Source organism: Bidens hawaiensis, unplaced genomic scaffold (assembly GCF_021521415.1).
Source record: "Bidens hawaiensis isolate Kalapana, Puna unplaced genomic scaffold, B.hawaiensis_p1.1 tig00009985_1, whole genome shotgun sequence".
In the NCBI taxonomy this organism is placed as follows: Eukaryota; Viridiplantae; Streptophyta; class Magnoliopsida; order Asterales; family Asteraceae; genus Bidens; species Bidens hawaiensis.
In genome coordinates this window covers 259,735-331,823 of record NW_027491758.1, presented here as the reverse complement: position 1 = coordinate 331,823, position 72,089 = coordinate 259,735, and the positions used below count along the sequence as shown (strand labels likewise).

Sequence of the window (72,089 nt, the reverse complement as noted above, 5' to 3'; positions counted from 1 at the left end):
GGACCAAAAATGAGGATTTATAAAATGAAGGATAAATTGAGGAACCATAAGAATAGTAAAATGTTTAATTATGTGAAAAGATAATGTTGTCTTAATAAGTGAGGAATTGCGTCATGAGGATTAAAAGTAAAAGTTTATAAGATGAGGGGGGGTACATAGCGTAAATAGTTATTAAGTGATGTAGTCAGTATGATTAATGTGTGATGACTACATGAGGAGTTAAGTCAGTTTAAAATTTTGATTATTAAGTTTACAATAAACTAACGAAATATAAATTGTGGATGTTGGCCTCCCATGAGCTTTCCATGGCAATTTGAATGGCCCAACGAACTAACGAAAAACAACTGAGTTGGACAGCCCATGAGCGTTACATGGCAATTCGATTGTCCCAACTAATTAACAAATTAACAATGCAATGAAGTTTGTCGGCCCAATGAGCGTTACACGCCATTTTAACCGACCAAACTAAATAACGAACTATCGAAATAAATATGGGTAGTCGGAGAATCTTGTGAAATCACCACGTTGATTACTCCAACAAAAATACAAAATCAAGTTAAGAAATAAATAGTAGGAGTGCCCATGGATTCCATGGATTTTTCACCCAACTAACCATTTAAATAACGGAACACAATAATCGGAAAAACCGAGTTTAGCCACGAAATCACCGTGAATTCGGTTAACATCAACCTAAGGTGTCGATCTTATGGCATTTATGGGTCTCGCTCGGGTCATAGGGTTGTGTATAGTGGTCAGGTTATCACGGAGGTAAGGAATAGCGTCTTAAGTTTGCTTCTTGGAACTGTTTTGCCAGTGCCCAACTCACAGTTTCTCTTCCCCTTTCATTATCGTAGGGACATGCCACATAACCTAGCCTTAAGATGTACGAGTGAAAACAAAAGGTGGGAATTCTTAAGGAATTTCCCGTAAATAAAAGCAATCTATTTTCGAAAAGTTTTCTTTGAATGTTGAGGCATAGCCTCGGAGTTTGTGTGTGTGTGTGCATAATAATATAATAGATAATAAGTAAACAATTATCTAAGAAAGCTGTAAACAATTTAATTTGAACACATAAAGGTAACCTGATAGGCACGTATAGGGTTCCTAAACATGTGTCTAAGGCAATTTCTAACGACCTATCTTAAACCTTCGGCTCTGATACCAATCTGTCACACCTCAACCTACGACGGAAATGTCGGGGCGCGAACTGATTGTCACAGCTCTCAAGGTTACTATCATGCACAATATTTAAATGACAATATCTATTAACTAAATTCAATTATCAAATAAATCAAATACAAACAAGTACATAATTCATACAACAATACAAATTTTATATTTCTTGATTAAAATATTCTTTTGGCTAAATTCTTCACTAAGTCTTCACCAACCTGCATATGCGTATAAAATAAAGGTTTGTCAACAACACATGTTGAGTGAGCAACACACCAGTTTAGTTGTACATATAGTATATAACAAAAATATGTAGCTGCAACAAATCATATGAGAATAACAAAATAACCAAATGAGCAAGTATAACTGAGATGTCGAGAAGCACAAAGGCTAACGACTGGCGTATGATCATACTAGACTGAGATTATGTTGGACCTCTCCGAATGCGGAAGCATACAAAGCAAATAAGCACATAAACAAGTAAAGTATAAGTTGTTAACACATAAGACAAAGTTGCAGTTTTGTGTATAAGTATATATGAAAAAGTATATTTACGCATATGTCCCCAAAACGTGGAAAGCAAGTAAAATAGGGGAATGTGGTACTCACCTCAATAGACGAACAAGGGAAAGCAATATAATAAGAATGTGGATGATAGATCAAACTCTTCAAAGTATACTGACGAAATATCCTATTAACGAATAATTACGGAAACGAAGATAAATAAGTGACTAGGTAGAGATTCGGAAATTTTAATGATCGAGTAATCAACAAAAGCTATTTGTTAATACAACTTTTATTTATTAAGCTTATAACATACTTTTAATTATAAAAATATATAAATGTACTTAATTACATATTCATAAAGATTTCAGAGATTTAAATATTTATTTTAAACTAAAAATATGTTTAAGCTATTTATATACATTTTTAATAATAATAAAGCTTTCGTTTAAATACATAATACAAATACTAAATAATAAATAGTAAATAATTTATATAACTATAATCTTTTATAAAATTTTTAGTATACACATTAAGTTTAATATATATATATATATATATACATACATAAGGCGTTTAACAAAAGCTCGGAAAAATGATCAGTTTATATATCGGTTTTAATAGAACAACGTTAATTTAATATTAAATGTTATCTATATTATATTAATAAATACCCCTTTTTTTAATTATAAAGTAAACAAAAATAACAAAAACAGCCTGCCATGGCCGGGACTCGAACCCGCGCCAGTAGCCAATTCAGATGGTTAACATACACGCACCCAGCCAACTGAGCTGGGTGCATCGGTTGGTTATTGCTCATAACAGAATCTTTAAACTAGCAGACCATACAATCCAATATGATCATAAACCCTAGAAATCGAGATTCGTTAGATTCGTTAACCGTTTAATCAATACATGTTAGGGCTATTGCAGAGTGGATCAAAACGAGCAAAACCATATAAACTATTACCTCTAACGACGAATGATAGATGCGTAATCGTTCGTACAGTGGAGGGCCGTTAATAGATCAAGAACAGATACTTGCAGGCAATTAAAACTAAATTAACCATAGGGTAATGGTTGGCGACGGGTGCGAGATCAATTCTCCCAATTTAATTGGATTATTACGATGTTTATACTACTAATTACTAAACGAGTATAAGATGGTTAATAAAAAAGGAAACACGAATCTGTTTTGATTTCTATAATAAAGTTAGGGACGTCGGCAGACCGTTTAAGGAATGTGTATCAAAACTATTGATTCAATTTCTATAATGATTCCGAGAATTAAGGTCCAAGTTAAGGTATTTGGTATACGGGTTCGTTATGCGGGTCATGGGTTTGGGTCTGGTAATTGAGTAGATGGGTTAAGAGATCATAGAATATCCAGAAGTCGCTAATTAGTCCTTGAAGATTGCTAGTGGAAACACAATTGGGTCAAGTTAAGTTTTTGGGTTAAAACTGTCAAAATGTGAAAGTTATAATGATATAATAAATAATTAAATAAAATAATAGTTACTCGATAAACGTGATAATCTTACCGATAAAAGTTCCCGAACATGAAGCGGGTCGGGTTTTGGTTAACAAAATAATAGATGAAAAGTCTGAGTTGTTACATATATCCTTATGAAATAAAATGTTGTGTTGAGAAAAGAAATTTGTAAAATTTCAGATATAAAGAAATATTGAAAAGAAAAAGAATAATGTCTCAACAAAGTAACAACATAGAAAATGCACGTAAAGAAGAGGAAATAAGAAAAGAAAAAGGAAAAGGTCCTGAAAACAAACAAGAGGAACCAATTCCTGATAAGTATATGAGTCAAATACAAAGAATGATCAAAGAAGCGGTTAGGGAAGAATCTATGGCTAGATCTCAATCGAAACATTCCAAACATTCTCAATATGTTAATCTTTCCCATAAATTCGTTAAATCTCGACCTAAACCATCTCACGAGGAAGAAATTGTTCATGAGTCAAATGCTGATAATGGGCTTAGGCAATAATTCAAGAAATTGAAAATAAGTGGTTGTTCGTTTAAGGACTTCAAGTATTTTGGACCCAAGGAAATTCATGGTGACAAAGGAGCCATTTCGACCGTAATGTGGCTAGAAGAGATGGAATCGATAGTGATTATAAGCAAATGTTCTTATCAAGAGAAAATTCAATACTCAGCTCAAATATTTAAAGGTGAAGTGTTAGAATGGTGGAACACGATGATCATGAGCAAGGGACGCCAAACGTAGTATAATCTCACGTGGGAAGAATTCAAAGAGATGCTGATGGCGAAGTTTTGTCCAATGCACGAGAACGATAAAATTCAAACCAAATTCCTTAATCATAAGGTTATAGAACAAATCTTCGCGAATATAACACCAAATTTCACGAGTACTGTTGACTCGTTCCCTAGCTGGTTAACCCTGAGTCCAGCAAAGTCACACATTATATATGGGGATTGCCGCGGGAAATCCGCGACATGGTGAGGTCACACTTGCTACAAACTGCCGACTCCGCAATGGAATTGACTGGTTATCTGATGGGCGGAATGATCCGCAACAAGGAGGAAGATAAAAAGGTCGTGTCACCTAACGACCAAAAAAGGATTGGAGGAAGCGCCCGATTCAAGGGCAAGGGCATAAACCAACATCAAACTCGATTAAATTCCAATGCCACGCCGTGCAAAACATGCAGAAGATACCACAAGGGTCGATGTAACTTCGCTCCGCCTACAAAGGTCTGTGAATCATGCAATCAACCTGGCCATGCAACGTACGACTGTTGGAAGAAAAGGATGACCTGCTAGAACTGCAAGGAGATGAGGCATTTAAGCTTCGAGTGTCCGAAGAAAAAACCCGCGACTGGTGGTGCAGATGGAAGTGGTCAAGACAAGAAAGGAAACGCAAGAGCCTTCGTACTCGACACAAAACAAGCCTCTGACATGCCGGAAACCGTCAGCGGTACGTTTCTAGTCAACGACACCTATGCTAGAGTTTTGTTTGATTCGGGTGCCAATATAAGTTTTATAGATTATAGTTTTTGTAGTCTATTAAACTAACCTTTATCAAAGTTAAATAAAACTCTAAGCGTCGAGACTACTAGTGACGAAATCGTTAAAATCTCCGAGCCCTTGAAAACGGAAAAATTCTCTTAGCTGGTTATATTTTGCCTATTCGTTTGTTGCCCATGACTCTTGCTGGTTTTGACATTGTACTTGGTGTGGATTGGTTATCCGATAACCATGCTCGTATCATTTGCAATAGCAAAACCGTAGAACTTCAAGCCCCTGATAAACGAACCATTCGAATTGAATGGGACAAAGACGCTAGCAAAGTTAGCATAATTTCCATGATTAGGGCTAACAAATGTTTGAATCAAGGATGCCTAGCATTCATGGCCTACGTCACTGAAGAATCCAAGCCAAAGGAGATAAAGGACGTACCTGTCGTCTCCGACTTTTCTGATGTCTTTCCTGATGAACTTCCTAGAATCCCTCCCGATCGCGAAGTAGAGTTTAGGATCGATCTTATTCCCGGTACTGCTCCGATCGCCAAGGCACCATATCGTCTTGCTCCAACTGAGATGAAGTAACTAAAGAAACAACTCGACGAACTTCTCGAGAAAGGCTTTATTCGACCGAGTTCATCACCATGGGGAGCGCTGATACTTTTTTTCAAGAAGAATGATGGATCTATGCGTATGTGTATCGACTATCGAGCGTTGAACAAAGTCACAATCAAGAACCACTATCCACTCCCTCAAATCGATGATCTTTTTGACCAACTTCAAGGTGCTAGTTTCTTTTCCAAAATCGATCTTCGTTCTGGTTACCATAAACTCAAAGTTTAATACGAGATATTCCGAAAACCGCCTTCCGTACAAGGTATGGCCATTAAGAGTTCACCGTTATGCCATTCGGACTTACTAATGCGCCAGCCGCGTTCATGGACATGATGAATCGAATCTGCAAGCCTTACTTGGATAAATTTGTTATCGTATTCATCGACAACACACTTATTTATTCTAAGTCTAAGGTTGATCATGAAAACCACCTTCGAGCTTTACTTGAATTATTAAGAACTGAGAAATTGTACGCCAAGTTCTCAAAATGCGAGTTCTGGTTGCACGAAGTGCAATTTCTTGGACATGTCATCAATGTGAATGGTATTCAAGTCGATCCCACTAAAATCGAAGCCATCTCGAAGTGGGAAATTCCAAAGTCGCCAACAGAGATTCAAAGTTTCTTGGGTTTGGCCGGCTATTATCAAAGGTTCATTGAAAATTTCTCTCGTATAGTCGTTCCCTTAACTTCTTTAACTCGCAAAAACATCAAGTATGAGTGGGGAACAAAAAAACAAGAGGCGTTCGATATACTCAAACAAAAACTCACCCAAACACCTATACTGGCCTTGTCAGAAGGTACTGAGGATTTTGCTGTCTTTAGTGACGCGTCTCATTCCGGCTTGGGATGTGTATAAATGCAACGCAAGAAAGTAATCACTTATGCCTCTCGTCAACTCAAGGTACACGAAAAGAACTATACAACTCACGATCTAGAGTTAGGCGCCATAATCTTTGCACTTAAGATATGGAGGCATTATCTCTATGGAGTAAGATTTACTGTGTGCACTAATCATAAAAGCTTAAAGCACATCTTCGATCAAAAAGAGCTTAACATGCGCCAACGAAGATGGATGGAAACTCTCAACGACTACGACTGCGAGATCGTTTATCATGAAGGCAAAGCCAACGTTGTGTCCGATGCCTTAAGTCGAAAGGGACATGAAAAAACAAAGAGAGTCCGGGCGCTAAGGCTAGAACTTCAAGCGATCAATGGAAACCAAATCTCCGATGAAAAACGTAACGGCACCATTGACTTTCTAGTTAAGGGTGATGATGGTATCCTTAGACTCGATAAAAGGATTTGGGTACCAATTGTTGGAGACTTTCGTGAGAAAATCATGAACGAAGCTCATAAGTCCAAGTACATGATGCACCCCGGTAGTGACAAAATGTACCAAAATCTTAGACCAAACTACTGGTGGATGGGATGAAAAAGGACATCGCTTCGCATGTTGCGAAATGTTTAACATGTTTGAAGGTCAAGGTTGAACACCAAAAGCCTTCGGGATTGCTTCAGCAACCCGAACCTCCCGTATAGAAGTGGGAGTTAATTACAATGAATTTCATTACCAAACTCCTAAAACGACTCGAAAACATAATGCTATCTGGGTTATCATGGATCGCGTAACAAAATCCGCGCATTTCATACCCATCAATGAATCATACTCAATGGATAGACTAGCGCGTATTGATGTAACCAACATCGTTGCTTTGCATGGAGTACCGCTATCTATAATTTCTGATCGAGATAGTCGTTTCACGTCTCACTTCTGGAAAAGCTTCCAACGAGCGTTAGGCACAAAGCTAAACCTTAGCACCTCCTATCATCCACAAACTGATGGGCAAAGCGAAAGGACAATTCAAGCGTTGGAAGACATGCTCCGTGCTTGTGTGCTCGACTTAGGTGGAAGTTAGGATGACCACTTATCCCTAATGGAATTCTCATACAACAATAACTATCACACAAGTATTCAAGCCGCACCATTCGAGGCGTTATATGGTCGTAAATGTAGAACGCCTGTATGTTGGTCTGAAACCGGAGACAATCAATTATCTAGACCCGAGATAGTCCAACAAACCACCGACAAGATTCTTCAAATCCGAGAACTACTTAAGACGGCACGTGATCGCCAAAAGATTTACGCCGATGTCCGTCGTAAGCCGTTGGAATTTAATGTTGGTGACAAAGTTCATTTAAAAGTCTCGCCATGGAAAGGCGTCGTTCGCTTCGGTAAGAAAGGAAAACTAAGTCCTCGATTCATTGGACCTTTCGAGGTACTTGAACGAATTGGTACTGTTGCATACCGTTTGCGACTGCCCGAGGAAATGCAAGGAATACACGACGTATTCCATGTCTCAAATTTGCGAAAGTGTTTACCCGACGAGTCTCTATCGATGCCATTAAAAGATATTGATATAAACGAAAATTAAAATTTGTTGAAAAACCAATTCAAATAGAAGATTCGAAAACAAAGAATTTGGAAAGACGAACATTGAAAATTGTTAAATTCAAATGGGACTCACGAAGAGGGCCCGAGTATACATGGGAACTCGAACCGGAGATGAAAAAGAAATACCCCCATTTATTCTTGTAAAGCAATCTCGATGACGATATTTATTTCAAGGTGGGGAGGATGTAACATTACGAAAATTTCGAGTCAATAATGTCAAGTTTTTCAAAGACAAGGGACAAATCCTGCCAATTTCCTAACATTAGGATTTAAAAATAAAAATTCTAATTTTCTGTCCCATGGCGATACGCGATGAGACAAAGGACAAGCCCATCACGTATCGCGAAGGGCTTAGTCAAACCTTCTAGAAGAGGGTCAACGGTGATACGCGATCGCCGTGGAAACTACGTCATCGCGTATCGTGATGACGTGGCCTGACACCTCTGGCACAAGTTCTGCCACGTGTCCACACGTGGCATACCATCTGTCACGTGTCCCGACACGTGCACGTGGCACACCGTCTGCCACATGGCGACACGTGGCAGACCTATATGGTGACTGACCTGGCCTACGTCGCGATACGCGACGGGTGACCAGGAGGCCATCACGTATTGCGATGGGTCTACAGATTTTGTCTATAAATAGCAGGTCCGAGATCTTCATTTTTCACACACAAATTCAGCTATCCTCTCTCTCTCTCTCTAACATCTCACTAGAAGTTCATAACCATTTCCTTGATCCACCTAGAAAAGTGTGTCCCGATTCCTCGATTTCCATGTTCGTTTCCTCGAAGTTCATGCCACCTTCCACCGACGTACCCACCAAGAAGAAGTTTGTTATCTTCTGACACCATGGTGATTAGTCTCGAAAGGCGTGCCGACGAGTGGTGAATTTTGGTGTTCATTGTTTGGCGTGCTAAAAGAAAGGTGACGAAAAGAAAGATTGATTGAGGAGAAAAAGAAGGTGAAGCGGCGTTGGAGTGATGCTCAAGTACTTATGGTTTCCATAAGTCAACAAAGGTAGGCGTAACGCCAATGAAAATAATAATAAAATATTATAAAAGGCTTAAACCTTAAAGTCGAGGTTATACTCGATACCTCGATAAAAGAAAAGAAAACATAACAAAGAAAGAATAAAAGATAGAATTATGAATATCGATAAATATATATATGTGTGTAAGTATATATATTCTTTGTTATGAAAATATTATTTAAGTAATAATAACTATTCTTAAATAATAAAGAAAAGAAAAAAATACGTTTCTTAGAGAAGAAAAAACGTAGGGTTTTATAAATAAACTAAAGGTTTATAAATTACTTTTAAAACTAAAGGTTTTAAAGTAAAAGAGATTTTAAACTAAAGGTTCATCGAGGTAAAGATTATAAAATATGACTAAAGGTCTTAAGCCGGATTGTATATCCGACTAACAAATGATTATACTCGTACTATAGGTGCGAGATAGCAAGGGAAAGACTCTCGGATGGTTTTTGAAGCCGATCCCAAATTGAAAAGGTGAATACTCCCCCAAACTTTACAAACTGTTTTTCAAACGAGTCAAACGTGTTATAAGAAAATGATTTATAGGGGACTATGTGTTACTAAAACCGTTATAAATAAGAGTATAAGCCTAGCCCTCAGGATGTAGTATACGTTTGTGTAGATCCTTATATATGTGGTACTACGCGGTGGGCACACCGCACCACACCTAGTCGTAGACGCTTTCCCGCGGGAAGCACGACCATGTGCATACATACGGGTACTTAACTAAGTCGAACGCTGCGATGTTTGCTAAGGTATTTAGTGTAGAGACTTGAATTTATAAACGTGTTGTTTTAGCTTTGTTATTCCTAAGCCACGATAGGCCGAGGCAAGCGTAGTCTCGAGGGGTAACAAAGTAAAAGAAAATATTTTAGCGTCAGCATATGCACCAGCATTCGTTGCTGACGTATTTTATTTACATATTGCAAGTAATCAAAGTTAGCACTTGATGAACGAAGAAGCTCAAGATATCCGATGGCTCAAATCTTTTTGTTTAAACTTATAAATATTAATGGTGGTTTGTAAATAACAAGTAATGCTTTTGATATAACTTAAACGGGTATTTTAAAATCCCGTGTTTTGTAAAAGTAAATATTAAATCCACAAGTTTAACAAGACTTCCGCTTAAACACGTAACTCTGATTTATTTACAATTGTGGTACCAACTGTTGGTCATACTCTTAGGCCTTAGAAATGGGTGTGACATCTTCATCCCCTTCCTCTACTTAATTCCCAGTTCTGATTATTAAACGGATCAGAATAATGAAACAGTAGTTTACTTTGATCTACTGATTGGATTTCTTCGTCGTTCTTCGTAGGCCTTGAGCCGACCCACTACGTCTTCAAACTCAACCGCCTTAAGATCTAGGATTTGTTCAAGCGAAGCAAGAATATGACCAAATCGACGAGGTAAGATTGTGAGAAATTTGTTAACAGTTCTATGTTGCTCGAAAGTCTACCCGAGCGTGGCAGAATTCAAAGAGATCTCCGATATCCTGTTTGCGTAATTGTCAATTTTTTCTGAATTTTTCATCATCAAAGCATCAAACTCAGCTATCAATGTTTGAAGACTTACTTCTCTTATCGTCCGGCTTTTAGATGTCGGGTTCGGATTGCTTCCCACATCTCTTTTGCCGAGTTCAGACTGGCGACTTGCAAAATATGTTGTTCGGGTATGGATTGGAAAAGTAGAGCGGTCGCCACGTTATTTATCTTTGCATCAGTCATACCAGGATCTATCGCACCCAGTAACATTACAATTAATCTAAACAATTCAATAATATATATATATATAGAAAAGAGTTCAAATAAAAAAAAAATGTTTTGTGAGAAGTGTGAGAAGAGCTTTAAAATAAAACAAACCACCTAAATATGACACTATACAATGTAAATATGAAACAATACAATTATTTAGAAACTACCAATCTCAACCACTAGATCATAAATCCAAGGGCCTAGATCTATTCTTATTCTTCTCACAAAAATATTATTTTTTTACATTAACCCTACCCTATATATATACATATATATATATATATATAAAAGGGTTCAAATAAGAATAAGGAGTTTCATAGGAATTGTAAGAACCAACAAATTTTTGACATTTGGTAGGAAACTATTTCTTTTTAGAATAACCATCCCATATATATTTATATATATATATATATATACACATACAGGGGATGGTTCAAGAAAGAAATGATATTACTACAAGAAATGCGAAAATGAATATGAACCACTAGTTTTGTTTTAAATTTAAATTCTTAAAGCTAAATAAAGAAAGTATTAATCATTCTCTTTCTTCAATTAATATAACTAATCATAATACTTATCTACTTAATTAATATAACTAATTAAATCATTATAATTGGAAAATATTAAGAACTTATTTATTTTTATAACTTATGTTTTGTGTCTTCAATTTTTATCCTACACAAGTATAATTTATTCATACAGTAAAATTTCTTTCTATCCAAAACTAATTTCTTTCAACTCAATATATTAATATCCATCAACACATATTTACATTATAATGAATAATACCAAAAAAACTATTTTACATGTGTTTGCATTAGATATCAACAAAAAACATACAACCTACACAAAAACGAATAATCTACACTTTAACTAAGAAATAAGACAACATATAACCTACACACGAAAAATATATAACCTACACACAAAATTCATCATCAATAAAATACATATGCACACGAAAACATATAACCTACACACGAAAAAGATATAACCTACACACGAAAATTTTATATTACGCAAATACAATTTATTCATACATTAATTTCTTTTTATTCAAAACCAATTTCTTCAAACTCAACATATCAATATCAATCAACATGTAGTTACATTGTGATGAATAATACAAAAAACTCTTACACATGTTTGCATTAAATGTCAATAAAAAATATACAACCTACACAAAAATATATAACTTACACTTGTTCTAAAAAAAGAAAACATATAACATACATATAAAAAACATATAACCTACGCATGAGTAGGATATGTGTATCTTTGTGTAGTTTATATAATTGTTGATGTCGAATTACATATGTAAGTTATATGTTTTTTGTATATTATACATTTTTATTGCTCAAAACAACTTTGTGTAGGTTGTATATTTATGTTACATTTAATGGACACATTTGTATGATATTTTTATTATTGTTTATGACAATAATATTTATAGCCATACCAATTGAAAAAGAAAATATATTATGTTTTGGTATTTAGTGTTAAAAAACACGTTGATATATGCTAATAAATTGAGTGGAAATTATTTTTTTAATATTAAGAAATAGTATTATATGAATAAATTGTATTTATGTTGAATAAAATGAAGAATGCATAAATAAAAAATAAAACTAAAGTAGTGCTTTTATCTTTTTAATTATTATAGTTAAATTAGTTAGATATATTAATAAGAGAGAGATTCATTATGGTTATATTAGTTGTGTTAATTAGAGAGAGATGGTGCATTTATTGTTGCATTAAATCTTTTTTATTTATTTTTAAATATTTAAAACCTAAAATAAAACTAGTGGCTCATATTCATTTTTCGCATTTCTCGCACTAATATCATTTCTCTCTTGAACTTAAACATATATATATATATATATATATATATATATATATGGGGGGATATTTTGAGAACCATGTTGAGTTTTAAGAACTTAAGAACTCAATTATAGGCCACACATTTAATTAAATTGATTGGAATATGTGGTTGAGATTAAATCTGGCAAAAAAGTCAAAGTAGGAGAGAGAATAAATATGTAAGTGGTTACACTAACTTTTACGTCCGTTACACATGTGTAAAAAGTCGAATCGGTGCGTAAAAATTTCTGTAATTTTTTTACGTATATGTAACTTACATATATTACGCATGTGTAAAAAAATTCGAAAAAAAAATCGTTACACTGAGTTCTTTCGAGTTCTTAAAACTCAAAGAGGTTCTTAATTGAAATCTCCCCTATATATATATAGTGTGGATCATATCGGATCCACACATGTTATAGGTATTGAATTAAATCAAACAATCCTTACCATTTAGGGTTTTGTTCATGATGCATGGTCGGGGTATGAAGGTTCTAGAGATGGGATCAACACCATGTTCTTGGATCAATCTCACACCAATCTAGTGGAAATCACTTGGGTGTCCGAGATATCGGATCTTATTGTGTGTTTGGTTATTTTCGGAAATGGCAAAGGAAGAGAGGAAGTAGAGAGAGTTGGTGGAAAAATAAGATGAGTTTTGCAAAAAGGTTATGTGTAGCATGTGCATCCTTACCTTCTATATGTGAAGCCATGATATCCCACTTTCATTATTCACGGCCCAATGGGCTTTTGTTTACAAGGCCTCGGGCCCAAACATTATTACAACTAAACAGAAAGCTAACATAATACATCATTAATACAGTGAAATAATACGAAAGACTACAATACAAAATAGGGCCCAACAAGATGATTTACATTGATGTTTATAGACCTTAGTATTGATAGAACTAACGACGATGAGATCTTAAAAGAATCAACACTGACAAATGAATGAAAAGACTAGCTGGAGAATCTTATTCGTACCGCCAATCTGAGGAAAATAGTTCCCATCAAATGACGGCAAAATTCAACATTAACTAGGTAACAAACTCGTCGCGTTACAGCTAGGGACACAAGTTCAGTTGGTATAGGTTCAATTCGTTACGTCATCAACACTAAATCAAATACTATAACTTTGTAAACGTCCAAAGCAGTATCAACACACGTACAACTTAAAATCAAAGTGACACGAATGTGGTCGCTATCGGTTAGGCTCGTACTGGCATATGCATTAAACCCAAAAAATAAAATAATGAACACCCATAATAATAGTGACACTCGTACATACAAAATACCAACATGTTAAAAAAAAGATTCCGACTACGTTTGTTATTGTACCAGGACTAAGCCAATAAAAATTCCGTCAAGTTAACATGTTTAAAACATGGGTGTAGCAGTAGCAAGTTAACACGAATTCGATCGAAATCAGTTAGGTTTATTACGGGTACCGAAACTAAACATAAAAAATAATTTCGTTAAGTTATCATATTTAAAACAAATAAAACATGCTTAAAAAAGAAAAAAACTATAAAAGCAATCAAACAACACATACATATAGAAACATAGAAGAATAAAAAAAAACAAATGATGCCTAGGGGAAAAGAACTCGCGCACGCTACACATAAGGAGAGTTATATGTAATGTCTTCAGCCATTAGACCAAGTTAACAACTCCAAAGTTTATTGTATAGAAGGTTAAATATAATATCTTAAAAAGTGCATTTGTGGCACCGACATTTAGATTTTTATCTATATAGATAATTATCTGCATTGGGTGCCCGTTGGTGACTGTCAGTTGTTCCTAGATTATAGATTTTGTTGGTTATTAACGACGAATTACCAACTGATTTTTAAAATGACATTTTGAAGGATTTGGTAGGTAATTACAAACATATTTATTGGTTAATGAGATTTCGTCGATACTTATTTGAATAATGGCGATCGCTAATCTAGATTCTGTTGGTTATAAGCGACTCGCTTTTAAAATTACATTTTAAAAGATTTTGTAGATAATTACAAACATATTTATTGGTCAATGAGATTTCGTCAATAATACTGATTTGAATCTTAGCGATCCCTATTCTAATAATCGGTTTACAAACATCATCTCCTTAATATGACCGATCACCCATGGAATTTGATGTATGAACATTCATGGGCTTGGATGTTGTGCTCGCGTTTAGTGGACCCTTATCCAAGGTTTATGCTACGGGTGGTTTGGGCTAGAAGACGCAAAATGGAGACCCAGGATGAGGGTTTGAGGAGACGCAGGAGAGGTATAAAGGAGCTGATGTATCATTGCACCGGGACAAAGGGCAACACGAAACCGTGGGTTGAACAAAGACATTATTCCCTATAATGTTTTGTTATCGTTTTAAATTTTATGTTTATCTTGTTTTCAGTTTAAATATTTGAATTGTTTAGCTTAAACAGGCCGGGTTAGGATATATTGTTCAATTTTGTAATTATTGTTGATTATTGATAAACATTGGTCGAGTTAATCATGCTGACTAAATCATTTAATTCAAACATTTAAATAAAACGGTGTCTTGAGTGAAGTCATTTAAATACGCTTCCGCATGTACATTAGATTTTACAATATGATAGTGTTTCTTTTCTTTTTCCTGGGTTTTTGTTTTTTGTTTTTTGGGTTGTGTGCTTTGGTGATTTATTATTGATGGTAGTGTATCTATTTTCTAATAGTGCATGATTTTTAGCTTGTACAGTACACGTATTTTTACTAACCGTCACGTGAAACGGAACTGGTCGGAAGGTGTGCCTCACGTGTAGAGTTAAGAATTTGAAAGTATCTTATAAAAACTTAAATTACATGTCTTTATTTAAAACGAGCGTATATTATACTAACTTATAATCAACCACTATGACTAATTTTCTTATAAATTAGGAACCAAGTGGTAGGGGCACCTGCACAACATATTTCTCTACCATTTTTTCTATTGTAAACATTAAGCAGCCATTGACTATGGCTACTGAAGACACTTGTACAAAAACATGCGCCAAATTATTTTACGAAGATCATATGCTACTAAGCCCAAAAGATGTCGGATTATGGGATCTGATCAAGCTTTTGTTCTCCAAAAATCTCGGAAGCCGGAAGTTCATCGACTGTCCTGTTGGCACAACCGAACAAAGCTTTTCACTGCGGTTTCTCATCTTCATATCCGTTGTAGCTCAAAAGTTTCTTCGTTTAATTTACAAACCATTGGGTTTGGTTGGCTCAGCGATCGAATTTATGCCCAACTTCATGCACACAAATGGAGGCTTCTTTAAGCTACTTTTGAATATAGTAACAGGTTCATCCGATCTTCTTTCTAGTTCAAAACTTATTTTAGTTATTTGTATATTTATGTTAATTTTATTTGTACCATATATATATCGATCACACCTTATATTTGTTTTTAACTTGACTTAAATTGTGAATTAAAAACTTAAAAAATATGCTATATATGATTTAAGAGATCCAGGATCATTGGTAGTGATATCTTTTGGGATGAATCATGATGGATTATAAAATATATTATAACTAGTTTGAGGCCCGTGTACTACACAGACAGTTCTTGAAAATACAATATTTAATAAATAATCAGTATACAAGAAACAATAAACCCGATAAACACTATTAACACAGTCGTTGTACAATAGTTTTTAAAACAGTTTTAAAGTAAAAAATAATTATAAATATCAAATTTTAAAAAAAATATGAAGTAAATATTAAATTAACAAATTTTGAAGCAAAAATTTTAAGAATGGTAACTATTATTTTATTAATATAAATTTGTTAAAAAATGTGAGTTTAATGTAGGAGTGACAAGTGACAAAACTTATAGACTTTTATTAGAGAGTATAGATTATGACAACTTGCCCGTTTGGGGGGTTACGTCGAAGCTCATTCTATTGTACTTATGCAGCAATAGTACCTGTCAATTAATGTTATACCTAGTATTTTAATTATGTTTGTTTACTTTTTTCACTAAATTAATCATATACGTGTATAACTAATGTGCCAAATCTAGTATTTTAGATCTACTTTGATCCATGCATTTTTGCATAATTTTGTGAAGTTAAAACAGTGTAAACGTAGTGGTTGTTAACTTGAAGTCTCTCCTAAATAGTGAGGGTTCAAGTCCCATATTTAGTAGACAAGGAAACGGTGTAACAATTTGCTGTTAATAAAGAAAAAAATTAAAAAAAAACAGTATAGAACGTTATCGATGTTCTTTAATTTTGATGATATTTATCATTAACGTCACATTGCCACATTGGTAAATAAACTAAAGCTTTCAATTGCTTGATATTAATCGGCGAATACAATGTACGTAGGAAAAATGGAGCTTCCTAATAAAGAGTCGCCGGAGTACTTGCCGTCGATTGAGCTATTAGACATACGAAGGGATCTAGACAATAGAATTAAGCATGATGATCCCAGGTACACGAGTGCGCTTGCTATTATGGCAGCTAAATCTGCGTATGAAAACGAGGCATATATCAAAGAAACCGTCGAGAAACATTGGAAGGTTAAAAACAAAAAACTTAATTAGGCGAATATCTTGTACCATATTATTGTTAGTATTATTACTATATTGATAAGTACTTCATACTAGTAAATTTCGGTCCACATAGTTAACAGAATCGATTACCTGATCACAGATGGAGTTCTTGGGGATCTTCGATTGTTGGAATGGTAATTTCATGATTGTAAACTCTTTTCCTTATATTCATTTATCATATTTAGATACATATGCAACATACTTTTTTATAACCATTTAATGAAAAGAGGTTGTTATTCATTACCAAAATAAAGCATTTTGTACAACATACTTTCTTAAGCCATTTAGTGCCAGAAGTTGCATTAGTGTTAAGAAAAAGTATGTTACATATCTCATAAAAAGCGAAAAATTTCTTGCATCTTAAATAAAACTAAGAGTTATTTTTATTTCAGATTATGAAGAAGATTACACCACACAAGGGTTCATGTGGAGCGGTAAGAAAGGGGATTTTGAGCTCATAGGTGTTTCCTTCTGAGGCACATCACCTTTCAATGCTAAAGACTGGTCTTCGGATGTTGATCTATCATGGTACAAGCTTTGTGGTATAGGCAAGGTTCATGCAGGTTTCTTGAAAGCCTTAGGATTGCAAAAGAGCCAAGAGTTGCCAAAAGACATCAAATCAGACAACCAAAACCCATATGCTTACTACCTGATAAGACAAAAGCTTAAAGAGCGTCTTGAGAACAACCCAAATGCTAAATTCTTCTTAACCGGGCATAGTTTAGGAGCCGCATTATCTGTAGTTTTTCCAGCCATTTTAGCGTACCATAACGAGACTGATTTGCTATCAAAACTCGAAGGGGTGTACACATTTGGACAACCTAGGGTTGGAGATCATCAATTTGGTGAACACATGAAAGGGGTGTTGGCAAGTCATGGTTCAAGGTATCTTAGGTTTGTTTATTGCAACGATTTGGTGCCAAGAGTACCCTTTGATAGTTCTGATGTATACTTCAAGCATTTTGGTGACTGTCATTATTACAATAGCTTCTGCAAGGGTCAGGTAAATAATCCACGCCCTCTCGCAAAATAAACAACTTTTGTGACTAGTGTGTCATTTAAACTTACCCTTAATGCTTTTTACTTGTTGTAGGTGCTCCCTGAAGAACCAAACAAGAACTACTTCTCAATATTGTCTATAATACCCATGTTTGCAAATGCGTTTTGGGAGTTGTTAAGGATCTTTATCATGCATTATTAAAATGGGCCAGAATACTTTGAAACCTACACTTGCAGAGGTTGGAGAGTAACTGGACTTTTGATTGCAGGATTGTCGGCTCATGGTCCACCAGATTATGTTAATATTACTAGGTTGGGTTCACCTGATCTCTTCATGAATTCATCCGCTGATCGATCTACCAACGATGTCAATTAAATGATACCAATATGGCGTAATGTAACAAATTTGCGCAAAAAAGTTCCCAAAATGCCTTATTATTATGTATTTGTTTACTTAATAAAGTATGTAACTTGTAATAAAAATAAAAACTAATAGAATCTAGTTCTTGATGTCTTTTGATAATTAAAAACATCATTTTTTTTTCTCAAAATTGTTAATCTAACTTCTAGAATTATTTTTTATTTTTGTGGTTTGTCACAGTATATATGTTTTAATTTGACAACTAACAATATGAAATAATAGAATATAATTACGCTTTTGGTCTCCGAGATTTGACATATTTAACTCTTTCGGTCTAAAAAAATCTTTAACAAATTATGAACTAAGGTTTTTATTTTATAAACATTTCAGAACCTTTTGATAACTCTTATCCATTTTTATATGTTAAATAAATGGAAAATTCAATCATTTTATATCTAAGTACTACTTATGTAAATTATGAAGGCTGTGTAATATATAACAAATGGTGAATCGGCTATTAGTGGCTGCAGTATGTGCACAGAAGCCCAAGGTACATGTTGTCATTGAATAAAACCGAAGAAGGCATAACGCTTTGAGATAGGTTCGCACGCAGGATTCCTAACAGCAACTGGTTTTTCTAATTCCTGTGCAAAAATACATTTATTTCATTCATGTGAAATATATGATATTATGATGTGTACAAATTGCATACCATATGAAGAAGACCGAATCATCCGCAAGAAGTCTTTTTGCACTTACAAAAACACTCCGGCCTTTTTGCAATTCAAAACATTAATGTCCATTTATTATTTGAGTCAAGTTGCAAACATACCATGAATTATGGGTCCAATAGCATTAGTCAAAAATTGAGTAGCAAAATGGTAATTTTGGTGTGAGAAGTATTCTAGGCTCTAGCTTACCAATGTAGGAAACTCTTTCTCATTGCACGACGAGGACCCGAGAATCCACCGTGAGGGCTAGTGTCGCTTGCGGATACCGTTTTATAAAGATAATTTGTGGGTTGTTTGCTCGGGGCACCCAAATCCATGGGAAAAATTAAGTCTCTATTTGCTCTTCCTATATTTTATATAATAAACGATTGCATCATAAAAAAATCATATGGAAACTTGGAAGTTGGAACACCACCAAAAATCTATCATCGGAGACTTAGATCAATTTCACCACCATCGGAGGGAGGAAGGACCACCGCTTTCATCCATCGGTCATCAGAGGCGGAGATGAGAGGAGAGCCGGAGTGGAGACCAGAGATATGATGGATGGAGATAATATTATGGAGATAATATCCTTTTTATTTATTAATTAATAATGTTACACATAATAACTTCTTCTGATGTAATTTTTATGTATTATGTGACGTGGAAATAATGTAATAATTTTGTTACTGTTTTAGCCATGTTAAGTTGTGTGTGTTTTTTCTAATTCTTTGCTAATTCAGAATAGAAGATAGTTAGATTATAAGCGATGAGAGATATATTTTGATCATTACTTCTTATTTTAAAGTGATCAATTTATTACCAACGTTTTTTTTCTGAGTTGGGTGATTTAAAGGAAAAAAAGTGGTTTTAGGTAACTATAATTTAAGTGAGTTTAGGTAATTTGCGATCTCAGATAGCGGGCTACCATTACACGTTAGCTTCCTTTCCACGTGGTTGCCCACGGAGTTTCCAGATGGTAAATGTCGGTAAAAAGACTTATGGTAATCCGCTATTTGAGATAGCAAATTACACATGTGCAACACTTGTTGAACAATGGATGATGTCGATAGCAAAGTGGAAAGTAAGTTAACCTATACTGATAATCCACTATATGAGATAGCAAATTACCTAAAACCATTTAAATTTTAGTCAACCACCTAAAACCACTTTTTTTCCCTTTAGATCACATATTCCTGCAAAAAAATCCGTTCAAACTATGAAACCAAATTGTTAGCAAGGATCCGGGTTGCTTTGGCTTTAAGATGCAAAACGCTTACTTTAAGATTTCTAATCATTGCTCAGTTACATAACTCGGGGATCAATAACTGCTCACCAGTGATATCCAGCAAATAACTGAGGTCATTTATCTCTTCCCGGGCCAAAATTCATAAAATCAAAACTGACAATTAATTTAAAAAATAGGTTTACTGTTAAGTGTTTGAATTGGCGGAAGTCGAAGGGTTAACCAACGTGTTTAGCAAAACAACATTAGAATGGAATGGAAGGTAATACAAGAGTGCTTCCTCATGCGGGTTATAACAAATAGACCGGAAATTATCCATATTGTCATAAACGGGTTTTAAGATGGTGAGTTTTAAGTTTAATTAATTTTATTAAATATATATATACTTGATAGTCGTGAGGTTCAGTTGGGGACTTCGAAATCCACATATGGACATGGATATGATTATATTAAGTGCACAATTTATAGAGAAGGTTAAGAAGGAAAAAAGAGAGTAAGAACCTATCCACATGCATATGATTATATTAACTCTTAACCAAACACATTTCTCAGCCTAAAAAATTGTACATTTTCTAATATTCTATTTTCAGATTAAGCCGGAAGTCAATAAGTCAAATACTGATGTTCAGATTAATTGAAAAAAATTAATAATAATAAAGAGAGAAGTTCGTATTATTCCGAAATTTCCCTGGCAAACTTTTATTAGAAACATAGACTAAAGCCTAAAAGTAGCCCAAGATGAAAGGCGCAACAAAAACTAGGCCTAACTACGCATGTAAAAAAAACAGTTTCCAACATGGCCAAGTCACAGTTAAAATTGTTTTTATCCAAAGGTTCAAGTGAAAATGGCATTCCACCTCGTGATGGTTATCCCAGGAAAGTTGGTTTACTTAGAAATTTACTATAAATGGAAACCGCCACTTTGTAAAAAATTGTGGTCTATAAATTCTTTTTCTTTTCATGAGTCGGTTGTTATTCCTTCCAAAGAACCGTTAGGTCCAATCAATCTAATATGTCTAATGTTGATAAACATGGATTTGTGTGTGTTAAGAAGAAAAGGCAAAAAAACAACGAACAGATGGTGGGATTTCGGTCCTTCGAGCCCACCTCAGGCTTCTAAACCTAGAGGTGCAACAAAAAACCCGAGCCTGGAACCAGACCCGAAAAAAATCCTGGTACCGGTTTTTTTAAACCCGGGTTTTTAATACCCGGACCCGACTCTACCCGTAGGGTACGGATAGGGTGTGCCTTTCAATGCTGAAACCCGAACTCATACTCGATCTAAACCTGATAATACCTGAAACCCGGTTCTAGTTATACCAGAAACTCGATTCTAGTTATACCAGAAATCCGAGTTTTTGGCATACCCAAACTGGGTTTCTTGCATACCCGAACTGGATATTTTTGTATACCCGAATATTAGTGTTTGCGCACATGTGGCACTTGGCAGTGGTTGTATGGCTACCCACGCATCTATAGCCGTTTTCCAACGGGATCATTTTTGAAACATATTTGATATAAAAACTTATTTAGAGCAGCTCCTTTTGATATACAAGCAACAATCTAAAACACATAAAATATATGTTTTTTATATCAATTGTTTAGTTGTTTATATATGTTTGAATGTACTTTGAGGTTTGTATGCAAAAAAAATGGAATTAGGATATAAAAAAACGAAGCATGCCCGTTCACATAAGAAGGCTACAGAAAAAAGGTTTTTTTAATATCCGGAAATAGGGTATTTAAATACCTAGAAAGAGTTTTTTCAATACCCGGATTATGGTATTAAAATACCCGGGTATTGAAGACTCGGCTCAATAGCCAATCCGGTACATAGGGTATGGTTTTTAAAGCCAATACCCGGACCCGAACCCGACCCAGGTATTACTAATACCCGATTATATCCGAACCAAGTTTCATACCCGAACCCGGGTTTTTCTAATACCCGATTTTTGCACTTCTATCCAAACCTACGGCACAACCTACTGGAAGAGCGTTCCGGGCCCAAATATCACTTTAGTCCTAAGCCCAACTCTACATGTGTTGACGTCCCCTTTCCCACCCCCTTCCCAAATGTCAGTTCATCTGGTGTGTAACTTCAATTTATGGCGTTATCTAGTACTTAAGAGTATAAATAAATAGTGAAGTTTAGTTATCTTTGTTAAGTTCATAGAGTTCGTTTAAAAAAAATTGAAAATCGTTTTTTCAAGCAGCCCTATCCTAACCGGTCTCAACCAGATCGGTCCCAACCTGACCCAAACCGGTTTTAACTAAGAGTTTACCAATCCATACCACTTTCTAACCCGAAACGGTTTGGATTTAAAACCGTTTTGTACTTGTCTTGGCACACTAACAAACCTACATAAAGGCCCGTATCTATCCCACGTGAGGCCCATATAACATACCACCAACGAAACCACCTATATCTACCGGCCCAAATACAGACACAAACCTTTCTAACAAGCCCATGCACATGCAAACAAAGAAAAATATAAATACTTAAAACTAACAAGACTATATGGGACTAAAGACATTTCACGAAACTCCCTTCCTATTGGTCCAACCAGTTTCACATGGATTGCCATGCTCCCACTATAAACATCAAACCAAGCAACTCTCGAGTTGGCCCTCTACATAACCACCTCCAAATGATCAAACAAATATAACCAATAAAGAATAAACACGTGTGCCTCTGTCTCGCGTATTATGCCGAAAAATGATATTAGGACTTCGAGCAATCAAAAATCATTAGGTTATTTGTTATGATTTAACAAGTTTTTCTAGTTAAAACAACACATCAGCGCCACATCATTGTCACGTATGCAGTAAATTTTAACTAGTCAATCTCTTAACTGGCGTGCTATGATTTAACTAGCAGACAATTATTTCCTAATTATTGTTTATTTTTATTCTTGTTTTTCTTTTTTATTAAAATGCAAACAAAAATATTAAACTAAATAAACTGAATTTACTTGGAAAAACAGTGTTAAGTAACAATAATATAGCATTAAAAAACTAAATATAATAATGCAAAAAATATAATAATAATAATAAATAGAAAATAGAACATTAAAAAACATTTGTCTATATATACATAGTTTTACATAAACTTTATATTTTTGTCATCTAGTATAATCATTTATTTGGTTCGTATATTAAAAAGTAATATTAGTAGAAATTGGGCTCACACCTTACACTGATCACCACCTCAACCCCTTGAAAAACCATTAATAGTGCCGTGAACATATTAGCGCTTACCCTCATAGCGCTTGGATGGCGCCGGAATTAAAATTGGTTGCATGGTTTGGCGGCCAAAAAAAATGTGACATCGTATATTAACGCCTTGGCGTGAAGGCATAACAACTAGCCTTACCGACGAACACCACAATCCAACAAAATCCAAAACAAACTATTCTTTTATATTAGATAAGCTTAAATATGTGTCTTATAAAATTTTAACTTTATTAGTGTTCAAATATCAAATAAGGTTTTTGGTTTTCAAACTATAGCTTAACTAGTAACATAGGTTGAAGAATAGTTGTATTCTCCTAATGAAAGACGTATTGAACGCGTAAAAGTTAGTATGGAAAATTAGATGTAAAAATTTGCATTGACCCGCCAAGACAACGTCTAAGTTTTAACCACCGAATTCGCCGCGCAACGCGCGGGTAAATTTTACTAGTTACTAATAAAAGACAACTTTGGTGTCGCAAAGCCCCATTAGGTCGCATTGTGGCACCCTATTAGTTCGCGTCATTTTGTGTTTTTTTTTCTTTTAATTCTGGTAACCTAACGAACGTAAGGAAAACCGATTGAATGTCAGTTTTGTTTTTGTTCCAATACCATAACAAACGTGACTGAATCCAACCATATTCCTGTCGACTTACCGTGTTTTGTTTTAACCCCGGTATTGTAACAAACATAACGAAACCGTCCGAATGCCAATTTTGTTTTTGTTTTTGTTTCTGTATCGTAATAAACGTGATGAAAGCCAACATAATCCGCGTTGACTTACCACCTGGGACCAACAACGCTTAGGTTTTGTTACCGCATGCCTATGTTTTACCATCTGCACGGCGCAACGCGCTGGATAATACCACTAGTTAAAAATGTAAACGAGAAATCTGTTGCATTTTATAAATGCAATTCTCTATCTTTTATATTTTTTAATTTTAGTTTACTTTTATTTTACACTACTAGAAAAATAGATGTTATTCTACAACTGAATTCGTTGGAAATTTGTAAGAAAATTCAGTTTTTAACAATTTTCTAACAAAAAGTTACGTTGAAAAAACACATCTTGAAAATCGTTTTTCAACCGTTTTCCAACAACTTTTTTTACAAAATTGCTATAAAAACATGTGACTGTAAACTTCCTACAAAAACCATTTTGACTTAATATAATATTTATTAAATAATACTGTAGCAAAGTTGAAGGTTGTTTTTTTATTGGAAATATACGTCGTAAAAAATTTATAGGAAATTTTTAATAGAAAATAACTTGTTTTCTGTGATAAAACAAAAACCTTATCTAATTTACACTCAATCGTCTCCACAATAAATTTCCAAAACACACCTTTAATAAATAGAGATTCCATAATTGCCCCTAGGTTTGCAAAATTCCTAAAATGTCCTTCCATAAATGGACGCCAACGATATGTTAATAAGAAAACGATGCTTTATAAAGTGAACCAATGAAAAGTTGACACCTTATTCAATAACTAATAAAATGAAACTAAGACCACCCGTAGTGGGTGAGTTTTGTGTAGCGTTTAGGACTAAAACGCGGGGGTACACCGCACCCCCCTGCGTTATAAGAGTTTTTTTTTTTGCTACGTTGTGTATAAAACGCGGGTGATGGCACAAAAATCAAAAAATAGACCGTTGAATGTTACCGTTGGTGATTAAATAAAAAAAATTAATTTCTTTATATATTAAACCAACTAATTCCCAATCAAAACTTATCAAATTTATAAAAATTCTCTTTCAACTCTACAACTCTATAATTCTTTTACACCAAATTCACTATATGTGGATCCTCCATTTATATATAAACAGTTTTTCGGGCCCGACCAAGAAGCCCAGGTCGTGGAGGAGAAACAGGCGGTTACGAGTGCGATTATGCTCGCGACACAGTATATGAGTTCCGTTACGGGTGCGATTAGCTCTCCACCCCCCGTTTTAACAAGAGCATATATCGAACGAGATCGTGCCGAAGCCAACACCGGTTGATGGCGGATTACTTCTGCGACACGTCGAGATACAAGAAACCGAAGACCTTTAGGTGTCGTTTTCGGATGTCTAAAAATTTATTTATGCGCATCACCAATGATTTGGAGCGTGAGTTTGATTACTTTAAGCAAAAGCCTGACGCTCGAGGGACGCTAGGATTCACAGCTAGTCAGAAGGTTACGTCAGCCGTGCGCGTGCTCGCCTACGGAAACACGACCGACATCAACGACGAGTATTTAAAGAGGGCCGAAAAAACAACTCGGGACACCTTGGAGTATTTTTGTTACGGTACGTTTTGTTTTTTTAAATAGTTTATCACTTGTTTACTGTGATCATTTATTTTATAAAAAGTTTGTAAAATATAGGAATATTTAAACTATATGGACCACATTATCTGAGAGAGCCCAACGTTAACGATCTACAATGCCTTTACAAGGCACATACAAGGGTGTATGGTTTCCCCGGCATGATAGGAAGTGTAGATTGCATGCATTGGGAATGGGCTAATTGTCCAACTGCCTGGCAAGGTCAATTCACACGAGGTGACCAAAAGGGACCAACGGTCAGTCTTCAAGCGATCGCTTCATACGACATTTGGATTTGGTCGGCATTCTTTGGTGTTCCCGGTTCCAACAATGACATAACCGTCTTAGAGCAGTCTCTTGTGATGGAAAGTTACATATCTGGGACCGTTCCCGTCGCTTTGTTTTGGGCTAACGATAACTTCTACGATCATGGGTACTATCTGGGTGATGGAATATATCCAGAGTTCGTGATAATTGTTAAAACATTCAAAGAACCGATGGATGAAAAAAGACAGTATTTTAAAAAAGTGCAAGAGTCTGCGAGAAAGGATATCGAGAGGTGTTTTGGTGTTCTTCAACAACGATGGCATTATGTTAAAAATCCTTGTCGTCTGTGGTCTTTAGAAAGAATGAGATGTGCTATGTATGCGTGTATCATAATGCATAACATGATCATCGAGGACGAGGGAAGAGCAATATGTCCAACTTTCATACCGGACCCGGATCCACCACGGACTCCGGCAAGTATGGAGCAACGACTCGAAAATTCGGATTCTGTGCGGTCAAGAGAGATACATAACGCACTAAAGGAGGATTTGGTCCAACATATTTGGATATATCGGCCTCTGCCTGGTGAAAACGATGATCAAAACGAAGGCAACAATGAAGACGATGATGAAGACAACGACGACGATGGTGAAGATGAAAACGACGATGAGGACGACGAGGACGACGACGAAGACGACGACGACGACAACAACGACAAATATTTTTTTTTTATTTTCTTGTAATATTGATTTAATAAAATATTATTGTTATTTGATTATTCTTATTAAAAATTAAAAAAAAAAACAAAAAGTGTAAAAGTGACTGGGCGCCATGTGGCGTATAACCCCTGGATGTGAAGAGTTATGACTACAGCCTGCTTTTGTACAAACCCATAACTCTGACTGGATATCACGTGACGCATAACCCCTAGTAGTAGAGCTTTATGACTACACATGGTCTAAACTCATGATTAAAGTTGTTAGATTTATTTACTATACCTCCTCCCCCATGAACTCTCTCTCTCTATTTAAATTAATTATTTCATCTTCCCCACAAACACACTTTCTCTTTCTCTCCTAACTTCAACTTTTGTCCCTATTCTCTCTGTAATTTTTGTTTTATCTTCTTCTGCTGCTGCACCTACAATACAATTATCAATAATCGATCTAAGAATCAGCCTTTAATCGTATAAAAAGGTCAACGACGGCGTCGCTGAGGTCGCTTGCGAAGAACAGATCTGAGAATCGGCCTCTACGACTACGAGTCCGTGTTGCTTAACGCTTCTCGATCGATGAGAGCAACTCTCTATTTTCTGGATTAATACCGTTTGCAAATTGTCACCTCTAGAATCTAGATAATACCGTCTAACCTTTAATCCCGTCTACATCTTTAACTAACACAGGCGTCGTTGACTAGACAATTAGATTTTTTATTTTTCATGAGTTGAACAAACCCATAACAACAATAGTCTAGCGTATGATGTTGGAATCGGAAGTCTCGGAAAAATATAACACAGGTAAAGTTCCAAGCTTGTTTTATGATTTATGAGCTGAATTTTGTTTATGGTTTAGGTTTGAAAAAGTTGAAATTTATAAGGTGTGCTAGCTTGTGGGTTTTTTTCCTTCAAAATTTCATCTCATGTTAAGGTTTTTGAAAGAATTGATTTGAGTTTTGTTGTTATTAATAGAGTTTGAGGGCTTTTTCTCTCTAGATCTTGACTCTCTCTCTCTCTCTAAAACACATTGGTGAAGATGATGAAGGTATAATAAAACCCACAATTTAAAGGTCATCTCATCTCATCATTAAAATAAAAATGTGGATTTTCTTCTTCATGAATGGAGTTTGAACCTTGATTTGATGATATATAAAGGTGGAATTAATGAGAGTGTTAGTACGGGTTTCTCTCTCTAGATCTAATAACTTGGGTTTTTGATTTTTCATCTTATCTTCAAAATATCATCTAGAACAATGAGGTTTCCGTTTCTTTCATGGGCTTCCTGTTTTTTACTTCTCTTTGAATTAAGTTAATAATGTAATGTAATTTTTCTTTACTTGGGTTTTATTTTCTTTGAATTTCATGTGTTTTCTTTATGTTTCTCTCTCTAAAACCACTCTCAAAATTTCATCAACGAAATGGAAATGGTGATGAAAATGTGGGGAGATTTGAAAAACATAATTAATTTAGTGGGTTTTCGATTTTTGATTGTTAATGGACTTGAATTTCTAGTTTGGTTTTTGATTCTTCTTCTAATTTATTTATAGGTTTCTAATTTATTTATAGGTAAAAAAGATTTTCGGAAATGTTTTCCGCCGCTTCAAAAATTCTCTCTCTAAAACCACTCTCAAAATTTCATCAACGAAATGGAAATGGTGATGAAAATGTGGGGAGATTTGAAAAACATAATTAATTTAGTGGGTTTTCGATTTTTGATTGTTAATGGACTTGAATTTCTAGTTTGGTTTTTGATTCTTCTTCTAATTTATTTATAGGTTTCTAATTTATTTATAGGTAAAAAAGATTTTCGGAAATGTTTTCCGCCGCTTCAAAAATTCTCTCTCTAAAACCACTCTCAAAATTTCATCAACGAAATGGAAATGGTGATGAAAATGTGGGGAGATTTGAAAAACATAATTAATTTAGTGGGTTTTCGATTTTTGATTGTTAATGGACTTGAATTTCTAGTTTGGTTTTTGATTCTTCTTCTAATTTATTTATAGGTTTCTAATTTATTTATAGGTAAAAAAGATTTTCGGAAATGTTTTCCGCCGCTTCAAAAATTCTCTCTCTAAAACCACTCTCAAAATTTCATCAACGAAATGGAAATGGTGATGAAAATGTGGGGAGATTTGAAAAACATAATTAATTTAGTGGGTTTTCGATTTTTGATTGTTAATGGACTTGAATTTCTAGTTTGGTTTTTGATTCTTCTTCTAATTTATTTATAGGTTTCTAATTTATTTATAGGTAAAAAAGATTTTCGGAAATGTTTTCCGCCGCTTCAAAAATTCTCTCTCTAAAACCACTCTCAAAATTTCATCAACGAAATGGAAATGGTGATGAAAATGTGGGGAGATTTGAAAAACATAATTAATTTAGTGGGTTTTCGATTTTTGATTGTTAATGGACTTGAATTTCTAGTTTGGTTTTTGATTCTTCTTCTAATTTATTTATAGGTTTCTAATTTATTTATAGGTAAAAAAGATTTTCGGAAATGTTTTCCGCCGCTTCAAAAATTCTCTCTCTAAAACCACTCTCAAAATTTCATCAACGAAATGGAAATGGCGATGAAAATGTGGGGAGATTTGAAAAACATAATTAATTTAGTGGGTTTTCGATTTTTGATTGTTAATGGACTTGAATTTCTAGTTTGGTTTTTGATTCTTCTTCTAATTTATTTATAGGTTTCTAATTTATTTATAGGTAAAAAAGATTTTCGGAAATGTTTTCCGCCGCTTCAAAAATTCTCTCTCTAAAACCACTCTCAAAATTTCATCAACGAAATGGAAATGGAAATGGTGATGAAAATGTGGGGAGATTTGAAAAACATAATTAATTTAGTGGGTTTTCGATTTTTGATTGTTAATGGACTTGAATTTCTAGTTTGGTTTTTGATTCTTCTTCTAATTTATTTATAGGTAAAAAAAATTTTCGGAAATGTTTTCCGCCGCTTCAAAAATCCTGTCGGCTAAGGTATTTTCCATTGTTTGTTATTGTCAGCTAGTGTTAACTTTAACGGAGTTGTATAACATTATTATGAGACGGTGATTCTCGGGTTTTGGGTAAAACTGGCTAGATTGGAAATTTTCAACTGAGCTAATAATTGTGATGTGAGCACTTTGTTTTAGGTGGGCTAACAAATGTGATAGGCTTTGAACAAAATAACATTTAAATTTTGTTAAATTTCAAACATAATGTGAGCACTTTGTTTTACCTTTCGAATTTAAATTGTCCATTAATTTTACCGATTGTTTTTTTCTAATTTCTAAAAAAAACCACCCACCACGTTTTTTGACCCGTAAGCTAACATGACCCATTTAACCTTTGTCCGAACCCATTTTGACCCAAACCCGATAAACATTGTTCAAAACTACCCGGTTTGACCCGAACTTGTTTTCACTCGTTCTCTGACCCAACTTTAGAATTGCATGACTTAGGATTTTTAGTATTTCATGACTTTGGACTTAGATTGAAATTCAGCCTGATTGATTTCAGATATATTATCAAACTTGAATTTTAAAGACCACAAATGATATAATATGACTATGTTATATTAATGATGCTTTCACAGAAGCTTTAGCCTGAATATATAGTGGAACATAATGTAAAGTTAATAGATGAATCATGTGTTATAATTAAAATGAACATACAAATTAAGGATTAAATGATACATAGTGAAACTTGTATACCGTTACTGTTAATGTTTTGTTAATTGTTATCTTCTACTGTGATGCGTTAAAATTTGAAGAAGGCTAACAATTGTGATGTGTTAAAATTTCTGATGTGCTTTGAACAAAATACACTCAAATTTTGGTAAATTTCAAACAGAATGTGAGTACCTTGTTATAGAGGTAAAAAAACCGGTTTGAGACCAATTCATGGCAAATCGATCGGAACCGTTTTTACAAGAAAACAGGTTTCACCCAAACCGGGCTATGAACCTACTCAAACCGTCGGTTTTGGTACCGCTTCTTCTTTTGAACAACCAAACCGGTTTTAAAACCGGGCCGATTTGAGGAAAAAACGGTTTAATAAACGAACCCAACGTTTACGTCCGTTCGTTTGGTAAATAAACGGACACGAATAAACGAACGAACACGAACATATATATATATATGAATATTATGTGATTAATTTATATGTTAATAAAAAAAGCACTAACACAAACTTATAACAAGAATGATTCAGGAGTATTAACATTATTATAATTTACATAGAAATCAAGTAATCAAGTATATATCTGATGTGTATGAATTTCAAATTAGAATGATGGGGAAAGACAGAGGTTTTCAACTTCGCAAAACAAAATTGAAGCCACAAGACTAGAGGCCTTAAAGAACTACAAAAGGAAGGCCTCTTTCTACCGTCACAGAAGGTGTTGACATACGAAGAGGTGAACGTAAAGATCGTCAACCCGCTTGGCAAGGTTACGGGGGCAGCCAGGTATTGGCCACATCCCCATTCAAAATTGGTAAGTATTCTTCTTCATATGTTTATTAATTTATTATTAATATATATTTATCTTTGCAACTTTTCTATTCTAATGCTCAAAATCATCAATCAAACAAACAAACAGGGGCTACTGATCACAATACCAAAGGCACCGTGAAAAGCTTGAAGGAGATGAAAGAAAAGGAGGTGTTGAAACCCATTACCAAGGGGCTGATCAATCCATATAAGCTGTCTTCCTTAATTACCGAGAGGGATATAGACATCCTCTTTTTTAAGTCTAGATTGCCTTTGACTCACAAACACTCTGTGGCGAATCTGAAGAACCCACTGGCTGATGATGTAATTAAAGCTTTTCTGGAGATGATGGCAACTTTGTTGACGAGTGCAAACTGATCTACAGGGAAAAGAATGGGGGAAGATACTACTGTTGGATGATAGCAAGGGGCCCCACACAAAGTGGGGCATTGATTTGTTGGCTAACAAGTATGAATGGGACGCTTTCACTTATCAACTGGGGTGGGAGGTCAAAGTCTGAGTTAATTGGGTTCCGTGACACAGAGGAGCAGGCAGGAGAAGATGAAGAATGAATGAATTAATGAATAAATAAATCTTATCTGATTACCACTATTGGGCTTTTGTTATTAACTATTAAGACTAAGAGCATTCTCATCCCATTCTCCATCTACATCTTTATAATTACACTAAAAAACACTACATTTCTCTTTCTTGTTCAATTAAATAATATTTTTTATACATTTATCATTACAGTTTTCTCTCTCCTCTACTCACAACCAATCCAACAAATATTAAAAAATAAATATGGGCAAACAATGTTTCCCAAATTTACAAAAAATCACTACATTTCTCTTTTCACCCTATAATTTACACTCACAACTCCACTTCATAATTTACAAACTCCCCACATATAATTATAGGAGATATGATATAGGGGATATGATGTGAATGCTTTAAGAGAAACTAGGGTTTATGGTTTCTTATTAGTTATTACCTATTAAGACCTTTTGGGCTTTTGTTGACTGTGACTACTGTGGACTTGTTAGCTGCAGTAATTTGTTAGTTTGTTGGTTGGTGGATGAATTAATTAAATCTTGTCTAGTTAAGTTACTACTATGCTTTGTTAGTTAGTTTGTTGGTCCGTGAATTAAATCTTATCTAGTTACTATGCCATGCACTTACAATTTTTATTTCAAAACTTATTTTGACCACCCGATCGAATTTTGTGGTTAAATGCCAATTCTGAATACCAAATTTGAAAAGAATGTTATGAATTTAAATAAGGTTTTTATGTCAATTTTAATATAGTTATTTATAATATGAGGTATTCAAGTATAGAAGAAGATAAAATATACATATGTATTATTTTCTATTGGATTTTTTAAACTATGGATGGCATCTAGATTTTAATTCAATTTATTCCGATGTATCATCTTTTTTTTAAACCGCCTCTTGTGATCATTTGAACCGTCTTTCTTCTACGACAAGTGGGAATGCCCGGCAGGTGCCCCCATTCATGTTAGATCAGTTAGTTATTTTGTCATAATTAGTTTATACCTAAAAGTACATGCATGAGTTAACCCGAAAGTCAATGAGTTCTCTCCTTAATTTTCACCGTGAAATAACATGGGCCAAGACTCATTGCGTTTCAATGAAACACATCAAACGGACAACCATTGCTGAATTAAAATGAAATGGGTCAAACCGAGTACAAATATATGAATACCATATTACTTTATAAAAATAAAAAATAAAAATTTGTGGGTTTTTACAAAGTGTATTTTACCATAATTGTGTTTTACAAAATTGTGTTTTATTTTTTCATAGTGTTTTTTGCATTGTGTTTTTTACATTGTGTTATTTAATTGTGTTTTCATTGTGTTTTTGTCATTGTGTTTTTATTTTCATAGTATTTTTTCCATTGTGTTTTTTATAGTGTTTTATTTTCCGGCGAAATTTTCCGGCAAGGTGGTGGCGGTGGGTGGCGGTGGGCGGTGGTAGTTGTATGAGATAAGTGAAAATTTAAGTGGGTTTTAATTAAGTGGGTTTTTGAAATTAAATTAAGTGGGTTTTTAATATTAAGGTATTAGACAAAAATACCCTCATTCTTAGCCTTCTTAGGAAAATCAAACTTCTTATTTGATATTTTCTCTATGTTTTAAATCATAATCAGGTGCTTTGGATGATTTCCAGACTCTTAATCTTGCCTCCTCCGCTCAAAGGTTTTGCAATTTCACAACTTTTTTTTATCGAAAATCCGAAATGATATTGTTTTTGTATATAAGGATGTTGAACGGGTCGTGTTCGCGGGTTGGTAGGACTAACCTGAAAAGGTACACATATTCTAGGCTAACCCGAACATGACCTGCTTGACCCGAAAATTTTTAACCTTTTTAACACGTACCCGAGGCATGTGAAACACCACACGCATATTCGCGAGCTAACCTGAACAGTGAACATGACTTGTTTGACCCGATTTTTTTTAACACGAACCTGAACTCGACCCGGTCCCAAAAATCTTGCCAGGTGTGTGAAAGCGAACACGACACGCATATTCGCGGGTTATCCCGAACATGACCGCTTGACCCGAAATTATTTATATATTATTATTTCTTTTATCCAACTTAAGTTATTTTATTTTATTTATATAGGAGTAATACTTTAGTTAAAATTTTAAAGCAAAAAATACAGATTTATTTAAAATAGTGGCATTTTAATTAAAAAAATCTTGTCAATTTTTTTTATTTTTAAATTTTTTGCATTAGATATCCAACCGATTTAATTTCTTACATAAAATATACTTCTAAAAATGAAATGGGTTAAACGGGTCAACCTTTAAACCTGTCAGGTATGACATGAACGCGACTCGTTTAACTAATTGGATTCATGAGTTCGACCCGAACCCATTTATACCAAACCCATGAATTTCGTGTTAGGTCTGTGTCGTGTTAGAAATTCACACCCGTAGACCGTAGTTATTGAAGTCTTTTGATTTGGTGATAAAGCAGAGATGATGTAGTTAAGAAAGCAGAGGAATATTATTTGCCTAAAGGGTTAGGATTGGCATTACCTGATTTAAGAAGTAAGAAGCAACAAAAGCCGAACAAGTCGCGTGTTTCCGACACATTAAATAAGTTGAGGGAGCAAACAAGGGAGACTGTTAAGGGTTTGGAGTCTATAGCAAATGGCGGTTTCGGATATGACCATGATGATGATGCAATGTTGCAGGATTTGGTCAAACAGTTTGAAGAACTTACAAGTTCTCAGGTAAACATGGTTCTATGGTTTTGTTTTAATCATGATTTATTATCTTGGTTATAAGTTATAACTTATTTAAGGCACTAAGTATGTTCTTTAACAAAAGTTATTTATTTAAATGATGCTGAAAGCTAAGTAAGTAATTGTAAAATGAACTCTTTTCAAGCAAACGAGTCAAGCCGGTCATGATTTAAGATTTTGTGGCCTCGTGAGCTACTCGAGATCGGCTCTCACTAAAAGCTCGAATTGAGTTGAGGTTAAACGAACTCAAGCCCAAGCCTAAGCCTAAATAAGGTCGTTAAATAAACATGTCTGAGCCAAAGTTCATTTATCGAGCTTGAGTAGGCTAGCGTGCCCATACGTATATAGAATTTAAAATATTAAATACGTATTTACTTAATAAATATTATATATATGCAAAAATTATGATAAAAGAAACTAAATAATATATATATTATATTTATATATAAAGATAATTATAAATCTATATAAAAAATTTATAAATGTCTAAATAAATTAATAAAAAATAAATAAGTCGGGTTCGAGCTTAAATAACTGACATATGAGCCAGCTAGAGCTTTAAAAAAAAGAGCTCAAAACGAGCCGAGTTTGAGTTTGAGCTCGGCTCGTTTACACCCCATCATCACATGGAAAGTGTGCTGCTTTAATGGGACATGAGGAAGGAGTGTCATATTCAGTTATAACTGTTTGGGAATTGAGAATTACTAAAATACCCTTATCTTTTTTTTCTCCAGGAATTGGAGTCTATGATGGAGACAATGATGCAACAACTTCTGTCAAAACAAGTTTTACATGAACCCATGAAGGAAATAGAACAACAATACCCGAAATGGTTACAAGAAAATAAATCTAAATTAAACGAAAAAGACTTCGACCATTATGTTTGTCAGTATCGACTCATTAAGGAGGTAAATACGGTTTATGAGACCGAGCCTGGTAATTTTGTCAAGATCAATGAACACATGCAAAAAGTGCAAGAATGCGGCCAACCGTCAAACAATATTATTAAAGAGCTTGCTCCTGGTTTTGATATATCAACATTTGGCAAGCTGTAAGTGCTCAATGTAGTATCTTTTAGAATGTATTCTTATAGGTTGACTTTTCAGGTCAAACATATTAATATTATAACATAAATTTGAGACAATTTTTTTGAAATTTACTAAAAGTTTGACACATGTTTTGAACTATATAGCAAATATTACAAAATCAAAAACTCTAGTTATAAGTTCATAAAATTATCTAGATTATCTTTGAATTAAAAATGTAAGACATTTGACCAAAAAGGTCAAAGTGGGCTTGATTCTTGGTTCATTGTGTGCTGACTTTATTAAGTCTTTGGTTGCAGATCACCAGAAATGCTTGATTTTCAAGGAAACTGCTGCATAATGTGAGGAAGGATATACTTTTGAAAAATAATAATAGTTATATGAGAATAATGTTGTTGTTTACTTGGAAATATCTGCCTACAATTTATTAAATCAAATTTGTTGATTTATTTACTGCATTAAACTTTATATTTTGTTTATTTATTTCATAAAAACGACACAAAAATAAAGTAGTTTCGTACTTTCTTTTAGACTCGTTATGTATTTTATATTTGTAATCTTTAAATAAGGTATCACGCATCTAGTTTTATAAACATGTTTGAACGAAACTAGTGAACCGATAAGATAGAACATAGTAACAATATTTGTTTTAGAACACCCCCATTATATGCACACGCTAAAAAACAAACTAGTAAGAATATTTGTACAAGATAGGTATCACTAAAAAACAAACTAGTAAGAATATTTGTACAAGATCGGTATCACTAAAAAACAAACTCGTAAGAATATTTGTACAAGATCATTTGATACCATGCCACTAAATAAGACCTCTGATATTAACACCATATAGTATATTAGTACTTTGTTATTTGTTTTTTTATCTATTTTACACATCCATAATTGATTAATAGATGAGGATGAATCAGAGGCACAGAGTAAAAAGTAGTAAATAAAAAGACACAATACAAATTATTATGTTTATTTTTATTACAATACAAAGTAAATACTATATTAAAACAAATATTTTTATATGTTAGGTTATTCTAGAAAATAGACAACAAGAATGATGAGAATGATTTATAGCAAATAAAAAAATACCTTAAAAATAATGAAAAAGTAATAAAAAGTTCATAACCCAAAATTTAATAAAAACACAAAAATGTTTTCACCGTCTCTCTCGTTCTTGAAAAAAAAACCTAAAAAAACAATATTGAGAAAAAAAGATCATTGTGTCTTTTGATATATGACAAAATATGTTACAGACTAGTAAAAGGTAGCTCATAAAATATAAATGTAAATAAGAGAGAAAAATAATAGTCGTTTAGGATAATCCAACTATATTAGCCCATTGGGCATTGGGTAAGAAAGTTAAAAACCATGTAAAGATGCAAATTTAATTAAGGAATGTGATCTTTATACACCACCTCAATATGCCTATATGGTTCATATAGGTCTATACGTCATTATAGGGTACGAATGACTGACAATGGGACAAAAAAATAACTTTTGGCAGCATATACGACCGTATAGACCTATACGAGCCGTATAGGCATTAAATGGTCCGTATTGCTCCCTAACAACCCACAAAACCTATACAGTCGTATAGGGCTATACGACCGTATAGAAAACATTTATAGAAAAATTCAGACGGCCTTTTAACCACTGTTAATCACTGTCGAAAAACGTGGATAATGGATTGGATGATCCGCAAGGCGACAAAGGAATGCATTCCAGTTCTCAATGTGCCGGATATACCTGGCTCACCACCAGCACCGGAGCCACAGGCACAGGAGCACCACCATAGTAGTTCTTATTTTATTTTCATTATGTGTTGATGTGCACTATTATGAACTTTATGTATGTGGACCACGCTTAAAACTTGATGTATTTTAGGGAGAACTAGTTACTTTTATGTATGTGGACCATGTCTTTGTAACATGATGTATTTTGGGGTGTACTTTTATTTTAATGTATGTGGACCAATATTTTGGCTAAATGTTTTTGTGTTTGTTTAATCATTGATTAATTATTGTGTATGTACTATTATAAAGTGTAACATAATATAATCTTAAACGAATGTTTTTGGGGGTACACTTATAAATTACTTAGCCAAACGTGTTATGTAAATATTAAAAGGCAATTTGTTATATTCTAAAATATCATATTATTCAACTTTTAAATATAAAACATAATTTTATATTTGTGAAACAACACATGAAATGGTTTATGAGAACGTATAAAATTGCTAAAAAAATATGGTGCAAGTCAGATAATATATCAAAAAAAATTTTCGTATAGGGCTATACGACCCGCGCAGGGCTATACGAGACACTATAAACGAAAACTGACACGATTCAGGTGCTATACGACTATATAGTCCTATACGAGCCGTATAGGAAAAAAATGGCGTGTGAGGATTATAGATGGTGTGGAAGGATCCTAAGCCTTAATACATAGTAATTTAGTTTCGAACCTGGGACTGGGACTCTTAAGGATAGAGGCACGGTTCCTTACCCACCCTAAAGAAAAGCTGCATTGTGTGTGTGTTTATGTAGCATGGGAAAAATTTAGGCCCCTCAAAATTTTGGGACCCTTAGATCACTCACCCATAACAGGCCTTACCACTTTCCTTAATGTGTATAACCATCACTTTCGCTCAATCATTACAATATCTCTTGTGACCGTTAGATCTCCTCTTTTATTCAAATCTGCTCATGTAAGCTCATTGTAATATCCTAGGCCAATCCTACATCGATTGCAGACAAGAGTGATCATTAGTTCATAAGTAAATGCATTGTCTCTTAAATCACCAACGCGTTTTGGGCTTAATGGTAGCGGACGAGAGGAGAGCTCCATATTTAAGCGTGCTTAGACGAGAGTAATAGCATGATAGGTGACCTCCTAGGAATTCTCCACCTTGGCAACCAAAAACAAATCCGTGAGCTATTTGTGGGAAATTGGACAATATTTGTGGTATGAGGATGTGAATGTTACAAATGGTATCAGAGTCAATCTTGTGTTGTTCGGGATGGTGGAGCAAACCTCATCAAAGACGGTGAGTCCCCGGGTGTGTCGTGAGGCACACCTTAGGCAAATCTCACATTCTGAATAGGATGGTGGGGCAAACCTCATCGAGGACGATGAGTCCAAAGGGGGGGGGGTTGTAACATCCTAGGGAAATCCCACATCAGCCGTGGATAAGGGTGTAAGTAATAACATGATGGGTGACCTTCTGGGAAGTCTCCACCTGGACGACCAAAAACAAATCCGTGAGCTTTTCATGGGCAAAACGGATAATATTGATGATACTGGGACGACGGATGTTACACTACTTTTAATGAAACAATTTAATCAGCTTGTATACATAAACTCCTTCACGTGTCACTAATATAAGCATCTTTCTATGCGCTACACAACATGGTCCACATAAACTTATACACATGAGCAAACTAAAAAACTTAACAATCATAGGCACACATGTGAACTCAGCCCCGTCTTTACATAATTATCTTTTTCAAATGAGTGCCCCTTAGTCCTTGTGATTCTTGAATTCCTTATTACGCTCGTGGATGTGCAAATGACTATGCACAAATCGTTTATCAGTTAATTAGAACTACTAAGACTTAGACCTAATTTATCAATTTAATAGACTGTTAGACCTTAATTTATCACTGATCCATTAAGGCTTAGAAAACTAAAATCCATTACTTCGTTTATTTTTGTCCTTTTGGATAATTTTTAGGCTCTATATATATAAATTTCAACCCCCATTGAAAATTAACCTGAGACAGTGACTGACCCTTGTACGAGTCTGGGTTGGCCTACGTGGACTTACCCATTTACAATAATATGGATGACCGTAGACCCCGGCTCATGGAGTCATGGTGTAAATTTTTTTCTAAAGAAGTAATAATAAAATTAACACCATGTAAAAAATATATAAATGTTAAAAAAAATTAGGGGGAAATCAGTTTAAAAAAAATAAAAGTGTACTTTTACCCTTTAAATAAATAAAACAAAAAAACTGTAAGATGCCATTTAATTGGGTATTTTGGACTTTACATGTAGGATTGGTTCTCATTTCATTTTCATTATACGTAAAAATACATTAAGGGTATGTTTGGCAAAACTAGCTGTAAGCTGGAAGCTGAAGGCTGGAAGCTAAAAGCCAGAAGCTGATAGCTGGTAGATGTTAGCTGTAGCTTTTAAATATTTAGGTGTTTGGCAGAGTAGCAGAAGCTTTTAATAAAACTAGTTGGGTGCCTGCGTGGTGCGGCGGAATGAGCGCACAACCTTCAACCGCATAATCAGTGTCGGTACATGATTCACCTGATGACAGTGCATACATAACCTAAATGTAGACGTGTAATTCATGGAAAAGCAGTAAGCTTGTAAATGATGTCGAAAATCAAGAAACAAAGCTGAAATATAGAGTATTTTTCAAATAGATAATTTTTTTAAACCAACATATTTTGATATGAATCCCTTTTTAATCTGAAATATGTTCTGACCTGACCCCTTTCGACTCAAAAGCGTACCGACACGAATCGAACTAATTTAACCATTTTTGTATCGACTCGTTCTGACCCTAACTTGGTCTTACACATGACTCGAGTTCATCTGACTCGACTCCTAATTTGGTCTTACACATGACTCGAGCTCATCGGACTCGACTTTTTACCGATCCTAACCGATAATCACGTAGTATGTTAAGTTTTTAAAGTTAAAGAGCAGAGCAATATCATACTCAAATTAAAGAGAATAAAATGCTCGTTTTTATGATGTAAGTAGTTTAAAAAATTATTAACGTGTGAAAAAGTTATGGCTCCTAAAAAAGTCACGGGGTAGTTAATTTTGAATAAGGGTTGAATGTGTAACTATTATATAAATTAACAAAAATTGATATAAGTTCAAGTATCAAACTTGTAAATTCAAATGTAAAAGCTTGTAAAGCTTTTTCTCAAATGCTACCTATAGCAGCGTTTCAATTTAGAGTTTTTTCTCATCCTCTAAAAGCTTTAAGCTCCTCTTACCAAACAATATTTTTATTAGATAGAAGCTTTTTCTAAAAGCTTGTAACTTAAAGCCCCTAAAAAGCTCATAAAAGCCCTATGCCAAACACACCCTAAATACTTATTAGAAGCACTTAGTCATTTGAATCATATTTTAATATATAGTTCAGATATCTCTATTTCATGTGACTTTCACTCTTATCAGTCTTTTGTTTTCTTTTCGGTTTTTTATATTTATCATTATATTCATAAATTATTTAAACTTACCCATATACACACCATACCAAATTAAGAAGACCAAAATCACTGTATTTATAATAACTAGATTAAACACAAAATCTCCCAATAATAATAAAATACTAGGTAATAAAATCTGCCGCATTGCGGCGCCAAGACACGAATTCAGTTGATATTTGTTAAGTTCGTTACAACATCAAGACTAAATAAAAATTAAGTTTCTAAGCGCCCAAAAAGAGTATACAGACACATATAACTTATAATCAAATTTGCACGAATTTGGTTGCCATCGATTAAGTTCGTGCCGGTATATGCATTATGCACTAAAAATAAACTAATAGACGCTCAAAATAGTATTGAAACTCGAATAACATTTGATACAAAAAACAACATATTTGAAACGACATTTATTCGGTCGATAATAGACGGACATTGTAGTGGCGAGTCGACCCCAAAATTCGGGCCGTATCAGCTACGTTTGTATGGTAACAAAACTAAACCGGAAAACTAATTTCGTCAAATTAACATATTTAGAAAGCACGGGCGTTGCGACCGCGAGTTTGCATGAATTCTTTCGATATCAGTTAGGTTCGTTACAGATATGGAACTAAACCTAAAAATAATTATCATATTTTAAACCAAAAAAACATACTTTTATAAATAAATAGATAATCAAACAACATATAAAAACATAAAAAAATAACTAAAAAAAAAAACTTGTAGTCAAGGGACTCGATTAAGAGAAAGAAGCATTAATATAACAATTAAACAACACTTAAACAATAATACACAATCAAACAACACATAAAAAGAATAACTACAAAAAAACCTGTAGCCAAGAGACTCACATAAAAAGAATAACTACAAAAAAACTTGTAGCCAAGGGACTCGATTAAGGGGGAAAAAAGAAAGAAAAAAAACATTAATATAACAATAAAAGAATTGTTGAAAGATAACTCTCTAAACTAAGAAATTGCAAGTTGATGACACCAAGGGGAGTCGAACTTAGCACCAAGCACTACAAGAGTAGTTAGCAAAGGTAGATCAAGCCATCAAGGCAAAACACTAACTTGGTTTTATTCATAATAATTTAAATAAATTTCATAATTTTCTAAAATTTGGCCGGTATACAAAGCTCAAAATTTTCAGGGCTATCTGTAAAATAATAATACATTTGAAGTAAATAATGATGGGCTATCTTGATAAATCATATTATTTACTTTTAGTAATCAGATATTAGGGCTATTATATTTAGTTGGACTGTTTAACCGTAAAAGATATAGACATAAAAATGTTTGAACTGCAAATGCATGTTGCCGCACTCTTGCACGGCTGTTTAAACTGAAATGTAAAACACTATCATACATGGTCGTCTCTGAGAATTGAAAAAATATTTTGGGTCTTAAGTAAAAGGAGTATTTTGTTGTGATTAAACAATTTAATTTTTAAATGGCTTATGTAGTTATGATTTGGGTTGTAAAAAAACTTTTGTATAAAAATATGCTTAAACATGTCTCAAATGAGAATATAACCCACAACCATTTGGTTATAAGTCATACATTTTGCCTACACCAAGCTAGTTGTTATGTAAATGAGTTTAAACATTAAATATACATATCGTTTTTCATAAAAGTAGGTATAATTAAAAAATAAAAAACATTCAGGCTTAGAGGGGTGTCGGGCCGGGGGCGTCGACCACCCAACTCCCCTAGGGCCGACCCTGCTATCATATAAAAGAACCAAGTCGTGCGGGTAAAAATTCCACATAAAAAGGGGAAAAATAACCTAAAAGATCTTTAATGACTTATTCGTATATGCTTAGATGACTTCTATAGTATCATACACTACTTCATTTTTAATGAAACTTATAGCAAAACATAGATAAAAATAAGCATGTCGTAACGTTATATTTGAAAGACAATATTTTAAAACTTATAAACAAAAGAAAAAAACTTATGGGTAAAAAATATAAAAAAAAATGTTTGAAAAAGTGTAAAGTGTAAATGGTAAGTTTTAAAGTAGAAGAGGTCGTATTATATATTTGAGAGGCCATATTTAGCATTAAAAAACATGCTTTTAAGGTGATTTTAGCTGAGTGGATTTGAGACCTAAATGGGTGTGGAGGAAATTTTATTTATCAAAATAGATGATTTTAAAAGTATTTATTACATTAGCTTTTTTTTCTCTTTCTTTGATTTATATAATATTTTATATTCTACTAGTTTTAGATCCCATATAACACACTTTATTATCCAAATTATAAAATTACAAGTAAAAAAATAATTACATAACATATATAAAAAATGTATTACATCTATGCTTGTATCTATACTATGTGTATACAAATTGATTTATTTCACATTTTTTTTAAATGAACTTAATAAAATAATGCACGTGCAAAAACATACCCGAGAATGCCCTTTAATTGAAATCTTCATTGTCAGTATCATATATGTATAATTGAAAGAATTCCAGAATAAGACTTCTCATACGATATTAATACAATAGTAGTTCTAACCACTCAGCCTAAATACATAAGGAGTGTTACCTTTATTGATATATCTTTCAAATTACAACTCATAGAAGGAAAGGAGAACATTAAATTATAACGACGGATGTTCTTCAATAACTATGTTTTTCTTAGCTAAATCATGAAAAAGATTTTAATAAGTTTGACAACATAAAAAATAACATGTTAACCCATTCAATTTTATGAATATTTTGCTTCATTTGAGCATAGTTTTGCATGACATGCTTCTCATACAACGCGTTATGATCACCATTGAAAGAAAAGTTAATGTTAACACAAATGTTTCAAATCTGATACAAGTTAGAAGCATTGATAAGCCTGGGGGTGGCATGTCATAAGTGTACACCATTTATTCTTAAATTTTGATAGTCGAGTGAAAAATAATCAATTTACCAAATCCCGAACATTTTGATTTTTTCAAAAATGTCATTTAAAATAAATTTGAAACCTAAATCATGTTTAAAATTTTAACTTATATTCGTTTGACATTTTCAAGTCAACACTTTGAACTCATAACAAATTTGACGATAAATCTCTTTGCATTCTCAAACTTTTAAAAATACTCAGATTTCTCATTTTTGACCCAAAACAAATTTCGACCCAAATGTAATTAACTTGTACAGTTGTACTCAGGCCCGACCCATAGGGTGGGCAGAGAGGGCAACAGCCCAAGGCCCACCATATTTTAGGGCCCTTAACTATTTTTACACATTTATTATATAATACATAAATAAACCAATCCATGCTAAAAGATGTAGATTGGTGTAACTGGTAAGACTCCTTTCCTTCAATCAGGTGGTCATGGGTTCAATTATTGCTGTAAGTTTTATTTTTTATTTTATTTTTTGCTCAAAAGAAAGCCCTTGCATTTAATAGTTTTTTTCTTTTTTAATTTTATTTGTTGTTTAACATTTTTTTCTTTTTTAATTTTATTTGTTGTTTAACAATCAACAAGAAGCACAAGCCACTAAATTTGGGGTCCAATCTTATTTGATTTTATTCTTGATTGCTAGTTTACTAATATGCCCATTAGTCTTATGTTTCTTTATTTTTTATATTTAAAGACCAAAATAGCTTTTGATTTAAAATAAAAAATGTTAAAAGAGAATCACGAATTGTTCAAGTATTCAAATTTGACCATTGTTACAATAACTTTGTTAATTGTTATTATAATTATCGTTGTAATATTGAATTTTTATATACAAGTTATTGATTTTTAAAATTTTTGGGGCCCATTTTTTCATTTGTGATGTGGTGTAAAACCCACTTGTTTTCCTAATAGTTTTTATGTTATTTTGTGCTTACGTTAACGAGTATCATTCTTTCTTGCGTGAATTTACACTTTTGTCTATATGATAGGTCCCATGTTGAAGAGAGAGAGAAAACGAGTTAAATGGAGAAAGAATAAGCTAAAATGGAGCTCGGATGAAGCCGGTACGCGCGTACGAAGATAAACGAGCTGGAAGTCGAAAAACGTCAGAAAATGGCATGGCCGAGCTACGTGACCAGGTCATACCATTCAAGCAGCATGTGGCGGATTCCAACATGTCCCAAGGCTGTCAAGAACAACCATAAATCATAAAAACAATTGTTTTGTCTTCTAGCGGACTTTGTGGGCTTGTTTTAACTTGTTTTATATTAGGAAGGGGTGTTTAATGATATATTTAAAAACCCTAAACCCTATGAACGATTTTTAATCATCATTCCAGCCTTCCAAGATCTAATAAAGTCGAATTACCAAGGAGGAGGAGCTTCCGGATATGAGTTTCATCAACCGGTTGTCGGTTTTGCTTGTTTTAACGTTTGTGAGTTCGTTTTTGAGTTTTAGACTTTGAAACAAGTTCCAATCAGTTTGTAATGAATACTTTGAGCTTAATTATCATTATTATCTACTGTTCATTCATTATGGTTGGCTAAATTTGTTTGAATCGCTTAGGTTTGATGTTTAACGGTTGATTTATCACTTTTCGGGTGCTGATTTCGTGTTTTATTGTTTAGTTATTGTAAAATTCATAATTTGTGATATTATTTCATGAACCTTGCTGCCATTAGATGTATTTTAGGTTGCACGAGCCCCAAGTAGTTGATTATTGCATGAATTTGTTTCGTGTGGTTGTTAATTGCTAGTTCGGTTAATACTGAGTGTGTTGATTGATTGTGGTAGACGCGTGCCATTAGGGTTTATGTTTCTTGAATCATTTAGGTCAGTAGGATCATCCTCTTTGAGTTGGACCAAAACCTTAGGGGTTAGCTTATCTCTCTGCTTTAGTTGATTTAGTTACCCGTTGCGAGACCACTTGCGGTTTTCTAGCTATCGACTAGGTTAGTTTGTAAGTTGATTTATTTTATCCTTATTATTGAATTACCCCTCTCTTCCTAGGTTTGTAATTAGCTCGAGCCTTAGTGAGGATTGTGATTTTGATACAGACCAAGTAATAAATCATTAGGGTACGTAAATAAGCAACCGTAAATTAAAAGCTAAATAGACGTTGTTAGGGTTTTCTGGTAAAACTGACCGTAGGACCCAGTTGCCTTGATTCCATCTATCTTAGTTCATCTTTAGAAGCCGGTTTCAAACACTTGTTAGCACCTGATCCATCCTATACCCGTTAAGTCATCTTACCCAGGTGATTCGTTTTCTTATTATCGTTAGTTCCGTTAAGTTTCATCGTTAGTTAAGTTAAGTTAAGTTAGTTAAGTTTAGTTAGTTTAAATAATTAAGATAAATAAATATATTATATAGGCAGAACTTAGATTAGGGTTAATTATCTGAGCCGTTCTCACGTGTCTTTGTGTTCGACATCCGGACTTCCATTAGACTGTGCTGCTACATGACCGGTACACTTGCCTTTTGTGTGAAGTTTAGTTAGGATTGTTTGGTTTTATAAATATAAGACTTAGTGTTGAATTGTGAGAATTAGTTATTAATATTTATATATAGCTTTTCGCACATCAATTTGCCCCGAGCCCTCGACTTTTTGAGGATTCTCGGGGACGGCCCTGGTTGTACTACACAATTTATTTACCAATTTTCTACTGTAAAAACCAAATTTAAGTTCCATAAAACCCGAAACAATTCTTGACAAAAAAAACAAAGAAATTAAATTTGATAAACTTTGTTTTACATGAAAGTGATTTGTATATATTTACTAAACTAACCAAAAAAATGTATAGTTTACTGAATTAACCGAAAAAATAAATTAATATATTTAAAGCATATATTTATTATTTATATGATAATTCATAATAATATAATAATAATAACATATAAATGGATTGATTTTAAAAAAATGGATCAACTAATAAGCATAGATTTATGATTTAATAATTAAAAAATTTACTTTATAAAATGAAAGCATGTTCGAGTTTTGTTTTTCTTTATAATCTTTAACAATATACATAATATTATGTTAATGATAACATTTGAAATTTTATATTCTTTTCAATCTTTAACGAACATTGTTTGTTGTTAATTTTGGATTTCAACAAGTATTTTGAAACATATAGTAAAATAATATGTTAATATTTATTTTTATAAAACTGTATAAATATAATATAAATAAAATGTAAAAGGAAAGTGAATATGGATATACATTAGGGTTAATTAAAATCTTAGTTTTGAAGAAAAAAAAGTTGAGATTTATCCATAAACTGAAATGCGTCATAATTATATGTTGGAATCGGGTAGTTCTTATTGAAAGGTAATTATTTCAACAAGTTATTGACGTTATTTTCAAAGTATAATAAAGAATCCATCTATAAAAGGTTTGTTGGTATTTCCTAGCTTATAATTCCGTTGGTAATGCTTGTAAAATCTGTCAGTAATACGTCGAAAATGAGATTAACCATGATCACTATTCCAACGGTCAAAAACCGATGAATTTCCATCACGTACTAGATACCTTCGCCGACTGAATAGTTGGCGATACTAAACATAGTTATTAATTAGGTGTGTTTCATATAATGGAGGTTTGTAACTAAGGAGACAAAAATTTTTGTCTCCTTAGTTACAAACCTCCATTATATGAAACACACCTAATTTGTGTCTTAACAGGTAAGAAGCGACGCGCGTAGCACAAATATCAAACATGAATACGACTCGTTTAACTACTTTATATGTTATAACTATAAGACAGTTTTAAGTTTTGTATACCAATAAGGGAAAATAATGGAGTCTAGCCTACTAATTTCAATTATATAAAAAAATAAAAAAGTCACATACCGCACTTTTTTGTGCTTAACAAGTCTTATCGTGTCTTAAACAGGTACCCAATTGCCAGCCCTAGACAACATATAAATAAATAGGTCACAAAATAATAAAGATAATCTTTGATCTTATAGATACAAATTAATGACAAGAAACTGAGTTGCATTACATAAAACAAAACCATATAAAACATCAATTTTCAGAACGTATATTCATGTACTCATGAACAAACCCCTCACCAACCTCAAGTTCCAGTTCACCATGCAAAGCCTTGCAGTAATTATACAACACTTATATATCGATTAAAACACGATGGCTATGTTCAAATAAAAAGTTGGCATATGTGTTCAAGATGGCTTTCAACTAGAACCATCATGAAATAGAGTCTTGCACTGTGTCATGACTAAATACCACCAGGACTTCATTCGATCCAAATTAAAAGCTTAACTAAAGAATAACAAATTTTGATAGAGATGGCATGTTAAAATGTTTTTTTTTGATGAATTGGTAAATATAATTAACTAACATTATTTTCAAATGATCGATCAGTTATGCTTCCACAATGTGTGTTTGAGTTGTTGTTCGCACTCAAAGTAGTTCCTTTAGATACGACGAGTCAGGTTGAGTTGAAATCAAGGTAACTAAGACTCATATTCACTCTTAGATGTTTAAACATTAAAAAGAAAATAATAAGAAGAAAAATAAGATAGTTAAAGTGTAAGATATTGATAAATATTGAATCGATTAAAATTGAAGAATATGTTGCAATATATATAGATTTTAAAGTACTAGTTGGCGTCACAAAGTTATTAAAAGTCGTTGTTTTGACCCTTTAGACAAATTATATTTGAAAGGTTAACCAATGCAATATGTTGGTCCGTGTTAGGCTGAGGGTAGTGGGGATGATCGGTGGGCGCGGCCGCCTACTTGGCTCACGAATACCGCTACACCCCTCAGGTGATCGGGGGCGCGGTTGGCCGCCGTGACTGGGACCGCGAGGCTAACTAGCCGTTGGAGACTTGGTTGACTGGTCAACCTATCCGTTGGCCAGTCAAATATATATATATATATATATATATATATATATATATATATTTACCTATAAATATAAATCCACACTTTCTATAAAAACTCAAACCACACATTCTCTCTACCAAAACTTCTCTTTATCTCCATATTTATAAATGACATCGTTGTCATCATCTTCGTCTTCCTATTCTACCGAAGAAGACGAACTCATTTGTCAAGCGATTCAAACGACGGTAAGCTTTTTGAGAGATCAAAATCGCCCCTGAGCCCCATTGTTCCGGCAACCACGTATTCGTGATCGAAAGACCGCTAACGAAACTTTGATACGTCACTATTTTAGTCCCAATCCCACATATGGTGAGGATAGTTTTAGAACCCGTTTTCGAATGATTAGACGATTATTCATACGTCTAGCAAATGACTTGCCGGAGCACTTTGAGTATTTTAAACAAAGGGATGACGCTAGAGGTAAACCCGGGTTCACAGCTACTTAAAAAATTACCGACGCTCTTCGGCAACTAGCATATGGTGTTGGATCGAGCATGTTGGACGAGTATCTATAAATTGCTAAAAATACCAGACGCGATGCGCTTAACCACTTTTGTAGAGGTATATATTTTTTACATAACTTATATTGCTATACAAGCGGAGATATATTTTTTACGTTTGTTTATATATTTTTTAAATATTTACATAACTTATATAATTTTAATAATTATATTTAGGGGTCATATCGCTATACAAGCGGAGATACTTACATAGACCAACAATGTATGATATCCAACGCATATACAAGGTGCACGGTGAAAAGCATGGTTTCCCCGGGATGCTCGGTAGCCTTGATTGTATGCATGTTGAGTGGGCTATGTGTCCTACTGCTTAGCGAGTTCAATTCCATCGAGGTGATCACCCCGGCCCTACTATTGTACTTGAGGCGGTGACGTCACAGGATCTTTGGTTTTGGCATGCGTTATTTGGGGTTGCCGAGTCTAATAATGACCTCAATGTTATCGATCAGTCACCGATAATCGATGACCTTATCGACGGGGTTGAATGCCCTCAAGCTTTTTTTGCAAATGGAGAACATTTCAAGTACGGGTACTACCTCGTTGATGGTATTTAAAACGAATGGGGGATACTTGTTCAAGCTTACGCGTCTCCAATTTATGACAAACGAAAGTACTTCACGAAGAAAGAAGAATCGGCAAGGAAAGATATTGAAAGGGCGTTTGGAGTCCTAAAGAAAATATGGGCAATGTTAGCGAATCCAATAAGATTTTGGACAAGGGAGAAGATAACGGAAGTCGTCATCACGTGTATAATCCTACATAACATGATACTAGAAGACGATGGTCAAGCTATTTGTTAAAACTACCAAGGTGATATTCTAAGACAAGAATCGACGATCACCAATGAACAACGACTCGACAACATAAATATCATCAAGAGCCGTGAGTTACATGACAACGTTCGGCATGAGTTGGTCGAGCATTTGTGGGATAGAAGACCCGATAATCTTGTATTAGACTAGTATCAATGTAATGTTATTATTATTAATGTAATGTTTTGTATTATTATTTAATGTATTATTTAAAATAATTAAATAAATAAAAAACTGGATCAAACCCCTGATCACCTGGACCACTACTCCCTCTGGGACTTGGTTGAGGGGTTTGATCCATGGTCATGTCATCGCCTACGTGGCGCAAATACATTGGATCACTTGAGACTCAACCAAGCCCCACTATCCTTACCCTAGGTGTTGTATTTGATAAATGTTGGTTTATTTGCTTTGTAGGTGGACCCCATCTTTTGTTGATATGCTTATATTAGGGAAAGTTCTCTACATAGTCCATTTTAAGAGAGAGAACTTGAAAATAGTCCAAAAAGTGTTTGGTTCCCAAAATAGTCATTCGAAATCTATCTCCTACGTGAGATTGGGATTCGTGACGTGAGTTTTGGTTGTCCTATCACAAACTGACATGTGTCACTTTAAAGATAAGGTTTCAGAAAAGTTTGTCTCGGCCGATAGTTTTCAAGTCAAAATAGTTTTCTGAAAAACCATTGTTTTGGAATGAAATTTATCCGTCACGTGAGGTTTCAAAGTCATCGTTATCATCGTTATCCACGTTTTTTTGAAAATCATCTCTTCGGACGCATTCCAAATGAATTTCTTCTACTACGTGAAATTTCAAAAAAGATGGAAAAAAACGATACTTTTTCAGTGAACTTAGTTTTGTTAGATAATTTTCAAAAAAATTTAAAAAAACGATAATTTCCCAACGAATTTAATCTCTTTAGATGATTTTTATAAAAATTCTAAAAATATGGCAAGTGTTAAGAATGTGGTGGGTGGTGGTGGATGATGGCGGTGCGTGGTGGTGGATGATGGCGGTGGGCAGTTGTGGTGGTGGGCGGTGGTGGATGATGGCGGTGGGCGGTGGTGGTGATGGTGGTTGATGATGGCGGTGGGCAGTGGTGGTTGATGATGGCGGTGGGTGGTGGTGATGGCGGTGGGCGGTGGGTGTGGTGGTTATGATGACGGTGGGTGGTGGTGGTTATGATGGCGATGGGTGGTGAATGATGGCGGTGGGTGGATAAATTTACTTTTTCTAATATATATTCTTTTTATGTAAAAACAGATAAGTTTCATTAAAAAACCATCGAATTAAAATACTTTGTAACAAAATCTATCTTTTTTGACAACACGTCTTTTTATGCAAAAATAGATGAAATTCATTTGAAATGCGTCCGAGGAGATGCATTTCAAAAAAACGCGAAAATCATCTTTTTCGAAACCTCACGTGACGAACAACTTTCATCCCAAACCTATGGTTTTTCAGAAAACTATTTTGACTTGAAAACTATCGATCAAGTCAAATTTCTATGAAACTTTATCTTTAAAGTGACACGTGTCAGTTTGTGATAGGACAACCAAAATTCACGTCACGAATCCCAATCTCACGTAGAAGATAGATTTCGAAGGGCTATTTTGAGAACCAAACACTTTTTAGGCTATTTTCAAGTCATCTCTTTTAAAATGGACTATGTGGAGAATTTTCCCTTTATATTATGGCATGTGTGTAAGTAGGATACCAAGTTTTTTCCATATACTTATTTTCATTTATTGTGTGTGTTTAATTGATTTCCCATGTGATTTGTCCATATCCCTATTCTCGTATCGACACTTTTTTTTATTATTATATTGTTTATTTTTTGATATACATGTTTTATACACAATTCAATATAACGTACCCATCATGAACGATCAAGGTCTAATAACACAAAAGTTGGTTTGGCAGGGTTTATAAATTTTAATTAGCTAGATATATTTCGATACCAATTTCAACTAAGTTTGAGATGTAGCAAATCCAATATCATCTATCATACAATAAAACTTTGAAGAAATAATAAAAATAATCAATTTTGCAAGATTTAATGTTCCGATGAATTCAGTGGCTAAAAGCCTAAAACATGCATGACATGTATATTGTTAATTATATAATTCAGGTAATATGTGTAACATCAAATTAAATGCATATCGTAGTACTCCGTAATATATATTTACAATCTTTCTATTCTAATCCATGGATATCCAACAAAAATGATGACAGGATCTAAAAAAATAGGTTTTAAATTGGGTTTATAAGATTTTAAAAATTTGATGCCAATTTCAATTAAGTGAAAAATGTTCAAATCCATTTAAACGGATTATCTTACTAGCATATATTTAAAAGTGTACCAACAATTCACGGTTTGATATAATTATGTTTCATCTTGACAAAATAACTTTCACATAAATAACTTCTTTTTATAATATATTAAAGTCATTCTATCATGGCAATAACAATAATAAATAAAATATTCATACATATAGGCTTGATACCTTCTTTAAAAATAAACACAAAAGGAATATTATGTATGATGGAAATGGAAAAGGTTAGTGGAAAAGCTTGCTATCCTACACATGTGCCATAGACATGAAACATATCAATAATAATGGGTCCACTAACAAAGCAAATACACAACTAATATTACCGGCCAAAATTCATCAAACCAAAAAAAGTACCGCTTATAAAAAGAATTCTAGCGTGTGCTCATAGCCCACAACACCATTTTCGATCAAATACAACACACAGCGAGTCCGGGGTGGTCTACTCTTGATTTTACTCGTTAACAGTCCCCACTCAAGTCATCCATCCATCTTTCTTTGATTTTGGTTTTCAAACAATCAAATCCAATATGAATATTAAAAATTTAAAATCAAAGTTAGTTTATGTTTGAATTTAGCATTAGAATTATATTTATGTTAATCGGACTATCAAGCATTGCATTTTATATATATGACCCGGCCAGAAAATTTTGACGTCAGAAACAATTTAAGCGTTGAAAAATCTCGAAGATATATGAAGAAATTTCTAGCTCCGTCACCATACGTGAGTGAAGGAAAGATATGTTTCTCTTTATTATTATGTTATGTTTAATTATAATTTGGAGTTAGTTATGTAGAGCGTTTGAGGAGAGTGTTTTTTTGGGTGGATCGGAAGAAAAAGCTAAAGTAAATTGGGTGGCGTGGCAGAAGTTAGTTGCCCCACACAAATATGGCGGGCTCGGGTTTGGGTCTCTACGTGATACAAACTTAGCATTATTAGCTAAGTGGTGGTGGCGGTTTAAAGATGAGAAGGACGGGTTATGGCGGAAGGTTATTTGGTCTCTTCACCATTCTTCCAGGTCATGGCAATCTATCCCGAATACAGTCTCGTTTACGGGTCCATGGAAACATACACAAAAATTAATAGAATCAGGTGTGGATTTATGGCGGGCGATAAAACATAATGTTAGGAGCGGGGTTGATACTTTGTTTTGGTTAGATTATTGGATTGGTGGAGAACCTTTGTTTATTCGTTTTTCACTCCTTTTTTCTATCGAGGGATTGAAGTTGTGCTCGGTGGCGGATCGCTTGGTGATGGTATATGGGGTGATATGCAGTACTTGGGGATGGTCGAGAGCGCCGGGGTCAATTGCAGAAGTGGAGGAACTCAGACAGTTGTTAGTTCTTTGCCATTCAGTTGTCTTGAATCCGGGAGAAGATATATTGACATGGTCTGTTGATGAAGATGAGGCGTTTTCTGTTAAAAGTTTAAAGAATAGCTTGGCGGAGGCTGGTGGTTCGGCCCCCGACTACTCGTTCGCGTGGAACAATTGGGTGCCAAAAAAGGTTAATGTAGTAGCGTGGCGTGCAGAGTTGGAGAGGCTGCCAACTTTTGTATCTTTAGCGGCCAGAAATTTGGCAGTTACATCTAACTTTTGCCCTTTCTGCGGTGAAGTCGAGGAAACCGCTGAACATCTTTTTGTCTCCTGTAGACTTGCGCAAGAGCTTTGGCAAGTCATCACTCAATGGTGCAAGCTTCCGGTGTTCTTTGCGTTCGGGTTCCGGGATATAGTTGAGATGCATAAATTCTCTATATTTCCAAAGAAGGAGGCGAAAGCTCTTCATGCTGTTGTATTGGTTACGGTTCGGAGGTTGTGGAAGGCCCGTAACGCGCGGGTGCATGAAGGGAGTCAAGTTCGGTTAGATAGATTGGTAGAGGACATACAAGTTTTGGGTTATCTTTGGGTGAAGAATAGAGCTAGATTGACTCATTTGGGTTGGGAGAATTGGAAGAATTTTAGTTTTTGATCTGCACTTGGGTTTGGATGTAGGGGTGTTCATCGGATCGGATAACGGATTATTCGGGTTATTCGGATTTAAAAATTTTTGGACCCTATCTGAAATCCGATCCGATCCGAATTAGGAATATTCCTGTCCGATCCGAATCTATCCGAATTCAATTCGGATCGGATTCGGATATATCCGAATAATCCGAATTATCCGAATAATCCGAAATAAACCTAAAAAATTTTCCTATTTTTTTGTTCCTAACATTTACTAGTTTGAAATTACAATAAACATATAAACCGAAAAATACGAATTGCTCTTGACACAAATTTTAAGTTTAAACTTCAAATAATATTCTAATAAATATATTAAACCGGAAAATAACACTAAAAACATGATTTTTATTCGGATTAAACGGATATCCGAATAATCTGAACAATCCGAATTTTTTAAATTTCCAAATCCGAATTTTTTAAATTTCCATATCCGAATCCGATCCGAATCCGAATTAGTTATTCGGATATTCGGATTGATCTGATCCGAATAAGAATTCGGATCGGTTTATTTGGGTTTCGATTTCGGTTTTTTTCGGATTTCGGATTTCTTAAACACCCCTATTTGGATGGTTGTTTTTGTTTGGTTGGTCATGTTTTATTTCTTAGTCTAGTCTCTTACTAGACATTTGCTTTAATATTAATTATATTTGTTTGCCTTTTTAAAAAAAAAGTTATGTAGAGGAACAAATGGGTTTTGGAGAGAAGAACAAATAGTCGGTGGTCCCCGCAAATAAGGTTTTGGAAAGGAATTCTCTCAGTGGGCTCACATGTCTACAACACACACACAAAAATTGTGCTCATGTGTATTAATTCTGCACACAATTATATGTTTTTTGTGATTTGGGTTTAGTTAATTTCCTTTTGTCCACATATTAATATTTTTAACGCAAACAATTATATGTTTTTTTCTTTATATTTTTACAACATATAATACTTATTGTTGGTATTGTCACAAAACATATTTTCTAAGGGTTTTACCTTAGTGAGGGATTTAGGTCTCCTAAAGGTTTTTTGTTTTTGTTTGTTTTTTTGTTTTTTTATGTTATGATTTGAATCTCATCACTCATGTGTTATATTATTTGGTTTAAGCCTCGATGAAATACCACTAGATGGATTAGAACTTACGACATCAAATTCTCCTAGAATGTATATTCTTTAGGTTCTTAGACTCACCAAGATTTTCTAAGGGTTTTACCTTAGGGTTGCCATTAGTTTTGATAGGATTTATATTACAAACATTTAGGTTTGTAAGCGGACCGAACTTTTTCCAAACTCATCGGCGGGATGTTCGTTTGTTTAATAAGTGAATGTACATGAACAATAATTTTTGTTCGATTAGCTAAATGAACGAATAGGAACAAAGGCATTGCCCGCTGATCAGTTTAAATAGGTTTCTATTAGATATATTAATTTAACGAAATTATCTTTTGGGTTTAGTTTATAAACGCAACGAACCTAAACGCTACCGATGAAAGTGTCGACTTGCCGCCACAACGCCCACATTTTACCGACCAAATAAACGTGTTTTCAATTGTTATTATATTTATGCAATATAAGTTATACGAATGCCGGAGTGTAGTCAACAAAAACTAGGAGAAAAAAAATATATGTGACATAGGACCAATAAGATTGAATCCTCTTTATGAAATTATTATTTTTGATTTAGTGCCGGTACAACAATGAACCTATAGTTTATACGTGCATCGATACTATTTTCGCGTTTACTAAGTTTTTGGGCTTAGCTTTGTGACCCTAACGAACCTAACATTGATTTAATGTTGGTGACATAACGAACCTACCCAAATAGGCCTGGCAAAACAAATGTGTCAGGTCGAGTAATGTGTCATAATGGATTCAAGTATTGACTTGAGTAATTAACAAATATCATATCCTTTATCATCCCATAATTTTACATAAAAGCGCAATCTCAATGACTATATATATCAATGACTATATATATTTCACAAAATAGAAAATATCACATTTTGCTAACCATGAATATTAAAACATGAAGAATATTGGTGTTCAATTTCGCCCATTAAGCTTAAATCCGACAAAGCGAACAATTCAAGAACAACTGACCGAATTTTTTTTTGTCCGTGTTCGTGTTAGTTTATTAAGAAAATGAACTTGTTTGTGAATAGATTTAAGCAAAGCTATTACTTGTAAACAAAAATATATATATGATTGTTATGTGATTACTAACTTATATGCAAATAAATGTATGAACATGACTTATGCTAAAAAAAAAATAACATCAACACAAACTTGGTAACGGTTAGTGAAATCAAATCGTGTTCGTGAAACGTTCACGGACAAGTTTGTTTCGTTAATGAACGAACACGAACAAGAAGTGTCGTTTCGATGAACCGTTGGTTTAACTAATATAAACTTAACGAACAAGTAATAAAAGCGATGTTGTCCGGTTCGATTTGTTTACTACAAGGCTACACAAATTTAATAATAAAACCATCCCATTTTATGTCACTCAATTGCCATGCCATCCACAACCAATAATACAACGCCACCTGCCCTATGTAAGTATCCTCGTCAGCCGAACACAATCTCTATATATACATTTCATATTCTTCTTCTTTTTTCTTACAACTTTCATACCATTAACAAAATCAAGGTAGTACCGGCCATGAGAAACCACCATTTTCTTTCTTTCTTTCTTTATTTCTTTCTTTATTTCTTTATTTTTTTCAGCAATATTATTTATGATTCAAAAGATATCATATTGTTTCAAAATTTCAAGTTAATATTTCTTCTTATTGATTATTCCTTCATGTGTTTTTGAACAAGATCATGTTTTCAAAATTTCATATGTATCTTTACTATTCTTTCATATCCTAGCTTGTTTTATGGTTTATGAGCTGAATTTTATTTATGGTTTAAGTTTGTAAAAGTTGAAGTTTATAAGCTTGTAGGATTTTTTCCTTCAAAATTTCATGTTAAGGTTTATGAAAGAATTGATTTAAGTTTTGTTGTTATTAATGGAGTTTGAGGGCTTTCTCTCTCTAAATCTAAACTCTCTCAAAAACACATTGATGAAGATGATGAAGGAATAATAAAACCACATGTTTCATCTCAGTTTGTTTTCGTGATTTTAATTTAAGTTTTTGTTTATTTTATTTTACTTTGAATTTTATTCCATTTTTTTACTTTGTTTTTTTCGATGTTTCTTTGATTTATGCAATTTTGGTTGCATTATATATGGACTTGGTTACTATGTTGTTATTTAAAAGTCATCTCTTACTCTCATCATCAAATGAAAATGTGGGCTTTCTTAAATTTAGTTATCTTGATCATGAATGGAGTTTGAATCTTGACTTGATGATAAATGTGAAATGAATGAGTGTTAGTATGGGTTTCTCTCTCTAGATCTAGAATCTCTCCCTCTAAAACACATTGGTAAAAATGATGATAGAAGGAATTAGTAGGTGTGTTTGGAAGTAAACCAGTAACTTGGGTTTTTTATTTTTTCAGCTCATCTTCTAAAAATCATTAGAACAATGAAGTTTTGTTTCTTTCATGGTGTTTTTTATTTTTCTTTGAATTAAGTTAATGTAATTTTACTTTACTTGGGTGTTGATTTTTCTTTTAATTTCATGTGGGTTTTTGATTTTTATCTCTCTAAAACCACTCTCAAAATTTCATCAACGAAATGGAAACGAAAACGAAAACTCGTTTTCATTTGGTTATGAAAATGTGGGGAGATTTGAAAAACATAATTTAGTGGGTTTTTGATTGTTAATGGACTTGAATTTCTAGTTTGGTTTTTGATTCTTCTTCTAATTTATTTATAGGTAAAAAAGATTTTCGAAAATGTTGCTCGCCGCTTTGAAAATGCTGTCAGCTGCTTCAAGGTATTTTCCATGGTTTGTCTACTGTTAGCTAGTGTTAACTTCAGCGGAGTCGTATAACATTATTATGATACCGTGATTAACCGCAAATTGTTTGTCTACTGTTATTGTTAGTGTTTTGTTAATTGTTATCTTCAATCCACTTTAAAATTTCGATTCTCGGGTTTTGGGTAAAACGGGCCGGGTTGGAAAATTCCAACTGGGCTAACAACTGTGATGTGACCACTTTGTTTTACCTGGGCTAACAACTTAGGATTTTGAAATTTTATAACTTAGATTGAAATTTAGCCTGATTAATTCCAGATTTATTATCGAACTTGAATTTTAAAGACTACTAATGATATACTATGTCTGTGTTATATTAGTGATGTTTTCACATACGCATTTAGCCTGAATATATAGTGTAACATAATGTAAAGTTAATAGATGAATCGTGTATTATAACTTAGAATGAACATAATTAAGGATTAAATGATACATTGCTTGTTACAAAAATTTCAACAACTTGTTTGACTTCTCTCTAAAGTCTTCCAGGCGGTTCTTTGTGACATCAGACTCGTTACGAAGTATATCCGAATCTGAAGTCTCTTTGAGACATACAACTTTAACACTCGACTTTCTTTGTTGCCCGTGACCACATAGCAAAAGCTCTGATGTGTATGACTTGACCTAATGAGAAAAACATATTTTGATTAATGGTAAAAACAAATTAAATAAAGTAAACATGTTATATGTTTTCAAATGAATATGTCCATACTAATTAGTTAATAATTTACATACTTTTCATCATGCAAACGACATAGTTGCATTAAAAATGAGTTTTGTATAGAGATTGCTTTAAAATATAAGTGTTGCAAACTAACCAAGTGTATGTGTGTTTTGTGTGTGTGTGTTAGGTTGTGCAGAAGATTCTCCTCTGCAGTCGAAGACAAACATGGTTCACAAAGAGTAGAATCACTCTACAAGATGCAAGAAAATGACATGTTTTTATAAGCAAAAGGTGTTGACGTGCAGCGAGCACAACTTCTACCTAGTCTGCCTGCTAGGCCAAGTCATGGGCCCAAGCAGGGTCATCGCAACCCGTCCGAATCCGATCGATAACTATTTTTGTTGTTTATTTATTTATTTGTTTTAGCAACTTCTAATCTTATGTTATTACATTAAACAGGAACTCATAAACACCTTGAGGAACTTGAAAGAAAGAAAAGAGCAATGGAAAATGGAAATGGAGGAAGACGAGGATGAGGAGTTAATTGGATCGATTACCCAAGGTTTAATTGACCCGTATAAGCTTTCTCACCACATAGAGAATCAAGATTTGCCCAAAGATTTTAGCTTGATCTTGTATCACATACCCAGACTGCCAAAGACTCACCAACACTACTGGGCAGCATGGAAGCACAATATGCATCCTTTCGTTCGTTTGTCTTACCTGGATGCCATTACGGATTTCATTGATTCAAGCGATCAGATCTTGAAGGGCAGAGGATGAGACTTATTATTATCGTTGTGAAGAGTTAAAAGAAGATGATGCCGGCTTCAAATCCGTTGTCAGCAAGACGAGTTTGGGAAGAGGGGTGACGAATGACGAAGTGGTATCTATTAGGGTGGGTGGTTAGTTGTTTTTGGGCTTTACTTTTGCTAATGTAATCAGTTTTTGATTTTGGATCTTAAGACTGCTGCTGGGTTATTATTATTATTATTATTATATATCTACTATTGACAAAGTTATAAATAAAGAAGCTACTTGAACACAAAGTTTTAATTACCAAAACACTTGAATCATCTAGGCAAAATAGGAAATAAACAAATTCACAAACTTGTTTTCGAACAATAAATAAGTTAAGTTTTTTCTTTAATTCTACCCATAAACAATCAATCGTCTTTTGAGTTGCTTGGTGGAATAAGAATCTGAATCTTTTTTACACATCTTGTTTATATGTTATAAATCTAAGACTATGTGTAGTGGAGGGGCTACAAATGGGGGCGAATTGTGACACCTGTTGCCCAGTCAACAAGGAGTGAGAATTTGTTTTTGGGGTGTAATGGTGTAGGGGCTACAAATTGGGCCCACAGTATTTTTTTTTATTATTTTCTTTTTATAATTAAACTAATCAAATAAAAACCAATTTCTTCAAATAATTAAATAAAAATGCATTAAAATTAAAAAGAAATACAAAAAAATACATAACTAAAAAATACATAACTAAAAATATAAAAAAATATATAGCTTGGTTGACGTACATGTTTAGGTTCGGGTCCGGATATTGAAACGGATAGCTCGGTTGGTTTAGGTTCATCGGGTTCCATTGTAAGCTCACGTTTGGTTGGTTTTGCGAACCATGGTGTTGACCGAAAGGAGAGAATGGGTGGTTCGGGTTGTTTCTAGGATTCATTTTGCATATACATATACACACACACACACACAACATATGTATATACATATATACATATATATATATATCACACACAACATATATACATATACATATATACACACACACAACATATATACATATACATATACATATATATTACACACACACAACATGTAATATAATAATATTATTATTTTCTTCACCCAGGCGACAAAAGAACCCTGCCCCTGCCCCTTTTCGCCCAAAAATCGCCCCAGGGAAGCGGTGTTCGCGCCCCTTTGCGCCCAAAATTGCCCAAATTCACGCCCCATTACATATGGCCTAACGAATACACAATATAAAATAAACAAATCCATATTTCAAAACAGCTTATCTAAATAATCTATAATCATGTAAGCACTCTCTATAAGAAATCCAAAGCACCTTCTGTAAATACAAATTCATAATCAAACAACATTTTGTATAAAAGAAATCCATAGCATCTTCACAAATAACACATAATCACAGCTAATACAAGTAATAACTTGAGCTTTATGCCCGAACTTGGAGACCAGCCCTAGTAGACTGACAGGCTGGTGGGCTAGTCTCGTCTTATTTTTAAAGTTTTGTTCAATGGTTTATTAAAAAGGTATTTACCTGGCGTTTCGTACGGCTTCCTTTGCTATGAGTGTTTTGATGGGACTGCAGCGATCTTTGGAAATGGAGTTGTTCTTATGCTTTTGTAAGCATAAATGCAAATCCTATTAAACATATAATAATATAATAATATTGAATAGAAAAGGTATATCAACTCAGCAGGACAATGCAATATTAAGACAAATAAATCATAAAGATGGAAAAACAGTTCGTTTATCTTGTTTACCTTGGGCCTTGCGGTGCCAAGTCAATAATTTGTAAAGATGTTAAGGACTTGACTTAATTCGTAGTAAGGTTGCCTGCAATTCAAGAATTAGACATTGATCAAGAGTATGAAGCTTGCCTTCTTGTATCTGAATACAAAAAAAAAAAAAAATCAATTTATAAAATCAAAACTGAGTTGAGAAAGTTAAATCTTAAAACAGACTTACAGATGTCAAAGCAGCCTTCAAGCTCTACGGTGATACGTACAACTTACGCGTAGCTTTAGATATGTGCCTACAAGATAACAAGAGACACAATGGAGAAATATGAAATCAAGTTGAGCCATATATATATAAAAGAAACTAACTGGACTCTATAAATAACAACAGGCCCTTCTGATTTAAAAAAAAGACATGATTAAACGACATCAGTGATTAATAGTCGAACCATAGAAGCATTGAGCGCATTTAGGAAGAATAGTGTGTTAAGAATCACGGTTCTCGGACATGCATTTCCTTCCACTAAGACATGTAAAATCATCACATTTCAGGATGAATTTAATCACAATCTGGTGTCTAGTGTGTGCGTGCAATAACTCGATCCGACATGGTCGGCGATGGACATGTCTTAACCCTACCAATAAACTACAATCAAGAATAAGCAGTTGACTTGTATACGTATGTATCAATCCACATATGACAAAGAACGTAATAGTATAGTTATATATATATATATATAGGAGACCACCTAATGTACTATGGTATGAACTCAAAGTCCAAATTATACCGGCTCAGGTTGACAACATGATTTGTGGAACAAACCAGTGGCGGATCCAGAAATTTTCTCTACGGGGCAGTGGCGAAGCTTGGGCGAGTTCGTCGGTGGGGCTGGACTCAAAATGTATTATAAAAATCATAAACTAGGTGGGGCCGGCCTCAAATTTTCGGTATAAAATGGGTAAATTTACACTACGTATACAAAATTCCGGACGAAAAAAAGGCTCGATTTACATTGTCGCGCAAAAAAACATGGGGGGGGGACCCCGCCCTAAGGAAGCTTCGCCCGTGACGGGGGGCACAAAATGGACCGATAAAAAATGGGTCATGACAAAGAGAACTGGGTCGGCCAATTATTCTGGAGACCCAAAACGATTGATTTCAGGGCACACCAGAGGATCATAATTAAATTTTCTTTTAGGGAAAATTCCTAAAATAGCCCTTTAGGAGAGAGAAAGTCCTCCGGCCAATAAAATTTCAGCATATTCCCAAAATAGCCCATCAAATTTGGACTGGGGAGACGAGATTTGGAAAAATCCTCCGGCCAATAAAATTCAGACAAGTGTCAAAATCCGACGGGTTTTTTAAAAAATATTGGGGGACTAGTCATATTTCCTATTAAAAGTTCTTGAAATAAAACAGTCTTTTCCGACGGTTTTTTAATGTTCCTAACGGGTCCCCACAACTTCCAAAAGCATGGGAAAATGTGCCTTCAAATTTAGTCTTTCAAGACACATTTAGGGTGAATTTGTACCAAGAAGACGAGTTTGTAGTTTATTTCTTATGTGTTTAATTTAGTCTAGACCTTCAAAATTTATTTATATTCCGTCTATACCGACAATATAGTATGAGATTCCGTCTATTCCGACATGATCAATTAAAGAATATACATGAGTTATCTTCATCATCTTCCACTTCATACCACCTTAAACCATCCTCTCATACCACTCTAAACCTTATCTTCCATGGAGTTTGATAATGTTGTTGATTATGTTCCAATAAACTGTAAACGGGGAGGTGTTAGTCTTGCTTCAAACATCAACCATAACCTCCACTTGATCACCCCTCTTAAACTTCATGATTTGATTCAAGAGTTAGAATGTGATGAAAATATGTGACGAATTATTGAGGATTGATGAAGATGATAGATATAATGTAAATATGGACAGACAAGTAAGAATGTACTACATACTTGTCTCCTTCGTACAAATTTTAAAGATTCGTGTCTTGAAAGACAAAATGAAATGACACATTTTTCCATGAGTTCAAAATATATAGGGTCGAGATAAGAAATTTACATAACCCGTCTGGCAAGACAACTTTTTAATATTAAGATTTTGTGAAGAATATGGACGGGTACCTCATATTTTCAAAAATATGATCCCCTTAGTTCAAATTCTTCAGGTAAGTGTCTTGAAAGACAAAATGAAATGACACATTTTTCCATTAGTTCAAAATATATAGGGTCGAGATAAGAAAATTAAATAACCCGTCTGGCAAGTCAACTTTTTAATATTAAGATTTTGTGAAGAATATAGACAGGTACCTCAATCTTTTCAAAAATATGATCCCCTTAGTTCAAATTTATTAGGTAAGTGTCTTGAAAGACAAAATGAAATGACAAATTTTTCTATGTCTTTAAATTTGCAGGGTTAGATAAGAAACTTAAATAATCCGTTTGGCAAGCAAGCTTTGGAAAATAAATTTTAGTTCAAAAATATGGAAGGGTCCCTCAATATTTATAAATCTATGGTCTTCTTGGTACAAATTCACCCTAAATGCGTCTTGAAAGACTGAATTTGAAGGCACATTTTCCCATGTTTTTGGAAGTTGTGGGGACCCGTTAGGTAAACATTAAAAGACCGCTAGAAAAGACTGTTTTATTAGAAGAACTTTTAATATGAAATATGGACTGGTCCCCCAATATTTTTAAAAAACCCGTCCGATATTGACACCAGTCAGAATTTTATTGGCCGAAAGATTTTTCCAGATCTCGTCTCCTCAGTCCAACTTTAATGGGCTATTTTGTATATGTTGAAATTTAGGGCTATTTTTAAGTTTATCTCTCTAAAAAAGGACTATTTTGGGAATTTTCCCTTTGTTTTATGTTTCTAATCATAGGCCGACTGTTTTTTTCTTTCTTTTTTTTTCAGTCGATCTACCACATACACACAAACTATTAACTTTTTATTGAATATACTTTAATCGCTATTTAGAGGATTTGATAAATAGCATTGTAACAAATACGCAAAACATAAAATAAAACAAAAATGAAAAAGCAAACTTCATTGAAAAGTTTGATAAGTAAATATTATTAAATCTTGTTTGTGACTTGTGAGTAGGGCTGGTAATTGAGTACTGATTTAAAACACGATAAGACTTATTAAGTAGTACATGATTTTTTTTTTATTTTCTTAAATAATTGAAATTAGTATGCTAGACCCCATCATGTTCCCTAATTGGTATAGTCATGACATATAAAGTAGTTAAACGAGCCATATTTATGTTTAATACTTGTGTTATACACTTCTTTTCTAACCTATTAAACATGTTAAGACATAACTTACCGGGCCTACTTGTGAGTTTGCCTTTGTGGTTTTGTAGGCTACCTCATTTATTACTTTAACATAGTTAAACAATTGTTATAATATAATAGGGTGTGGCTTATAATTTAAAAGGTCCAACATCTTTTAAATTATGAGATGTTGGACCTTTTAAATCAGTACTCAATTACCAGCCCTACTCACAAGTCACAAACAAGATTTAATAATATTTACTTATCAAACAAGATTATTTATAGGTCATCTACTTATCTTCTTTCTTTATACAACTACTGGCACCATGATCGAAATCTTGAACAGGCTTTCACTTTCTTTTTCATGCCAAACATGCTCTCTTGGATCTACTAATAATATCTGGACGGTGGGCACTAAACTAATTATTGACTCAAAATATACTAAATCGTACATGTAAACACGGCACTCCGATGTCCACCGTATTCAAGCCTTAGATCCGCCTCTGGAACAAACTATAAAGGTAATTGTGTATAGGCTCCTTCACAAGGACTACCATGTCACTGAAAAAGTTACAAAGTCAAATACCGTAAGACCAATATTTGTGACTTGTGATATCAAATGACGATACCCGTTATATATTATATGGTCATGTTAATAATTAAAGCCGACGAGGAAATCGGACACGAAACAAGAGCTTCTGGACGCGCGTTTAGCTTCAACATGATAAGGCTTCTAGAATATGTTATGTTTTACTATATATAGAGGCTTTATGTGTTTGTTTATGTGTGTGCTGTAATGTGTAAATCACCCACCCAAGGGGAGTTCACCTTGGGTGGGGTCGGTTCTTGCTCAATATTATCAATCTTTAACCGACAACGAGATCATTCCTTTATTTCACTTTATATTGTTTACGTTGGGTTGTTTGATTTACCGCACCCGTCTCGACACGTTTATCAAGAGCAAAACCGTTTGAGTGGTCGTTTTGGGACCTACAAGTGGTATCAGAGCTTTCAACTCAACTTTGTGGTTTTCGGATCAAACTTTTCGGGTTTTGATATTAGTTTTTTGTAGATTTGAGGTTGTTGTTCGTGTTACCGACTACATTTGGAGTGCTTTAAATCCTAGAGATACCCGAAAATTTTCAAATCTATGTTTTTGGTGTTTTGGGTTTTCGTGTCCGGGCTTAGATCTAGTTTAAAAACTTAGATCTATGCCAATCTATTGGTTTTTAGGCTAAAGTCCTTTAGACGTAATTGATCTTTGGCTTCATATCTTTCCAAAAGAAAAAAAAATCGGCTAATCGAGCCGGTTCAGCGGCTAATCGAGCCGGTTCAGGCGGCTAATCGAGCCGCTAGTCAGTGGCTAATCGAGTCAGTCAATCTTTGACTGTTGACTTCGACCAAAAAAAATTCTATTCGAATGGGGATTCGAATATGACATGTTGACTTTAACCCATTGCCTTTGACCAAAAAAATTTATTCGAATGAGGATTCAAATATGGCCTGTTGACTTTGATTCGTTGCCCAGATGACTTTGAACAAAAAAAAACTTTATTATTTTTACTTAGTCTTCAGTAAAAAAAAATATCTTGCAATTCTAAGTTTGAATGAAGTCTCAATATGAGGGAAGGCCAAAAAGACATGTTAAAAGAAGAATTCAACATGTTTAAACATACTAAAGGAGAATCGGTTGTCTCTCTCATCAACAGATTTGAGTCACTCGTTACTATATTGAGAAGTGTTGGTATCACAAATAAGTTGTCTGAAATCAACATGAAGTTGAATTCACTGTCTTACACATGGAATACCAGTGTGATTACCATCAAGAGAACGACACACCTGGATACCTTAAAACTCTCAGAGTTGACTTCTACCATCAAGTTTTGGTGCAAAGAAAATAAAGCTGAGACAAGTGATGCGGGTGTAAGCAGTTAAGCAAGTCCTATCATCCCCGAGTGTGCTGCAGGTGGAAGTAGTCAAGAAAGCAGCTCGTCAAGCTCCGCTACTGGAATACCTACATCTGCCTCTCTCATTCCCGAGGTACACAAACTGTGCTCTCAAGCTTGTATAGATAAAGTTGTGCACTATAGAAACCATAATGCTAAAATTTTAGATCAAATCCATAGCATTAAGTGTCAGAATGATGAACTTAAGAAAGTTGAAAAGATCTATGCTACTACGATTAAAACTCATGGTAATGACATGGCTAAACTTAGAGAAAAAGTTTTTATAGCTGAAATATTAGCTGAACACCATTAAAGACATGTTGTTGAGTTAACTGCTAAAATTGTCCAGTTAGAGTTAGATTTGGCCGAAAGAAAAATTACCATTGAAAATTTTGAGTTAGCTTCTGAAAAGCTTAATGGAATAATTAAGGCACAGATGGGGTTAAATATAAAGACATAAATATGCTATGATAGTTCTGCAGTTCCACCTCCTATTAATGATAATTATACTAGTCTTCCTCACTTTAGCTTTAATTCCCCACCCGAGGACAAAATTTTCTATGGTATTAGTCACGTGCCAAAATCAAAAACATTTGTTCCTGCTGTTTCCAAAACCGTTGATCCAATTCTTCCATCAGTTAATCCTAATGGTGGTTCATCTTCTTCAACAGTTTGTGTTGAAGAAAGTGGGTCGGTGGAAAGGCCCGTTGAGGTGAACATATCAAGTTGTTCATCATCAAGTTGTAAGACTGAGGGTAATTCAAGTAAAAACAAAGTGTTTGAAATGATAATCAAATGAGACGTACTTCATGTAAATATGTGCCACCAAATAAAAGATCATTTCTCAAACAACTAATCAATCACAAAATCCTCAATCATACAACTGTTTTGATAACAACTACTATGGTCATTATCAACAAAATTTTGTTTATCCATATTACACTAATGTTTTTGATGATCGGGGTCAATCATCAAATGTGTTTTATAATCATGTTCCTTTCCACGGATCACCTTTCCCACCACACCAACCATTTTATAGTTCTGATGAGTTATATAGTGCTCCTAGGAGAAATATTATTTTGTTTGTGCTCATTCTTCTCACCTTGCAAGACATTTCAAGCACTGGTTCAAGCAACAACTTGATATTCAAAGGCGGCTTAGTCAGTACCCAAAAGGTGCTTTTAGTAGCCCAGATTCAAGGACTGATCAAGCTGATAGTGAAGCTAGTAAAGTGGATGTGAGATCCAAAGCCAATAAAGTAAAACACAAGAGAAAACCTTTTTGGAAAACTAAAAAGGATAAAATCAAAACGGATTCTAAGACTGAAAAGTCTGAGGATTCACCAAAAACAATTTTAAAATATAGAAAACAAAAGTCTAAAATTGCCAAAATCAAGGAACAAGTTTGTGCTTGGATTCATAAGGACTGTTCTTCAAGCAACGAGTCACCTAGAAATAAATTTTTTTCAAGAAATAAAATCAAGTTTGGTCAATTTATGGTCGACTTTCCCGAGACAACTATGTCTGGGAAGCCATGTCTATTTTAACGCTTGGTGCATGTAGGGTCAATCAAGGAGGACTTTCAAGAGTATTGTTGGGCCTAGATTAGAGTGGTTTGTACTTAGTCTATGTGTGTTTGTGTTGAGTATGTAATATGGTGTTGGGCTGCGTGTGTAAACCGAGATCCCTCTCGGTGGGCTTTTGGTTAGTATTGGGCTTGTCTAGTTGGTTCCCTATAAATGGCGTGTATTGTATAGGGTTTAAGGTTGTTCATTGAGTTGTTTTGTTGTCGTCTAAGTGTTTACTAGACGAGTTGTAATCATCGTGCTTAAGCACCTAACGTATAATAATACGTGTATTTTGAAGCAACCACCGTGTTATTCGTGTGTGTGTGTTATTTGGTGTTCTTGAATCATCGAGTATTGGAATTCCGCACCAATACTTGGTTTGTTGATATCATAATTGTAGTGATCCAGATTCGGGACTTACATTTGGTATCAGAGTCTTAGACCTTTTCAGGCTCGTTATTGTGATATCAAGGATTCAAGATCTTGATTATTTGGTGGTGGTGGTTGGTTTTTCCGGTGAGGTTTTACTAGAGAAGAAGAATAAGTTATTTTTGGGTAAAGATTGGTTTTGGTTTGGAAAATAAATCAAATGCCACCTTTCGCGGAAGGTTGTTACGTTTTAGGTTGACTGTTGGTAAATAACTAGGTTCTCGGCCAAGTTTAAGGGTTCTCAGCATTGATTAAGAGTTCTCTGCTGCTACTAGTTCTCGGTTGAGTTTCAAGGTTTTTGGCCAAAAGACTAGAGTTTTCTGTCAAGTTTGATCGTTTTCGGCTTGAAATGTGAGTTTTCGGTCCGAAACAAGTGTTTTCGGCCATCATTAAGTTGTTGTCGGTCAAAGTTGTGAGTTTTTGGTCAACGTTACTTGTTCTCGGTCAAGATCAGTAGTTCTCTGTTCTCTGTTGACTTTCGTTGTTCTCGGTCAACATTGAGTTTTCGGTCAACATTGATTTTTCGGTCAACTCTTGGTGATATTGTTGTCGGCTGAGTAAGCTGTGAATTCTGTTTGGGCCTGATCAATTTAGATTTGGGATTTTTACTTGGACTATAAGATAATTTGATTTATAATAATCTTTTGGACTATTTTAAAATGTATCAATTAACTATTAGCAATGGTTCCACAAACTCTTCACTCCATCAAGAACTCGACTCTATCATGGGGACCACCACACGTATACCCCGCCTCTTGTCTCATGAGGGGTTTAGTGAATGGAAATTTCGTTTTGAGAAATATGTTAAGATGAAAGATGCCAAAGTTTGGAGAAGTATTGTTAGGGGGCCTCAAAGAATCACTTATCAAAGGGAAAATTCAACTGAGGTTCTTGTGAAGCCTGTTTCAATGTATGACGATGATGATTTTACTAAAGTCGAGGAATATGAAAAGGCTATTTCTACTCTAACTATGGCACTCTCACCTGAGATTTCCCTTGGCTTTAGAGAACTTCAATCTGCTAAAGAGTTGTGGGAGGCATTGATCGAGGTGTATGAGGGAAATGAAGATATGAAAAGAAGTCGCCAAGACCTGCTGCGACAAAAGTTTAACATGTTTAATCATGTCCTAGGGGAAAATTTGGAAACTCAACTTCAAAGGTTCATAGCATTGGTGACTGAAATGAGATCAGCAAGTATTTATTTGGAAACTTCTGAGATAAACAACAAGCTGGTGAAGTCATTGCCTAAGAGTAGGGATATGAATGTTGCCGTTATCGAATAGACTAAAGATCTCACAGAATGTCTCTCTCTGAGATGATGGCTACTATCAAGGCATGTGATCTGGATGATAAGCAATGTGCCATAAATCATGCAAACGCCTATAGTGCGGCTGGGTACAACGTTGCTTCCAACAGTGCCCTCATTTCTCAAGACAGTTTGTCAATGTTCAAGGCTACTCAACAACCACCTTAGGGAAACTTTCAGATGTTCACATCCACTCAAGAACAACCATCTTCCATTCCACCCTAACCAACTCCAGTTTTCTTCACTAAGTATGGTCAATCTTCAGCTGATAATGGAAAAGCTCCACTCTCAGGGGTAACTTCCAGTCATAACTCCAGTCAGATTCCTTCCATCCCAAAAGAGACTCAGGAGAATATAGCTCAAATGGCGGGATTCAGGAATTGTTATAATGCCTTTTTAGCTGGATACTTGGTTCAACCTGTGGTTGCTGCTGAACTCGATCAGATCCATCCTGATGATGTTGAAGAAATGAATATTTCTTGGCAAATCGCCATGGCACTATTTCGGGAAAAGAAGTTTACTAGGAGGACGGGTAGAAACAATTGGACCATGCCTAACAATCAAAAGGTGGGTTTTAACAAAGACACTCTTAGATGCTACAACTGTCACGAGATGGGTCACCTTTCTCGTGAATGTACTAACCCAACAAAGGATGGAAACTCGGAAAGGGCACTGGTTCCTGTTGGTAATGCTAGAGGTGAAGCTGGAGGCAGTTCTGGAAACATTGAAAGAGGAATGGTTGCTCAACAATTCTCTTGGGAGGGTCAGATGGCTGCGCTCAACATTGGAAATCAGACAGCAAACTTTGCAAATGTTGAAGACACTAGAGAAGACAATGCTACCAAGGAGAAGATCAAGGAACTTCAGTTCGCATATATATCGTGTTCACCTCTCCAAATTCATCGGAGGTAAATTTTCAACCATGCTCTTTAGATTGCGTTGATAAGATAGAATTATATTAACTTCATAATGACAACTTAATTAGAGATATGGAAAGAATAAAATCTAAAAATTTTAAACTTAAGAAGAATGAAAAAGCTTTCCTAGATAAAATAGAAGCACAACAAATGGACACTACGAGTTCCTCGTGATGTCATTCGGTCTGACGAATGCTCCCGCAGCGTTTATGGACATGATGAATAGGGTGTGTCGGTCGATGTTGGATAAGTCAGTTATCGTTTTCATTGACGACGTATTGATTTATTCAAGAAGTGAGTCTGACCATGCCGAGCATCTGAGAGAAGTGTTGGAAGTTCTGAAGAAAGAGAAGTTGTACGCTAAGTTTTCGAAATGCGCGTTCTGGCTACGAAAAGTGCAATCCCTAGGTCATGTGATTAATCCTAAAGGGATTACCGTGGACCCAGCTAAGATTGAGGCGATAACCACTTGTAAGACTCCACAGAACCCGACTGATATACGAAGCTTCTTAGGGTTAGCTGTCTACTATAGGAGATTTATCGAAGGTTTCTCCAAGATAGCCGCACCGTTGACAGGCATGACCCGAAAGTCGATAGTATTCAGTTGGGTTAAGTTTCAAGAAGAGGCTTTTCAGGAGTTAAAGAAGAGACTCACGCAAGCTCCAATCCTTGCTTTACCCGATGGTGACGAGGATTTGGTTGTTTGTACTGATGCTTCGCATCGTGGGTTAGGTTGCGTGTTGATTCAATGAGGAAAGGTGATAGCTTACGCGTCTAAACTGTTGAAAGTCCATGAGAGTACTTATACGATGCATGATTTAGAGCTAGCAGCAGTAGTGCATGCTCTCAAGATATGTAGACATTATCTGTATGGTACTAAGTGTACCATTTACACAGATCATAAGAGTTTAAAGTACTTCTTCGAGCAAAAAGAATTGAACATGAGACAGAGAAGATGGTTGGAGTTGATAAAGGATTACGACTTTGATATTAAGTACTACCCTGGTAAAGCTAACGTGGTCGCTGATGCGCTAAGCCATAAGAATGAGGAAGTCATTGCAACAGTGAAGTCATACCAGTTGATTATGAACTCAAGTTTATTTGAAGACATCATCAAGGTGCAGTCAGAAGTGCTTGTATATGAAGGACTAGTGAAGAAAGAAAGGATTTTCGGTCAGCAAGACGAGTTGATGGAAAACACGTATGGTGTTAAGACTGGAT

At 34.4% G+C, this 72,089-nt stretch overlaps 4 protein-coding genes across 4 annotated transcripts; all 4 read left to right on the top strand.

Moving 5' to 3' along the window:
* Positions 1 to 15,357: 15,357 nt before the first annotated feature.
* On the top strand, positions 15,358 to 18,453 carry LOC143534037 (triacylglycerol lipase OBL1-like). The gene is made up of 5 exons (XM_077028640.1): positions 15,358 to 15,711; positions 16,739 to 16,932; positions 17,066 to 17,099; positions 17,358 to 17,968; positions 18,059 to 18,453. Exons 1-4 carry the CDS (start codon positions 15,381 to 15,383, stop codon positions 17,438 to 17,440), a joined length of 642 nt encoding a protein of 213 aa, XP_076884755.1. The 5' UTR covers positions 15,358 to 15,380; the 3' UTR covers positions 17,441 to 17,968; positions 18,059 to 18,453.
* LOC143534028 (triacylglycerol lipase OBL1-like) lies at positions 17,457 to 20,922 on the top strand. Its single transcript, XM_077028633.1, has 6 exons — positions 17,457 to 17,469; positions 17,514 to 17,968; positions 18,059 to 18,114; positions 18,202 to 18,331; positions 19,955 to 20,122; positions 20,875 to 20,922. The coding sequence occupies exons 1-6, from the start codon at positions 17,457 to 17,459 to the stop codon at positions 20,920 to 20,922; spliced, it is 870 nt and encodes a 289-aa protein (XP_076884748.1).
* A 158-nt stretch (positions 20,923 to 21,080) lies between these two features.
* Positions 21,081 to 36,250, top strand: LOC143534027 (peroxisome biogenesis protein 19-1-like). The gene is made up of 5 exons (XM_077028632.1): positions 21,081 to 21,168; positions 33,447 to 33,495; positions 34,282 to 34,540; positions 35,287 to 35,603; positions 35,898 to 36,250. Exons 1-5 carry the CDS (start codon positions 21,081 to 21,083, stop codon positions 35,941 to 35,943), a joined length of 759 nt encoding a protein of 252 aa, XP_076884747.1. The 3' UTR covers positions 35,944 to 36,250.
* Positions 36,251 to 52,543: 16,293 nt separating this feature from the next.
* On the top strand, positions 52,544 to 59,686 carry LOC143534026 (uncharacterized). Its single transcript, XM_077028631.1, has 4 exons — positions 52,544 to 52,552; positions 53,115 to 54,161; positions 58,138 to 58,197; positions 59,363 to 59,686. The coding sequence occupies exons 1-4, from the start codon at positions 52,544 to 52,546 to the stop codon at positions 59,684 to 59,686; spliced, it is 1,440 nt and encodes a 479-aa protein (XP_076884746.1).
* The last annotated feature ends 12,403 nt before the right edge of the window (positions 59,687 to 72,089 follow it).

Coding starts and splice junctions, on each gene's coding strand:
- LOC143534037 (XM_077028640.1), top strand. CDS start 15,381: ATGGCTACTGAAGACACTTGTACAAAAACATGCGCCAAATTATTTTAC. Junction 16,933..17,065: donor CCGTCGAGAAACATTGGAAG/GTTAAAAACAAA, acceptor ACCTGATCACAG/ATGGAGTTCTTGGGGATCTT. Junction 17,100..17,357: donor GATCTTCGATTGTTGGAATG/GTAATTTCATGA, acceptor TTTTTATTTCAG/ATTATGAAGAAGATTACACC.
- LOC143534028 (XM_077028633.1), top strand. Junction 18,332..19,954: donor CTGATCGATCTACCAACGAT/GTCAATTAAATG, acceptor TTGCGATCTCAG/ATAGCGGGCTACCATTACAC. Junction 20,123..20,874: donor TGTCGATAGCAAAGTGGAAA/GTAAGTTAACCT, acceptor TTCTATTTTCAG/ATTAAGCCGGAAGTCAATAA.
- LOC143534027 (XM_077028632.1), top strand. CDS start 21,081: ATGGCCAAGTCACAGTTAAAATTGTTTTTATCCAAAGGTTCAAGTGAA. Junction 21,169..33,446: donor TGGTTATCCCAGGAAAGTTG/GTTTACTTAGAA, acceptor AATCATAATCAG/GTGCTTTGGATGATTTCCAG. Junction 34,541..35,286: donor AAGAACTTACAAGTTCTCAG/GTAAACATGGTT, acceptor TTTTTTCTCCAG/GAATTGGAGTCTATGATGGA.
- LOC143534026 (XM_077028631.1), top strand. Junction 54,162..58,137: donor GGAAGGCCCGTAACGCGCGG/GTGCATGAAGGG, acceptor ATTTATTTATAG/GTAAAAAAGATTTTCGAAAA. Junction 58,198..59,362: donor ATGCTGTCAGCTGCTTCAAG/GTATTTTCCATG, acceptor TACATTAAACAG/GAACTCATAAACACCTTGAG.